Source organism: Oryza sativa, chromosome 7 (genome assembly GCF_034140825.1).
Source record: "Oryza sativa Japonica Group chromosome 7, ASM3414082v1".
Lineage (NCBI taxonomy): Eukaryota > Viridiplantae > Streptophyta > Magnoliopsida > Poales > Poaceae > Oryza > Oryza sativa.
This window is the reverse complement of record NC_089041.1, coordinates 7,389,053-7,439,609: the sequence shown is the minus strand read 5'-3', so window position 1 is coordinate 7,439,609 and position 50,557 is coordinate 7,389,053. Positions and strand designations below refer to the sequence as shown.

The 50,557-nt window shown below is 41.8% G+C and overlaps 6 protein-coding genes and 2 long non-coding RNA genes across 12 annotated transcripts; 3 read left to right on the top strand and 5 right to left on the bottom strand.

The window, feature by feature from the left end:
* Window positions 1-1,694: 1,694 nt before the first annotated feature.
* Window positions 1,695-3,889, bottom strand: LOC136357304 (uncharacterized). Its single transcript, XR_010742527.1, has 3 exons — window positions 3,486-3,889; window positions 3,196-3,302; window positions 1,695-2,532 (listed from the first exon to the last, which is right to left on the bottom strand). It is a non-coding gene; the product is annotated as an uncharacterized lncRNA (long non-coding RNA).
* Window positions 3,890-8,438: 4,549 nt separating this feature from the next.
* Window positions 8,439-12,197, bottom strand: LOC4342780 (cytochrome b5 domain-containing protein RLF). The gene is made up of 6 exons (XM_015792281.3): window positions 12,097-12,197; window positions 11,798-12,003; window positions 10,528-10,882; window positions 9,282-9,416; window positions 9,089-9,139; window positions 8,439-8,805 (listed from the first exon to the last, which is right to left on the bottom strand). The coding sequence occupies exons 2-6, from the start codon at window positions 11,834-11,836 to the stop codon at window positions 8,729-8,731; spliced, it is 657 nt and encodes a 218-aa protein (XP_015647767.1). The 5' UTR covers window positions 11,837-12,003; window positions 12,097-12,197; the 3' UTR covers window positions 8,439-8,728.
* Window positions 12,198-17,589: 5,392 nt separating this feature from the next.
* LOC136357149 (uncharacterized) lies at window positions 17,590-22,843 on the top strand. Of its 2 annotated transcripts, none has more exons than XM_066312040.1 (4): window positions 17,590-17,778; window positions 18,169-18,278; window positions 18,654-18,700; window positions 22,444-22,669. In XM_066312040.1, exons 1-4 carry the CDS (start codon window positions 17,692-17,694, stop codon window positions 22,587-22,589), a joined length of 390 nt encoding a protein of 129 aa, XP_066168137.1. In that variant the 5' UTR covers window positions 17,590-17,691; the 3' UTR covers window positions 22,590-22,669. The 2 variants fall into 2 exon arrangements, 1 of the variants encoding a protein (XP_066168137.1); XR_010742280.1 differs by having other exon boundaries at window positions 17,612-17,956; window positions 22,444-22,843.
* Window positions 22,844-29,915: 7,072 nt separating this feature from the next.
* On the top strand, window positions 29,916-30,547 carry LOC136357261 (uncharacterized). Its single transcript, XR_010742468.1, has 2 exons — window positions 29,916-30,057; window positions 30,139-30,547. It is a non-coding gene; the product is annotated as an uncharacterized lncRNA (long non-coding RNA).
* A 149-nt stretch (window positions 30,548-30,696) lies between these two features.
* LOC4342779 (uncharacterized) lies at window positions 30,697-35,809 on the top strand. 2 transcript variants are annotated; one of them, XM_015791320.3, is made up of 11 exons: window positions 30,697-31,210; window positions 31,666-31,800; window positions 31,885-32,021; window positions 33,176-33,451; window positions 33,529-33,659; window positions 34,385-34,499; window positions 34,568-34,657; window positions 34,724-34,795; window positions 35,089-35,166; window positions 35,316-35,392; window positions 35,511-35,809. In XM_015791320.3, the coding sequence occupies exons 1-10, from the start codon at window positions 30,829-30,831 to the stop codon at window positions 35,343-35,345; spliced, it is 1,446 nt and encodes a 481-aa protein (XP_015646806.1). In that variant the 5' UTR covers window positions 30,697-30,828; the 3' UTR covers window positions 35,346-35,392; window positions 35,511-35,809. The 2 variants fall into 2 exon arrangements, with proteins under 2 accessions (XP_015646806.1, XP_015646805.1); XM_015791319.3 differs by having other exon boundaries at window positions 35,506-35,809.
* A 508-nt stretch (window positions 35,810-36,317) lies between these two features.
* Window positions 36,318-41,184, bottom strand: LOC4342778 (uncharacterized). Of its 2 annotated transcripts, none has more exons than XM_015791317.3 (3): window positions 39,088-41,184; window positions 37,398-38,281; window positions 36,318-37,323 (listed from the first exon to the last, which is right to left on the bottom strand). In XM_015791317.3, the coding sequence occupies exons 2-3, from the start codon at window positions 38,240-38,242 to the stop codon at window positions 36,681-36,683; spliced, it is 1,488 nt and encodes a 495-aa protein (XP_015646803.1). In that variant the 5' UTR covers window positions 38,243-38,281; window positions 39,088-41,184; the 3' UTR covers window positions 36,318-36,680. The 2 variants fall into 2 exon arrangements, with proteins under 2 accessions (XP_015646803.1, XP_015646804.1); XM_015791318.3 differs by lacking the exon at window positions 39,088-41,184 and adding an exon at window positions 38,387-38,480.
* Window positions 41,185-45,267: 4,083 nt separating this feature from the next.
* On the bottom strand, window positions 45,268-46,460 carry LOC4342776 (cyclin-P4-1-like). Its single transcript, XM_015789794.3, has one exon. The coding sequence runs from the start codon at window positions 46,350-46,352 to the stop codon at window positions 45,606-45,608; it is 747 nt and encodes a 248-aa protein (XP_015645280.1). The 5' UTR covers window positions 46,353-46,460; the 3' UTR covers window positions 45,268-45,605.
* Window positions 46,461-46,965: 505 nt separating this feature from the next.
* LOC4342775 (amino acid transporter ANT1) lies at window positions 46,966-49,800 on the bottom strand. Of its 2 annotated transcripts, none has more exons than XM_066312505.1 (3): window positions 49,278-49,800; window positions 47,923-48,567; window positions 46,966-47,653 (listed from the first exon to the last, which is right to left on the bottom strand). In XM_066312505.1, the coding sequence occupies exons 1-3, from the start codon at window positions 49,560-49,562 to the stop codon at window positions 47,261-47,263; spliced, it is 1,323 nt and encodes a 440-aa protein (XP_066168602.1). In that variant the 5' UTR covers window positions 49,563-49,800; the 3' UTR covers window positions 46,966-47,260. The 2 variants fall into 2 exon arrangements, with proteins under 2 accessions (XP_066168602.1, XP_015644801.1); XM_015789315.3 differs by having other exon boundaries at window positions 49,326-49,800.
* Window positions 49,801-50,557: the final 757 nt, after the last annotated feature.

Sequence of the window (50,557 nt, the reverse complement as noted above, 5' to 3'; positions counted from 1 at the left end):
GATCTTAAAGTAATGCAGTGCTTCATCCTTTGTTTTCAATAAGTACACATAGCAAAATCTAGTGCAATCATCTATCAGTGTCATGAAATATTTCTTTCCCCCTTTAGTCAACACGTCGTTCATTTCGCACAGATCGGAATGAACAAGTTTTAGTGGTGCCAAATTCCTCGCCTCAGATGCCTTGTGAGGCTTGCGAGGTTGTTTCGATTGAACACAAGTATGGCACTTAGAGCCTTTGACTAAAGTGAATTTTGGAATTAAACTCATATTGGCTAAGCGTGTCATACAACCAAAATTCACATGACAAAGTCACAAATGCCACACATTGGACTCATCATCATCATCGCTTACATGGTTCACAACTTTATTAAACATATCATCCAAGGAAAAGCGAAACAAACCTCCGCTGTCATAACCTTTTCCAATAAACGTTCCATATTTAGATACGACACATTTATTGGATTCAAACACAAGTCTAAAACCATCTCTACATAGTAGAGAGCCGCTAACTAGATTCTTCTTTATTGAAGGGACATGTTGCACGTTCTTCAGCTGCACGATCTTTCTCGAAGTAAACTTCAGATCGACCGTACCAACACCATGAACAGCCGCAAGTGATCCGTTTCCCTTCAACTAGGAGGAACCTCTCCCGACTTGATAAGAAGAAAACAGGGAAATGTCCGCACACACATGAATATTAGCACCAGTATCAACCCACCAATCAGGTGAGTGACAGACAGAGAGAACTGTTGCTAAAAATTTATCATACCACAATGTTCCTCCGCCCTCACTAATAACCATGTTTGCAGACTTCTTGTCCTTGCGCTCAGGACAATCCTTGGCCCAATGCCCAGGCTTGCCACACACAAAGCAATCTCCTTTTGCCTTTCCTTTGCCTTTCTTCTTAAAATTGGTTGTAGCCTTGGATTTGATGTCAGGTTTGACTTTCTTGTTGTTGTTGTGGGATGCGTGAGTGTTCTTCTTCTGCACCAAATTAGCGCTAGAACCTCCCTCGATCTTTTTGCCCTGGTTGTCCTTTGCCCTCACCTTCTCCTCAATACCCAAAGAGCCAATGAGATCAGTAACACTGAACTTTTGCCTCTTGTGTTTTAGAGAAGTAGCAAAGTCCGACCAAGAAGGTGGCAATTTGGCAATAATGCCTCCAGCCACAAACTTGTCCGGCAACTCGCAGTTGTTGTTCTCAAGTTCCTTTACCAGCATCTGAATCTCATAAGCCTGTTCCACTACAGAACGGTAATCGACCATCTTGTAGTCATAGAACTGCTCCATGACATACAGCTCGCTGCCGGCGTCGGAAACCCCGAACTTGACCTCAAGAGCATCCCACATGTCCTTCCCTAAAGGTATGTGCATATACACATCCACAATATTATCGGCGAGCACACTGATCAATGCTCCACGGAACAAGCAATCCGTAGCCTCGAACTTAGCCTCCTCCTCAGGAGAGAGAGGCGGTTCACTCGGTTTGCCCCATGAGACAAAGAAACAATGCATCACCGTCAACCACAAAAGTGCACGCGCTTTCCATCTTTTATAATTTGAACCATCGAAAGCACGTGGTTTTAGTGATGCAGCAAAGCCAACTACCAAAAAAGACCCATCAAGTTTTTGGATTGTTGGAAATTTGGTCATAATTCGGCATATTTTAATCCAAAATATTAAGACAATAAACATGACATTTGCAATATTAGTAGATCTAGTGACAGTGCTAAATGTATACAACTTGAGTATGCTTAATATGAAATAAGCATCAACATTTACATAGTAACGCAATGCTACCATTGCGAAGAGTATTAACAAAGAAACTTCTAATAGAATCGGGAGAATGAAAGTATACCCCGAGAACGTCCCATCGCTGGATTTGAGGCAGTATTGCCTCCGTTGATGTCGTTCATCTTATTGTCTCCAATCTCCGTTGACATCTTGGTGAAGGCGCCGATGCAGCAGCAGTAGCCGCGAAGAACAAGAGCAGTCGCGCTTGAAGCGCTACCAAAAAACTTGATCGCCCGCCTACCCGTGCAAGTTCTCAAGCGGACGGAGTTCCGGAGGCACCTGCTCGTCCCGTACACCTGTGCGCGCAGGTGAACAGAACCGGGGAAGGATTCTGCAGCTCAGGAACAGAGGAGGAGGAACTCGAAGTGCAATAGTCGTGAAGAACTTCGTCCGTCCTTCTGGTTGCTGCGGAGTATATATATGCAGGCGCGAGAGTAACGTTCGGAGTCATCAACTGCGGTGTTTAATTTCGTAACCGACGCGCTCGTTAATACGGAATCAATTCACGGCGTTTAATTCCATAACCGACGGAATCAATTCACGACGTTTAATTCCGTAACTGACGGAATCATTGATACGAAATCAATTCTCCGTGTTTATTACCGTCCGTTACAAAACGAGAGAGCGCAGCAGCAGCTGCTGTCTGCCTCGCCTCGCCTCGCCCCGCCTGGTTGTCCGCGCACCATCTCAACCGGTCAACAGAGACTCTCCACTAGCTCCGTATTTAAGTTGAGACCTCTGCACTCAGATTTGCAAGGTGGTGTTATTACCCATAGCACTTAATGTGGGCCAATGGAATTTATTAGGATTTAATTGGGTATAGCACATTAATCTAACAACCAATTTATATGATTTTCTTTTTGAAGTTTATTTGAAATTTTCATCTCTGTTCGAACCCGGAAAGTCCTAGCTACCATTGGAATGCATAAAGTTATAAGACTTCATTAGGAACCAAATTAATTTATACTGTAAAACTTGTATGTGGAAGTTTACGAGAAATTTTCACCTCTCGGTGAAGGCCGAAAGCTGTATATAAGATCACAAACATGAAATCCACTATTGTCTATCTCAACATTGCTGAAAGGATAAGTGTCCATTTTAAATGGATAAAAAGGTTTGATACAAAATACTCCATCGGTTTCAAAATATAATATAATTATTTATGCATACTTTAAAAAATGTACATGTACTTCTAATATTATTATACCTCTGTAAAGTTTTAGCCTAAATTGGGTAAATTATATTTTAACCGTAACAATATAATTTTCTTTTCATACGTGTGATGAGTTTGAAGATGAGATTTTACATGCACATGTAATATTAACTATTAAATGCATATATATACAACTTTACTAGCAATCAACGATCAGGAATTAGGAATGGATTAAAGTCCTTCCTAACCTGCTAGGGAGATGTATCACCACTACTAGAAAAAGCATTTTCGCGCCGACGTTGGGTACGTATTTATTTTTCGCAGGCGGATATAACCTTCGGGCCCAAATGATCGCCTACAAAAATGTAAACCGGGTTAAATCTCGCTGTCCGCCTGCAAAAATACTCTTTATTTTTGAAGGCAAACCTCTTATGTGGTCCACCTACAAAAATGAGTGTGGAATATAAATAGACAAGGCTGGAGAAGATTTTTTTTCTAAGTCCTCAGCATTCTCTCCCTCACTTCTCCTCTCCCTCACCTCTCTCTCCCTCAGATCCCTCACAGCGACAGGCGGCGGGGGAACCAGCGACTGGCGACGAGCAGGGGCAGCGGGATCCACACGCGACGGAGAGGCGCGGGGTCGGCGGCGGCACCAGCGAGACGCAGGTCGGGGCAGCAAACGGCGACGGCGACGGTGATACTCGGGGCCGCTTGGCTCCCTCCCAGATCCGGCCGAGGGGAGAGGGGGGAGGACCTGTGGCGGCAGCGGTGGTTCGCCTCCCTCCCAGATCCAGCTAGAGGGAGTCTGGGGGAGGGCGGCAGCGGTTCCCCTCCCTCCCAGATCCGCCCCCACCCCGGCGGGGGCAGCGGCGCCCCTGCAGTAGATCGGCCCTTCCTCTCCCTCTCCCTAACCCTAGATCGGCCGGAGGTGGGTAGGGGCACGGGTGGGGGTGGCGGCAATCTTTTTTTTGTTTGTCGAGACGATTTTCGCAGGCGGTTCGTTACCAGTCACCGTGTCGGTTTGCAAGTGTCCAAATCTGTTGCTCTTCTTCCGCTATTGCTACGACCCAGATTGCAGAGAATTACATTGTTATCGGTATGAATTATAACTTTATCTTGCGAATTGACCAGAAACAACTGGTATTTGCTGTTGTATATATGATCTATTTAACTGTGCTATTTGACCAAATTCACTTTAAGAAAAATTTGACGATAAATAGAAGGATCTGACCACCGAGTATATTGATTAGAAAGATATTGTACTTTTAATTTAGTATTTTGTTAACTTAGTTCAAATATTTGAAATTTATAAGCACTATGTCCATATATTATAAGCATTTGTACAATGTTACATGTCCCATCAATCACCTCGCAATCAAATTTCTTTGTATTTATGAATTATGGGAATATTTCAGCTTGATATTTATTTTAACCTATGTCCATGATAAAAAAAATAACATCAACATATGATTAAAATTTTGATATTTATAATATATACTAGAAAAATATTGATGCGTTGCAATATAGGAAACTCTAAATCTACAACATAAACATATCATATTGAATCTTGGAAAACGATGTCTTATACTAATTGTCTTGTTTAAAAAATGAACAACACTAGATGGTGCAATGTTTTATTAATATAGTAGAGAAAAAAAGTAGTATAAGACTAGAGCCCTGAGAGAGGTTATAATCACAAAGAAAACTAAAAGAAGAAGACAGAAGTTCCAAAAAAAAAAGAGAAGAAGACAGGAAAAAAAAAAAACTCAGCTAGCTTAACCATGCGCTGACAACGCTACGCAAGAAACCTAGCATCAAGCTGACTGCCGCTATGTAAGACCCGGTCACCACTAGCCTACAACATAGCCACTCCACTGAATACCGACAAAGTCAAAACACTAAAATGGTGCATGGGCTCCCAATTAACATCCCAAAATTGGATTGCATAGGGAGAACATGAGAGAGAAGAAAGATCCGCTCGTCCCTCATACAGACCCATCACCAACATGAAGACATGAGCAATTGCAATCGCCTAAACAACATCAACCTTGCTAGGCAGTTGATCACCAAACATCTTGGGTTGAGGAGGAAGAGAGCCGCAGAGAATAAGATCCACTCTTCCCGCACACATACCCACCCCATCATGACAAACAAAGAGCGCCAGAGCAGTCCAGGACCAACAGTTCAAAGCGGAAAGGCAAAGGGGATCTCCAAAGACGATGCCTCCAAGGAGATGTAACAACCCGTCAACCAGAACCGTGTAGCCCAGCTCATCTAAAGAGCGGGCTCACTTACATATACCACCCACTTACACTTTCGTCTTCGCTTCATGTAAAACGGTTAACCCGAAAGTGCTATGGTTGGAGGAACAAGCCCTTATATATTGGTTTCACCCTTGCTAAACTAGCAACGCTGTACTAAACATGCGCACATAGCTTTTATGGACCACACAAGTCACATCCTAATTGACACAGGGTGTCATAGGAGGTTGAGACGCTAGAGTACCACCGCTGCTCAAGGACTCTTGGATAAGATTTTAACATAGAGAAATCCATTGGTGAAGGAAGGAGGGGCACCTCTAAAAGAATCTAGACCCCATGTGATGTTTTGGTGGTTAATGACAATATAATCATGAAAACTAATCTCAGTTGTTAAGTATTAAAAAAAGATTAGGGCTCCGGCGATGGAAGTGTGGACGTTTTGCCTATACCCAAAAAAGACAGTCAAGATAAGATCAACGAGATCATACTACTGCAACTGAAACATCGGTAATGTATTTGAGGAGTTGGGACAAATGTAGTAGAATTAAGTTAAAGACTGCTATAAAGAGGGGTTGAAAACTAGTAGCTTGAAGTTTTTGGGAAATGCTAGAGTTTAAGGTGTGGTGCATACTAAGTTGTGGCCTCTCAAATCAAGTGGGTAAAAACCTCAGACAATTGTCAGTGTGCAGGTCTTCCTACAACCCTGAACATGTACAAGTTTAATAGTCCAAGTTGTGTCGAACAATCCGAGATAGTACTTGTTCAAGTCGCTAGAGTAACTTGACCGGACAATCCGGTGCAGTGTCGGATTTTCTGGCTAGTTCGTTGTCCAACTGTGGTCATATGTTGGTCGGACAGTGTAAATGAACTAGCCAGATTATCCGATAGATAATCAAGCTGATCTAGCAATTGTTTGACATTCTGACACATTGTCGAACAATTTGGACACATGTTTGTCCGGCTACTACCAGATATTGATTTTGAACGTGGCGTGTTTCTGGATTGCCCGACAGTTTATAGCCCAACGGCTATATGCCTTGTTACTATTGGAAAGTATAAAGGGCCGTCTAGTACCAGATTGTCCGATCCTATGTAACTTCAGCTGGTTTTTGCCAATGGTAGCAAACAGCTAATGAGCTCGATTAAGGCTATAAATACCTCTTGCCTTAGACTACCTAGTGCCTTTTGGAACTCTATTGAGCTAAGCAACCTAAGGGAGAGTCCAAGAGCGCCATTCAGCTATCTGTGATAATTTTCTTTACTCGTTTAGGCCTTGTTCTTAAGGGCTTCAAGTGAAGACTTCTTCCTGTTACTCTTGGCATCTTAGCGTGCCTAGCCAGTGATGTCTCAAGATGATTGTGGGAGACTCGGCGTGATGGTGAAGGTTTCGGGGTTCACCTTCAGGAGTGGAGAAGAACCACAATGATGAGAGCGCCCATGGACTTCATGGCCTTGGGAGGGAGCTATACTCTTGTGTAGATTTCCAATGACGATTAGTAGAGATTGTTGAATATCTGATACCTCGGTTAAAACATGCCAAGTCTTTTGTTTGAACTTTCTTCTCTTTATGTTGAGTTTCTTGTTCCTTTCAATATTTATTTTGCTCTAGAACTGTTAGGAGTTCTAGCTTTAATTTTAAACAATGGGCCACAGTAGTCTTAAACCTAGGCATATTGGTTAGTTTTTATCTTCTGAAATTTAAGTTTAAATTCAGCCAAGTCTCCTAGGAATCCTATTCAACCCCCTCCCCTCTAAGATGCCTTCGATCCTACAACCACGACAACACCCCGAGGGGATTCGTGTTGCCTGCAGCGTCACAATTATTGTGTCCTGACTACCATCAGACAAGACTTTCGCCTGGCACCAACCTTCCCTCAACCTTGATGTTGCAGCTCCATCGCCTTCAAAACACCAGCAACATACTGCTAGCACGCAGCCATCCCCACGCCTCTTGCCGCCTTCCCACAAGGGCTCTACCTCCAGTCCGTTAGTCATCCTCATCGGATGGATAGCCTTCTCTCGGACCACGTCATGTCCGATCGCCGGTTAGTCCCCACCCATAGCGAGGGCACCAACGTTGTCTCACCACTGCACCTGCGTTGCTGTAGGCCACCACACTGTGCCCACCATTATCGTTGAGAGCCACCTCAACTAGTCTCCCTTGGTGGAGAGGCCCCAGATCTTGTCGGGAGGATGTCAGATCTGGCCAAGGGGGCGCCAGATCCTATAGCTCCCACCGTTGTCTTGTTATTTGCAGCTCCGTTGCCACCTCCTGTTACCTCACCGCTACCTTCTGCTGCTATCCTCCTACAACTTCATTATGACAAGGGAAGGGGTAGAATTTAAAGGTTGATAGTGACGAGCAGCAAAAGTGGTGGTTTTGGGAAGGCGGGGTCGGTTGATAAAGGCACCAACATCGAGGAACGACGGATACATGGGAGGTGTAGTCGTGAAGCATAGAGGCTAAGACCGACACGACTGGGGTGTGGTTGAGAGGCACATGAAGATAGAGAGCACTTGATTCTTTAGAGTTTTAGAGTTCCAAAATACTGAGGAAGCAGAGGAGGATGCTAATATTGGTTGGATGGCTGAGATTTAAATATAACAGATGGAGGGGAGATTCTATGAAGATTGTGTTGCTCAAGAGCACCGAGATAGACTGCAGTGTGTATCCTTACGGTACTATAGGCGTCACTTTTTGTCTTTTACTCGTGATATACTCAATATAAGCCAATGTGTTATTTTAGAACTATATCGAAGATCAAAATCATAGTTTTTATTCCATTTTTCTGTTCTTGCGGCCTACTCATATATTTCGTTAATCAAGTTAATTTCAGCAGTTATTTCAATTCCTTGCCGTGTTAGGATTCCTAATAGGTAGCTTCCAGCCAAGTTCTGAATTTCGCTGAATATTTTGGGATCGATCGCATCAGATCAGGTCGATCCTAACAGCGGTCCCTAGACCGGCGACGACGGCAACAGCGTGCTTTCCGGCCGGTGGAGAGGTCGCATCTCCGTGCGGAATCTGGATGGCGTCGTTAGGAATATCGCCTGGCGGATGGACGACGATGGTGCGCTTGGGTTTCTCGGATCTGGTCATACACTCATATGGGATAAATATATGAAGCACATATATCAATATATGCATGAGCCCAAAACGTCTTGTAATGTGAAAGAAACAGAGCACTATGTGTTGGCTGCAAAGAGCCAAAACAGCACCACAGTATCCCTTCATCTAAAACACATGTATCTTCTTGACATTACATTCATATGGATGGAAATGTTCTTTGTTTTCTTCAGCAATCAATGGTGAAGGAATTTGTACATAACAATGGTGATCAAGTTTCTAACTTTTCTTTTTTTTCTAAAATGTTAAGCAGCATCTATATCTCCTTAGCAATGAAGCAAAACACTTGTTTACATTCCTTAAACTGTCTCCATGTGATGGATACGCATCAGGGACTAGTGTCGCGGACAAGAAAGAGGAAGTGGAGTTCTGGCCTCAGGCTCAATGGCGCATCTACTCATTGGGATCGAGGAATCCAACAAGGCACTTCTCCAGGAGGAATTCAAAATTTACCCATGCATGATATTTGTCTATAGGGGAGTGAAGGAACCATATCAAGAATTATATATTCATGGACAAAACCTCCCTGCAGATATGACAGCTAGCTAGCCTCAAGGTGCACATAAGTTCAACGGTCACAATAAGCACAGAACAGTCGACCTAATATAATGAACAAAGCATGCATGAGTATAGTTAGCATGCAAACATGCATGTCAAAGCATATTTTGATTCTAACTAAAACTCAGTTGAAATTCTACGACAGGCAGCAGGCAACTTTAAAAGTATGTTTGAACAATAATAATAGAAGGATACTGAACAGAGCGGTCGAGTCTTTTCCAGCAGCCTTCATAAGCATATCAACTCCTGCAAATGCCCATAAAAGTACTTGTTACACATAAAATAGAAGCATATAGCACTCTGAAGTCTGCAGAAATTGTGAAGGTGAACAGCAGCTACGAAAAGAACTGAAACAAGTATTCCACATCAGGTTAAAACTTATGGTTACCTCCCGGATGAAATTTCATGTACGGAGCAATGTTGTACACACGACCTTTCAAAACAGTCCAAATACTATCTCCTGTTTTATGCTGTTTAACTTCTTCTAGAGAAATCAACCTTCGGTTTAACTGCCCCTTGAGCCCTATAAAAATGCCACACCAAATGAAAGGAAATCGGTATTATTTCACCAGCAAACATCAATTCATTACAAGTAACACACAGTTAAAAAAGGAGTAAAATAAAAATATTAACAACAGTGGACGCATATGCTTCAGTCAAGCATAAACAGGTTCATGAATTACAGCTGATAGACAGGCGCAAGACACACCAACATATTTTCCCCCTTTGCAGTTATATTCAAAAAAGGTGGATAGCTCACGGGCGATGCTCCAGTCACAAATAATAAAATTGCATTTACATTTTCAGATTTCAACATCTGTAGATAATCATTTATGCTTTAAATTAGGAAAACATCAGTCTACACCATTGGTACTTGGCACTGCTTTTTGCATTCTTTGTTCAATGCCGCTGGAATCACAAACTTCTTCAGATTTTGCCACTGTTCACGCGCTCTTCCCCTAAATGCTGAAATTGTGCATCCCCCACCTGTATTTCCTTTTCTCACCTTTGCATACCAAATCTAAAATGCAATCCAGTGACTAATGACTAAAGGATCTCACAAGCAGGAATCCTGTATCTTAAATAATGTACGAATCCTAATGGTATAGAAAAAAAATCACTATGGATTATCTGAGGATGAAATACATAATATTTTTGTTCATACCACAATTAATTAATTAAATGACATTTTGTCTTATGAATAGCTAGAAGTTCAAACCAATTCTTAGGTCCATGAGGTATTAGCTAGAAACAAATTACCCAAAAAATATACCCCCCCCCCCTCTTCTTTTCTGACCTCATCAGTTTTGATAATGCCACATGAAAAACGAAAGCTGATATAGTAGAAAATGTAGTTCAGGACCTTTTGAAGACATTTAACATGGTGCATACTAGTCTGCAAACTCATTCATTTGACCTCACCTATCCAACAATGAAACCAAAAATTGTGTGTACTCTTAAGCTTGTGTTTTTCCTATGGTAACTATGACCATATTAAGATATCCTGAGTTGTCATGATTATAGTGCCTCAGACAGTAACAATACATTAACTAAGAAAGTTTTCAAATGTACACTAGCCATCCAGTAATAATCATACATACAGAGATGAAGAAACAGTAGCAGCTACAATTTACCTGCAAGATCAGGATGTGTACGGGTCAGCTTAAGCCAATCCATTTGGCTATAGCCCTTCTCGAAAGGAACTTTTGCACGCGCTGCAGGTTTCTTTGAAGATTTTGGTTGAGATGATAAATTTGACTGTGTATTCTCTCTGCTAAGAACTGACTCTTTTCCATTAGAGTCTTCGAGTGATACACGATTGATGCTACTAGATATAGAATTAGATGTTTGATCTTTAATTGAATTGTTTGCCTGCATGTTGCCTTCGATCTTCTTAGTCTTTAAGTTATCTGCACCAGCATCACCAGGTGTACTTGCCACAGGGATAGCTTTAGGGAACTCCAGACCACCATCTCCCTCAAAATCGATCTAGAAAACAAAATTGAATATAGAATTTGTTACATCTACACAACAAAAACATAAGTAGAATAACATCAGCAAGTTACCATATCAAGTCACTGAAGATTTGTTTCAATTGTTTGTAAAAGAATATGGTCATTATATAATCAACATAGGAAGTTTAAATTTAGACCATTTGGACAGTAAGTATCCATGAAAATTTAATAAATCCGGTAGATTCAAGATGGCAAACAATCTAGATATATGTCCCTTGTACTCATGATTCCAGATTTAAAATGTAAGTACCATGAAGAAAAGCAGATAAAATGGGAGTAGCAAATAATTCATGAAAATGGAGCTATATACACAAGTGGGTACCCTGTGCTTACCTAGTTAGCTTAAGCTCACTACATCAGCATAGCTTTTTTTTTATGAAATAGGAAATTCTAAAGCTCATGTATATCAACAACAAAAGGTGGATTTCTTGGTACAGCAGCAACAAGGACAAACTATATGAGATTTCTATACAGCGGAGATGAATCTTTCTTTCCTCTTCCATTCAGTCTCCCTGATTTCTTATGTTACATCTTACCCTTTTTCCTTTTCCTCATATCTATTTTTTTCACTTGTTTGTACCATCCCATGTTAGTCAGATACTACCTATTTGTTTATATTAGCGCCAAAAATGAAGATAATGTTAGTGGAATATATCCCTAACATATTGCTTCTTCCAAGAATTTGTGGTGGTAGAACTTTGTACAAGAAAATATCTCCAGAACCAAGATTGCGCTTAAAAGCAGGTGATTAAATCAGTCAAAGAAGATCGGCAGATTTATTACACAATTGAAAGTAATACATAAGTCAAAAAAAAATATGACTGATTGATTGTAGAAATAACAAGTAGCTGAACATAGAAGCAATAGGGAGGCAAGTTATAAATAAAACCTTGCAAAAGGTGAAGTCAGACGACTCTTCATCCGCCATCGCGAATCCGCCCAAAGCTGTAAAGAGCAACACTAGCTCTAGCTCTGAAACTATGCAGGAATCAAATAGCCCAAGTACCAGCAGCAGGGGCGGATCGGGGAACAAACAAACTGTTACTTGTATTAAGGTTAAGGCTCTGAAATTAAAAAGAAGAGCCTCTTCCAGATCTAGAAGAGAAGCTAGGGTTAACGAAGAACGCAAGAAATATCAAGTGTCCCGATGGGAGAGAGATGAATCAGAAAGAGGATGTGGATGCTCACGAGGATCCCCTCCCCTGCTCTGCTCGCCAGATGGAGATCGCCGCCCCTCCCTCCCTTGTTCTGTTCAGCCGCGACTCGGCGGCGCTAGGAGCGGAGGAGACGAATTTCTTTCTTTACGCCGCTAAGGAAGGGACATATTCTACTCGAGAATAATGGGACTAAGCCGTGTCACATCGGGACACGAATTATAAATATTAAACGTATACTATTAATAAAATATATAATCTTGGACTAATTCGCGAAATGAATCTATTGAGCCTAATTAATCCATGATTAGCCTTTGTGATGCTACAGTAAACGTTTTCTAATTATAGATTAATTAGGCTTAAAAAATTTGTCTCGCAAATTAGCTTTCATTATGTAATTAGTTTTGTAAGTAGTCTATAATTAATACTCTAAATTAGTGTCTATATACAGAGACTAAAATTAAGTCCCTGATCCAAACACCACCTTTACTATTTGTCACACTTACTATTAATAATTAAGAATTTATCACTAAAGTGACAAAAAAAGTTAATACAAGTACTCTCACCTTTATCTCAATATTTTTACTACTTTAAATCTAGCTATTTCTTTATAATCTTTATAATGACTAATGACTAGTTGCCCACGTATAAAAAATTAACAAACTTGGTTAGCGATCATGTCAACAATAAACCCTTAAGGCTGTGTTCTTTCCTTCAAGTTCCCAACCCCTCCCCTCGTTTTCCGCACTCACGCTTTTCAAACTGTTAAATTGTGCGTTTTTTGCAAAAAAAAAAGTTTATATACAAAAGTTGTTTAAAAAATCAAATTAATCTATTTTTGAAAAAATATAGCTAATACTTAATTAATCATACAATTATGTGTGCTCCGTTTTGCGTGCTACACAGCCTAACTATCACTCCACGCACCGCCACCACCACCTAGGGATGAAACTGGTTCGGATAGATTCCGTCCGTCCGGACCAATTTTCAGATTCAGAAAAATTCGGTCGGAACTATCCGGAATTTCTCGGATTTGGAAACGAATTCGGGTTTTTTCTCGGATACAAAAACGAACAGTAAGGGTGGTATCCGACGGAATCGTAAATCGGTCGGAAACTATCTGGAATTTTTCATCGGATATCCGGAGATATTTTTCAGCAAAAAAAAACAAAAAAAATCCCGAAACCCTAGCTAGATCCGCGCTGCTGCGCCCGCCCGCCGCCGGCCGTCGCGGGGCCGAGCGCCGAACACCTCCTAGGGCAGCGGATCCGGCCCCTCCCGAGGGCGATGCCGCCGGATCCGCCGCCCTCGCCGCCTGCCGCTGCCGCCCATCCGAAGCCGTCGCCGCCCACCGAAGCCGTCGCTGCAGCCGCTTCCTAGGTCGCGGCAGTCAAGCCCGCTGCCGCCGCCCGCCGCCGCCGCCGCCGCCTGCTATAGGATCGAGATGTCGACTAGAGGGGGGTGAATAGACGATTTAAAACTAAATGACACCTAATCAAAACTAACCTAAGTTGCTAGGCTTGGTGAGGGTCAACTCTAACTAAGCAACTAAGTTATGTTTTGCAAACCTAGGGTGATAGTGGCTCAATTATATCTCTAGGAAAGTAAATCAAACTCCTATGTCAATGTTTAGCAATCCTAGGGTGATATGATCTCAAGTTTGTCTCTAGAAATGTAAATTGCACAAATGTAAATGTGACAATCAAATGAGACAGGGAGACAAGAGATTTTTCACCAAGGTTCGGAAACTCGCCGGTTTCCTACTCCCCATTGAGGCGAGCCCAACTCCACCGCTCAACCACGAAGCCACCGCACACCCCCTTCGTCAAGGGGTGGACAAGGCGGGAGCTGGCCCACGGAGAGGACTACCCAAGCCTCGATCACTAGGGTAGTTCTTCCTTCACTCCGAAGGTGGTGAACTCCAAACCACTTACAAACCAGCACCGGGCCTTCTCCACAAACTTCTCGGAGAGGTCACCGGGCAACTTCTCCACAAACCGTCTAGGAGGCGGCAACCTCCAAGAGTAACAAGCAATAACCCGGCGTGGAGATGATCAAGTGCCACACTAGCTCTACAATGGAAGCAAATGCACTTGACTCTTGGCTAATCAACCCTCTAACACACTAGATGGATGAACACAAAGCTCAAGTGAGTGTGAGTGAGGTGCAAAGGGTGTATGCAATTGAATTAGATGCCAAGAGGGTCCCCTTGCTGCTGGTGGGGGAGTATTTATACTCCCACCCAGCAAAACTAGCCTTTGGGGGCGAAATCCCCCAACTTTGTGCTCTGCCGGTCTGACCGGAGATATGTGGCCGGTCAGACCGTGCTACTCTGCAACGGCTAGAAAACTAGCCATTGAAGTGCTGTCAGAGGGCCCCATCGGCCTGGATTAGCAAAATTAACAAAATTAGCACAATTAGCGGTTAGTCCACAATTAGCGCTTGTCATTAATTACCAAAATTAACACCGGGGGCCTAGATGCTTCACCCGCCACGCGGTGCACCGCCCTTGGCCGGCCACCACTCGCCCCGCCCTGCGCCCTGTGGATGAGAGGAAGTGAGAGAGAGAGAGAGAGTAGAAAGTGTGTGAGAGAGAAGAGAGGAAGAGTCAAAGAGAAGATAAGGTTGAGGTGAAAAAAATGGTGGATTTTTTTCAGTGTAAAAATCGATTTTTTTTTTTAACATGTGGCTCTTTAAAATGAATTTAAAGGCACAAAATCAACCCATATGAAAAAAGTTGTCAAATACAAATTTGTATAACTTATTGAGATCTATCATTTTTATTTTGGTCATTTCTCCATCCGAGTTTGATTAAACTATATAAAATTTGAATTTAAAATATAAGAAATTCAAATAATTTTTCGGGTAGTAAATGATTTCAAATGAAAAAAATTGTCAATAACAAAGTTGTATAACGCATCAACATCTACAACTTTTATTTTGGTCATTTTTCTATATGACTTTGTTTGAACCGTTTGAATTTGAATTTCAAAATATAACAACTTCAAACAATATTTTAAAATATTAATGATTTCAACTGAAAAAGTTATCAACAACAAAGTTTTATAACTCATCAAGATCTATAACTTTTATTTTGGTTGTTTCTTCATCCGACAAAGTGATAGTAACATTGTTCATAAAATTTACATCTATCTTATATAAAATTTACATCTATCTTATTTGGTTCTATAAACTATAAGAGAGAAGTAAACTTTGTGAACAATGTTACTATCACTTTATCGGATGAAGAAATGACCAAAATAAAAGTTGTATGTCTTGATGAGCTCTACAACTTTTATGTTCATGACTTTTTCAGCTGAAATTAATTATAGCTTCAAAATATTATTTGAAGTTTAGAAATTCAAATTTTTAATTGATAAAACAAAGTCACAAGAGAAAAATGGCCAAAATAATAGAAGATAAGAACACAATAACATGATAGAGCATGATTTTAGAAACATTTAGGGAAAAGAATCATCCAATTTGGAGTTCATATGAGTGAGATAAATTAGTTTCAAAATTTCAAAATTTATTTTTGCATATGGATTCTTAAGTCACCCGTATGGAATCAATTTTTCCATGCGGGTCCTTAACTGGTCCACATAGAAACAAATGAAAAAATTCAATTCTAAAAAATAACCACTCAAATTTTTAAAAACTTTCTTAACTGGTCCACATACAAACAAATGAAAAAATTCAATTCTGAAAAATAACCACTCAAATTTTTAAAAACTTTCAATTGAAATGTTCAACCCAAAATTTAAAATATTCAACCAATTTTTAAAAATTTCAATGTGCCTACGAAAATTTGAGTGATACACATTAATTTATTTGTTTTATGATAACATAAATTTGTATGGAAAGTAAACATAACATTTTCTATCTCCCCCTTGCCCTTATAAATAGAGATAAAATTTGAAAATACTGATGTTTTGTGTTTGAAAACTAATGGCTATATCTCTTCCTCGTTTTAAGAAGCTTATTTTGAGGGGTCTTGATATTTTGATAATTATTCATTACCGTATTCGTTTCGATTCATATTCGCTCCGTGTCTGTATTCGATAATATTCGATTCCATTTTCGTATCCGGGTTTCCGATTCCGATTTCAATTCTGAGAAAAAAATATGAAAACGAATATGTTAGAGCTAGTTTTCGACCGTACTCGATCCGTTTTCATCCCTACCACCACCTCCACCGCTCTTTCTCCATGAGCCACCATCGTTCCTCCTCTCCACCTTTGCATGCGCAATCGCACCCTCTAGTTATCCTCCATGAGCCATCCTTTTTTTTTTGTCCTCCTCTCTCGTCATGCACACTATCGTTATGGTCGCATTTGAGGCCGGTGGTGTCGGTCTATGACTATCAGGTATTAGTTCTTTTATATCTGTCACTGGTTGAATGTGTAAATGGTTGGATCTGTCACCGTTGAATGTATAAAATGCAGTTTTGTATAGCTTGGATCCAGCATCATATTGCTCCAAGTGAAGCAAATCTTTACAAGCCAAATTTGCATAGTCCTTGTGCTAGTGAAATCGGCAAGCTGACAGTAGCCCCATCCAAACAAAAGCCACATGATTGATGTTGTTTTCCTCAATGAAGTTCTTTGCTTTGTCAAGCAGTCCAGATCGTCTATAGAGACAAAAAAAATGGAAACTTTTTTAGAGATAATATTATTTTAATAAAAAATTGCAAAAATAGAAGTTGATTGGCTAAAACCATTCCATAGGTACCTGTCGAACTCCTGTTGAACTGCGGTTGTTCGACAAGGTTGTTAGTCCACTTAAAAAAAATAAAAAGTACATGGAAGAGAGGTGGACTATTGAAATGGGGATGTTCGATAGGTCCTGCATGCTACAGTGGCGCATAGTAGCGCAAAGTGATTTTTCTATTTTATGTTTTTATCCCTTGTCAAATTATAGTTGTTCAATATGTACCCTTGTCGAACATTGGTTGTTCGATAGGGTGTTATACTTGCAATTTTAGTCTGACAACCTCTATTTTTGTGATTCCCTATTAAAAAAGTATTATTTCTAAAAAGACAACTGCAGTGCTCAATATTACATATTTCTCTTGCATCTGCTTACAGTAAAGTTGTTCTTCACTCACCAATCCAACATGGCTACAGGCAGATATAACACTGATCGATAGGATATTAGAGTTACATCAAGTGGAGTTGCAGGATCACTTTTCAACATTTTTTATATGATTTTGTTGTTGCTTCGTGGGAATGTATTTTATTTTTTCATTTTCCAATTTGATAGAGGTGTGTTGATTTTGTTCTACCTATTTATTAATGGTGTCCATGAGTGGGTAAGTTTGTGATTCTTTTGTGTGTGTGTGTGTGTGTGTTGAGTAATCCTGTATCTATATACCTATACAAATCATCCCCACTACTGAATTCTCTGCTTTCTGGTGCCTCCACGTCATCATTCTTTTCCTAACCGTTGGATCTAATCTCGCTTCTCCAGCCCCACCGCATTGCTCCCCCGCGCGAGCGCTCCCGCATCAACGACTTCTCTCTCGCGCGAATGGCCCCACCGCATCGCTCCGACTCCTCTCCTCTCCCGCATCTCCCCTCTCGCGCCGCCGGGCAAGGGAATCGCCGCCACTCCCCACCTCCCACCCCCCATGCAGCACCCTTTCTTCCCCCCACCACTCCGCTTCCTCTACATTGGTTCGGCCCCGCCGCTCAGGAAACTACCGGCGCCCACCAATGTATGGCGCAGCTTCCTATCCCGTTGCTTCCCGGTCTACTCGCCTCCTCATTCGATAGTTGATAACGTTTGCCATTAAAATGGATTGCTTCATATCCTCTCCTACATATGTGATTACATCTTCCATGGGCATATACCTGCATCATCATCACTCTTCCGTTTCATTGGCGACCTGGCAGGTGCCATTTTTATTCCTCTCACCCTCATTTCCTCGCATACCGTTTCTTATTTGTGTATCTACTTTACGCTCCTTCGTTTTATCAGAATTTTCTCTTGCTGTTTCTGTTGTTTGTTTGGTTCGGAATGTAATGTGCCCGTGGAAATTTACTTGACATTTTATTTGTTGGTTTCTGTGTGTAAATTATGATTATGATGCCCAAATTTACTGCAGGTGGAAGAAGTATCACGCGGAAAGGCATATATATTGTCCCGTTCTGGATCAATCGATCAAGCAATTCAGTACTTTAGGGTTCCATCTCCTTTTGCGGAGCAAACAATCTGGTAATTCAGTACTTTGTGTTCCATCGATATATGAATGTATGAAATTGCAATTTGTCAAGCTGACCATCATTATTTTATTATATATTCAGATATATAGAGATTTTGTAAAAACTACCTTATCCATCTTTGATGGTTAACTTTTTTTTTGGGGGATCGAATCCGTTTTTCATTACCCCAATCTACTATATATGTGCACTGTTGTTTATTCAGCTAGAACTTGAATCGTTTCAGTCCAGCACCAGACCATTGGATGGAAGACATGATTCAAATTCAGTCCCTTCAGACTAAGGCCTTCGTCTTGCATGAGCTAACTGATATAAAAACTTGGTTTCATCTTATAAATAGAGTCAATATATGTTTTCTTAATGTTTACAGCAAATCGAAGGGAACATCACTAGCTGGTATCATCAAGCTCGCTCACGGTATGGATTGACACACCTTCAAGTAATTATCAGTTCTTTTTTTTTTGAAACCTAATTATCAGTTCACTTGCCTATGCACTTCCTATACCAGATTAGCAAGAAGCACTTTTCTTTAATCTCTAACAAACAAACCATACAATTTTTTTTTCTTTCCTACAGGCTATATTGTATATACTCTCTGAACAACATAAATGTCATTTGAACTTATATGGCAGACATATTATATTCCAATCAAACTGTAGAATTACTGTAGAATTCCTTTGGTAGATTGGCTTTATTTTAATATATTCCCTTCGATCATACTATTTGTTTTCACATAGTATCCCGCAGCAACGCGCGGGGTATCATCTAGTATATATTTGGAGGGGACCCTAAGTTTGAGAAACATAGTACAATTGCAAGCGCTCACAACACGCACGCACTCAACTCTTTCAGCACATCCGAAAGACCGAGTCAGCATAGTTTGAGACTAACGAAGTCACCATGGTGCCTCGCTACCGACGGGTTTGTCGCCTACCATTGAAAGAATGATTAAACGTAAATGTGCACGCCCATATCAAGTCTAGAACTTGAACCCGGGTGGGTTAGTTCCACCACTAGGAACATTACTAGTTGAGCTACGCTCACTTTATATAATAACTGATATATTAATACAATACTCAAAAACATGTGTTGTCGGATAGTGCTGATAGGTTTTCGCCCCGGAGGCAGAAACTGCATTATATATTCACTGATTCACTGAGTGTGGGCACAGCTTCGCTCTCTATAAACAAAGTTGTTTTCCGACTGAAAGGGTCAATTAGGCCTAGAGAGGGGGGTGAATAGGCTAATTTAAAACATAAGTAAATGCGGAAGCAGGAATTTTTGGAACTTCCGAAAAATCTCAGAGCAGTCGAAAACAAAGGTAAATTCTAGATCTAGATGCCTACCACATGATAATCAAAATACAAACAACAACTAGACCTATAGCGACACAAACAAGCAAAGCTAGAGGAGATGGAGGAAGAAATATCACCGGAGATGTAGCACACGAAGTTGTTCCCGGAGTTCAAATCCTTGAGGGGATTCTACTCTCCGTTGAGGAGCTCACAAAGAGCAGGGTCTTTGCTAACCCTTTCCTCAAAAGGTTGCACAAAGCACTCCTCCTTCCATTAAGGGTATCTCTTTCCTTGCGGAGGCGAGATCCGGCCTTCACAAACTTCTCCCGGCCAACCACAAGTAGATCGGTGGCTCAGGAGCGACACCTAGCCAGAACTCCTCTAGGAGTCCTCAACCTCCAAGAGTAAAAGATGATGCAAAGAACTCCCGGAGATGATGCAAGTGCTTACAAATCTTCACGAAGACCACAAGAAGCACCCACACAAACTCGAATCCACACTCTCTCACACACACCAAATTGGAATCAAACCCGAGTGGAGAGGGGAAACAAGAAAGCAAGGCTTAAATGACTAGAGAGAGAAGCAAGCCAAGGACACAAGAATATCCAATGTCACCAACAACCCACTCAAAAGGAGAGAGGGGGTATTTATAGCTACTGCTCCAGATCTGCCCGTTGGAGCACAATAATTGCGATTTTCGGAACTTCCGAAAATCATTATCGGAACTTCCAAAAATTTCCAGAACAGAAAATCACAAAGTCAATGCCAATTTTTGGAACTTCTGAAAAATATTTTTGGATATATCCGAAAATATCTAGAACCAAAAATGCCTTCTGGAGATTTTTGGAACTTCCGAAAAACACTATCGGAAACATCCGAAATTTTCCAGAAGCATATTTGACTCGCAGACATTTTCGGAAATTCCAAAAAACAGTTTCGGACATTTCCGAAAAAATACTGAGCCGTTTTTGCCTTCACAGTCATTTTCAAAACTTTCGAAAATCTTTTTCGAAAACTTCCAAAAATTTCCAGAAGCGAAAAATTGGTTCTGTGTATTTTCGGAACTTCCGAAAATTTCCAGAACACACAAGCAAGGAGAAATGCTTCCAAAAAATTGATTTTGAGCACACACATCACTCCTTATATGTCAATGCATCACCCCCCTTAATAGTACGGCTTTTCTAAGATGCAAAGAAAGTAAAATACACAATATACCATTTGCTCATTGCCGTAACTCATCATGACGTCGCTTTCAATGGGGTATGCATCACTCTGCAACTCATTGAGGACATAACAACCTTCACACTTGCTTAAATAAAATGTTAGTCCTCTCCAATCGCATTGTAATCAATCATTAAAATCATTAGGGGCCTAGATGCACTTTCACCGACAAGGACACAAATAGCCCCTTTTTTGTATTTCAGAATGTTGGTCTCCATAGTATGCTATGCTTACCGTTCATGTGACTCCAACATTTGCAGCTGGGGGAACACCATTTTGATATTTTTCTAGTTAATAATGGTTATTTGTACATTAGATGGGGAAACAAGCGAATTTTTTATTTAAATACCAAATTAGTTTTGTCTTGTTCTGAACTCATGATCCATTCTGTTAACTTGGAAGTTGGAAGTGATATACTATTGTTGTCATCCACTAACATAGTTTTGTAAGCAATTATTACCTGGTTTTGTTAGTTTATCAGCAATTAGTTTTGTAAGCAAAATAATAAATTAGTTTTGTTAGCCATAAGTTAAATAACTGCAACATGAGGACCTAAGCATCTAAAATATGCTGGTTTTGTTTGTAAACTGAGAAATTATTTCTGTCAGCCATTAGTTAAATAACTGCAGTATGAGGACCTGAGCATCTAATATATGTTAGTTTTGTTTGCAAAGTAAGATATTAGTTTTGTCAGCCATTAATTAGTTAGATGATTACAGCATGAGGGTCTAATCATCTAAAATATGTTAGTTTTGTTTGCAAAGTAAGATATTAGTTTTGTCAGCCATTAGTTAGATGACTGCAGCATGAGGGCAATCATCTAAAATATGTTAGTTTTGTTTGCAGAGTGTAGTTTTGTTAGCCATTAGTTAGAAAACGACAACATGAGGACTTGCATTGACCATGTAAGTTTTGTCAGCATGTATATATGAGTTTTTAATTGCAAATATCGCCATGTAGTTTCATCAACTATTAACATTGTTAGCATGAGAAATTAAGCAGCACGTCATCCATGGACTTTTACGGCATTTCTTACTTGACAAGGTGATATTTCAGCAATAAAATTACAACGAGTTCTTTTTGTGATATATGTTCAAATAGTTGTTGAACTTTTAGGATGTGTAAAGCCAAGTTAAAGTATTCAACATAGAACTTTTTTTACTTGAATTAAGTTTCAAAGTGATTTCTTGCTTTTCATAACAGTGATTGAGTACATCAATTTCCCGATAAATAGTTATCTAACTTTGTTCAAGTGTGTGTTCAGATATGGTTTCTCACCTGGGATAAAATAGTGAATGAGTACATGCATGAACTCCCCACACTCTAAAATGACTGATATAGGAAAACAAAAAGGCACACATTGAAGCACATGTACTAACTTTGATAATTATTAAATCTTTCTAAAATCATTTTGTTCTGGGGAAGGTGTTAAGCAGTACAGTACGGTTTTTTTGTCCCTATTTTTTCTTGCATACTGGCATTCTGCAATGCACATTCACTGATCCTATCAATGCAAAATGCTTTGCTATTATAAATCATGGTCTCTAACTGATTCACACGTGACATGTTGGTATCTTCTAAACATGGCTTCGGTGAGCTAGCTTTAACATGTCATGGAGCTTAATTAATTGACTTCTTGTTCAGCAGAACCATGGAGAGGGACGATCAAGAGGTTCAAGAATGCAAGGGGTGAACATGCCAATGGATGTGACAATGGGAGAGGGAGTTTTGTTTCTGTTTCTGAAGGTCATTCTCTATTTTCAGTAGCTTGTTTATTTATAAGCTACTGAGAGTGCCTGTAGAGTTTAACCATTTTATCTGGAACAAAGATGATATGCTTATTCTACATTCAACTTCTATTATCTTTGTGTCTCTGTTTCTTAGTTATGTTAGTTAGTGTTATCGCTGCAGTAAGCAGTTTTAGCTATAGAAACAGTAGGAAATTTTACCAAGTACGTAGAGGTTTGTTTTGGCTTTCAACTTTTCGTGCACCTAATGTGAATGTGAAATGTGGATGTGAGAGAAGCATTGTTCGGGATATTTTTTTCTCATCTACTTTTGCATCTACAATACAAATATGCAGAACCCCATGTTCCACTACTATTTTGCATCTACATTGCAAATGTGTTTGCTAATCACCTTCTAAAACAATACAATATTAAAGATTATACATTAATTAATAAACACCATATCCATTAAAATAATAATACCCAATTAAATACAGCCTAAGAAACATATTAGTTGTCAGAAATATTCACCTGTCTTGCTTGCTAACTCTCCCACCTATCCTCTCTCTTTATTCCCTCTTCCCACGCTACTTACTAACGCCATTCCCTTGACTGTCACTTTCGCCACAGACAATAATCACATATAAAAGCGCTTCCTAACGTCAAGTTAATCAATCATCAGATGACCTCCAATAATGTCATGCCCCTTTCTCACGTTCGGATGATTTTTATGCCATTTTTAAAATCATTGTCTCAAAAAATAATATATTTAATTAAAACCAATGCGCATACCCGTCAAGTTCGACTTCAACACGTACAATAAACAACTCAACCACATACTCGTAGCAATTGCTCATCCACCTCAAATCGAAGAAGGCACTCGTGAAATAATAAAAACCACTAAGTACCAGCAAATTATTAGGATGTGTGGTCGTGTTGATAACTGAATTGTATAAAAAGAGAGAATAAAAAAAACTAACATTTGACTTTAAGGATGTTTCCAACATTTCCCAAAATTTATTTTCCTTATTTAATAAGAAACTATTATACTGATAGATGTAATGTTCATAAGCAGACTTCTAATTTAAAAAATGCCTTCCCAAAAAAACTTTGTACAGTAAGTTGCAATTAGAACCATAAAATCACGGCATCCTATAACAGAATTTCCTAAATGCAAAACAAAAATACAACTAATCATGCAATAGATAAGGAATTAAAATTTTCTATATTTTAGGACGGATTTAGAACTGCACAAATTAGTTTATACTCTGACCAATATGGCCATCAATGCACCCACCGGTCCTCTGCATCGAAATCACGCAGCAGATGTTATTTTTCTAAAAAAATATTCGATTCCTTATCCTTATCCGTTACCTTCTCCTTCTCCATATCCACATAAATCTTACTCCCTCCGTCCCAAAAAGAACGAATTCTTCGGTTTTCGTATCCAACGTTTGACCGTCCGTTTTATATGAAATTTTTTTATGATTAGTATTTTTATTATTGTTAGATGATAAAACATGAATAATACTTTATGCATGACTTATCTTTTTAATTTTTTTCATAAATTTTTCAAATAAGACGAACGGTTAAACGTTAGACACGGAAACACAGGAATTGAGTTTTTTTTGGACGGAGGGAGTATATGCTCCTCTCATCTCTTCCACCAACAGCAACGCCCGCAACCTCACCTCTTCCCATTCATCTCCACCGCATCCGAAATCTCTTCTCCGAAAAGTCTCTTTCGCCAGCCATCGCACTCCAAAAAAAAAAATAGTGAGTTCTTCCTCCAACCCCTACCTCCAACGCTACTTCAGCTACCGCGGCAAGCCATCCTTCTCATCTGCTTAAAATCACAACACCCGTAACACCATCACCAAAATCAACACTGAACACTGATTAATCGCTTCTTTAAGCATCTCTCCAATCCCTCCCTTCGCTTTCCCACTCACAGATCTACCCTTGCCAAACCAAGCCCATAAATCATTACTCCATCTCACAGCCTCTTATCTTAACGCTAATATAATTTGTTGTTCTTCTTTTTACCCTTTTCTATTATTACCTTTCAACTTACAGATAAGTGACAAATCATATTTTTTATGTCGCAGGATGTAAAAATTCGTCTATTGCAAGATCTTGGAGTTATTGCACGCAAGTCATCTTTTACTAGGTAATCTAACCATAGATCCATGTTTTTACATGCAATCTAATATCATTATCTCCTGCGCAAATACAACGACAACTGTTACCCACAATGATAAAAAAATGCAAAAAAAATGCAGTTATACATAGCACAGCTAAACATTACACGGATATCTTATTAACTTAGATATTAAAAAATGAAACCAAAATAAAAAAAACTACCCTTACTTTAAAAATAAAAGCACTTTTTATGTCGTTTATATCGAAGGATAAATTAACTGAGCACTTTTCTTAACTCATATTCCAACTGTTATTTATTTTCGCCCCCGACCTCTTTAAATCTATCTCTACATTGTTTTACCTATAACAACAATGGCATAACATGGTAAACACAGATTCGCACAAAATCCATCCTAAACATACATGGAAATTCATTTGGGCCATCATTTATCTATGTTTACTATGGTTACTTTTTAATAATACAAACATATATCCATTAATTAGTTTATTAGCCACTTTTATGATTATTTACAGTACATAGTTATGTTCACTCTACATTGACCACTCTTGGTTTTTGCTAAATTTCCTAGTTTTATTCGAATTATATGTATCTCTAACACATTTGACGTGTCATTTTTATCATGACATAATCCTTCCACAGCATCTCAAACACTATACATTCAACGTAGAGTGAACATAACTATGTACTGTAAATAATCATAAAAGTGGCTAATAAACTAATTAATGGATATATGTTTGTATCGATCATCTCACGCAACATTTCTTACTTATTTAACTATATTGTGATTTTTCATTTTCGTATCTCACTATATACATCCCTCCTAAGTTGCATCCAATATTTTCAATTCAGCACTCAACTTACAACATTGTATTTAATACAATACTAAGTATTTCAGCTTATTTTATCGACTACTTTTGCCAACTAAACCAACATCCAATTCTTTAAAATAAAAGATAAACACTTCATAATTAAACTGAAAAGTATCATCCAAGCACGCCATGAATTCTTTCTTATTACTCTCTATATATTACACACCTCACTAAAACCATACAATTTGAAGTTACAATCATGCATTCACCAACATTCTCCATGGTCAAAATTAAGACAGCAAGTCAAGACTATCTGGTGAGCTTAACAAGAAATATTTTATGTCTTGTACAGTATGCTGACTTTACAAGTGCTAATACAAATTTTCAATTATACAGCCTATCCCAGTTGCAGTTACAAAAGCATCTAGGCTTAAGCATGGACGAACTCTCAAGTTAATGACTGCACATGGCTTGAAGATCCGCGTCAAAGTAGCAGAAGCACGTGACAAGCTGTACATGACAATAGGATGGAAGGAATTCATACAAGAAGCTGGCTTAAAGATGGGAGAATCTAAATCTGTTGTTTTCAGGACCTTATCAAAATCAAGACTCAATGTGATCATATTTAACAAAGAAGGATATAGTAGATGTCCAATTCCAGATAAAGCGGCCAAGGCACTTATCAATAACCAATCATCTTCTGCACCAAGCTTTTCAACCAAATCAACTGCGCCTCGTCATCCATCTTTTACCAACGTTGAAGGTATTAACTTCACTTTTACTCACTGTATTTTCAGCTTTATCTAACTTTCTTACTATGATTTGCCTTTCAGGTAGAGTCCACAAAACTAAATCACACAAAAACGAACACATCCAACTCAGGTTCAAGCACCATACTGGATCAACTTCTACAGGTCCAAATACTTTACTTATTACTTTCAATGAAATTCTTTCAATGAAATTCATCAATTTTTTTTTCTTCTATAGTGAGAAAAATGCTTATCCACTTTTTTTCCCGCAGCCAACACAAAACGCATTGTCAAAGATATGTGCTGCTATAACAAACGGATGAAGCTATCAAGTGAAGTAAAGAACTACGTTAGAGATATTGCACAATTCCTAGACTACTCAAGCAAATTCTACATTGTTACTATGAAAAACATTCATGAAGTAAGACAGGGTGGTAAGATCTTTCACTTGCAATCAATCTACTCTCTTGAAAAATAAATATGTGACATGCAATTTTTATGACAGTACTTCACAAAATAATTTCCAAAGAAATATATTCAGCCACTAGCACAGCGCAAGACAACACAAATTCAAGTACAAATTACAAGAAACACATCAACCACCATGCTTCTTCAAAAGTCAACAGATGGATGCTACAACCTAAAGGCAGGATATGGTCAGATTTCGCACAAAATAATTTTCAAAGAAATATATTCAGCCACTAGCACAGCGTAAGACAACACAAATTCAAGTACAAATTACAAGAAACACATCAACCACCATGCTTCTTCAAAAGTCAACAGATGGACACTAAAACCTAAAGGCAGGATATGGTCAGATTTTGCAGCAGCCAACAAGATACAAGTGGGAAGAATCTGCATTTTTCACTTCCACAAGATGAATCAGTTGCAGGCAACAGTACATCTCCTGTGAATGCAATGTTCATGCCCTGCACCAGCAACATACTTCTACTGTTATGAAGCGCATAAACATCCATCTTTCTACCATCATGAGACCTACTCTAAGACTAGCACCGCTATGCTGATTACTTAGAACCTTTATATCCTTGTTATGCACAGTTTGTTTCACTGTAAATATTGCGCTCAAGGTTTCATCTCTACCTACTACTGTAATGCAATGCTTAGGAAAAAACCTTTCCTAATGCTATATTATGTTTCTAATCCTTACACCGATGAACTGTCATCACCCTCCATATAAACTACTCTGTTATATTATGTTTCTAATCCTTTTGTTTGTTACCTTCGTCAACTTTCACTATGCTATTCTATTATATTAAGTCGTGCATAAGGTTACCCTTACACCGGTCATTTTCACTACCCTTACACCGATGAACAGTTCATCACCCTCCATATAAACTACTCTGTTATATTATGTTTCTAATCCTTTTATTACCTTCGTCAACTTTCCTAATGCTATTCTATGTCACTTTTTTTTCATAATATTTACTGCACTGATTGAACCAGTAATGCCATAGGATTGCAATTCTATACTCAGCAACCAAGCTCTCTCCAAGCGGCGCGCCAGGGCATGCCTAGATATCTAGTGAAAGATAATGCACCAGCTAATACTCTGATACAACCTTATACATAGAGATATCAATGTAAGTAAATATATATAATGCAAACTAAATATATTTAAATAAGGTGATACATATGTATAAGGGGCAAATATAATATGTAAAACATGACTAAGCTAAGCAAAACATGTTAAAACTATTATATCAGATAAGATCGGCTGAAACTCCAATTCTACCCTTATTGGCAATCAAGAAACATGCTAGAGCTCATGGTTCTAAGCATGACTTAATAGGTCAAACTCAATTGATGCATCATAAATTATGAAGAGAAACATGGTATCTAAACAATCAAGCTTTGACCGATTTTCAGGGTAGTAGATACCTTAGTCGACAAAACAATTTAGCCGATATCGACGACAAAACCATAGAAAAGTTCCAGCCAATACAAGTAAATCGAAATATCAACTTATATTAACTACGATATCTGATAATCAGTGATTATATTAAGAACATTAACATATCTAAAATGACATAATAACCTCGATAATGCAAACCATTGTGACAAGTGTTACCTCCCATCGGGAGATTGAAACCGATGTCCTAATTCGAAGTAAGAACTCGTCAAAAGTAGAAAAGTAAAAAAGGGTGGCGATGCGCTGAGAGTGTATTGAACGATCGTTTTTGTTCTACATGATTCTAGGAATATATTTATACCCGTAGTACAAACTTGTCCATACTAGACACGACTGAAACTTTCCTAAGTTATAAAACATATGAACAAGTCCTCGTGGTGGACTCTTGCCAAAAACATCTGAAGACATAAATATTTCTAATTAATAGATACAATTGCCTGTAATGGACTTTAACTACGTATGAAAAAAGCGTTGAAATCATGATTCGAGACCAACTATATCCGATTCAAACTCAACCGATACAACCTGCTAGCCGATGCACACTTTGTTTCTGGAAAGATTACATCCGCTCCAAATCTGCCTCGGTGTTATCTTTAACTTTGAGCATATCTTACCAAATTTTGTTATTAACACAACCTCAAATAATTAATTTTCCCCGTTGCAACCCACGAGCACTTTGCTAGTGGTTTTAAAAGAAACAAAATTAAAAATAAACCAAAAAAAGAAAGAAAAACCACTTATAACTGCAAAATGGGCCGCGCTACGATGAGGAGCCCATTGGGTTTTATGTAAAAGCGAATTGCAGAAGAGCTAGGGTTTTACGTAGGAAAAAGTATACTTGGACTCCCTCAACTATGGTCTGAGTATGATTCATGACCTTCAACCACAAAACCGGATATATTGACTCATCCAACTATCAAAACTCATGCAAACTATATCCCTGGGTGGTTTTAGAAGCGGTTTTGGCTGATGTGGTGCCCACGTGGCGGTGTTGACCCGGTCTTCGTCCCGCGTGTTGTCGACGTGTCGCTTATGTGGCATTAGAGTAAAAAAAATTGTGGGACCGACATATCATTCACACAAAAAGAAAATAGTGGGACCCACGGATATGTGGGCCCCACATGTCATCCTCACCTCTCCCCCCTCTCGCTCTCATCTTTTCCACTCCTCTCACCTTCCAACACTAGAGGCGGGGCGGCAGCGATGTCGACGGCGCACGGGGGAGGATCTCACCGGCCGTCCACGCGCGGGGAGGAGCCAGCCGGCCGTCCCACGAGCTCGCCGGCCATCCGTGCGCAAGGGGAGGAGCTCGCGGGCGTCCGCGTGCGGGGGAGGAGCTCGTCGACCGTCCGCCTGCCGTCCGCGCGCTGGGGAGGAGCTCGCCGGCGTTCACGCGCGGGTGTGGACTCGCCTGCCGTCCGCGCGCCGGGGGAGAAGATCGCCGGCGTCCGCGCGCGGGGGTGGAACTCGCCGGCCGTCCGCGCGCCTGGGGAGGAGCTCGCCGATGGTGGCGGTGGGGACGAGGTGGTGGGGAGCAGCGACGGTCGGAAGCGGTGGCGGTGGCGGTGGGGAGCGGTGGAGGCGGTCGGGAGTGGCAGCGGCCGTGGCGGTGGGGAGCAGCGCGGCGCCGTTGAGACAGCTTGCTGCCTCATGTCCCGGGAGCTGGAGCTCCTGCTGTTTTTGCTGGCCCTACGGGTGAGCGGTGACTCGGTGAGGTCGTCGCAGGTTCGGCGACGGCAGCGGCGTGGCCCGGGCTGCAGGTGGGGTTCTACCATGCCAAGTGCCCTGTCGCGGAGGACGTCGTGCTGGGCGAGATGAGGAGGATCCCACGCTCGCGCCGTCTCTGCACCGGATGCATTACCACGACTGCTTCGTCCAGGTAATTAACAATTTTAATTGCCCAGGCTCAAGCTACTTCCTGCTCGTCCATGGCGATCGATCATCTGAGTGTTGATTGCAGGGGTGTGACGTATCGATCATGCTGAGGTCGAGGAGCGGGAAGGGGGAGAGGGACGCGACGCCCAACCGGAGCATGCGAGGCTACGACGCCATCAATCGGATCAAGGCGAGGCTGGAGAGCATCTGCCCGCTCACCGCCGCCGTCCCGACCGCCGCCACCGCTCCCCACTGCCGTCCCAGTCGCTGCTCCGACCAAGAGAAAGGCCGAGGGGAGAGAGATAAGGGAGAGAGAGGGGGAGGAAGAAGGGAAGGAGTCCCACAATACTCTTCTTTTTTTTTTTTTGTGTGTGTGAATGGCATATGGGTCCCACATATATTTTTAATTCTAATGCCACATAAGCGCCACGTAGAATAGAGACTTGATCAACACCGCCGTGTGAATACCACGTCAGCTAAAACCACCTCCAAAATCTTGTTTGCACCGGTTTTAATAGTTGGAGGAGCCGATATACCCGGTTTTATGGTTGGAGGTTATAAATCGAGGGATAGTTGAGGGAGTCAAAGTATACATTTTCCTTCTATATAAAGCGAATTGTTGGGCCTCCGTCTCTTCTCCCTCGTCCTCCGTCCCCTGCTCGTCCTCTTCGGCAAGCCGACAAATCTGCCGCCGGCGCCGCCGCATCCTCCTTCAGGCCCTCTCCCGCGCGCCAAGTTGGCAAGGCCGGTCGTGGTGCTGCCCCCCGCTGATCGAATGTCTTCTCCAAGTCGAAGAAGCTCTGTGCCCCTCCCTCTTCCAGACCCCAGCAGCAGCAGATCAGAAACGAGTGCCGTGAGGAGCGAAGGAGATGCCGCTGAGGAGAAATCTGAAGAACAGAGACCGGGAAGAAGAAGAAGAAAGAGGAAGCAGCGAGGACCGACACGCCCGACTATCGCGCTTCTTACGGAAGAAGCGAAGCAGAGGCTGCTGAGGGCAGAGGGGCAGACTTCGCCCGGAACAACTGTCTCACCTTTTGCTCCTGCACCCCGTCGTCCTCAATACCCGCCATTCCCAGAGGATGGCAATGTTGAGGATGTGCGCAAGTGGAACGACGAGTGCCACGAGGTCAGTAAGATCATCAAGAAAATTGAGAAAGGTTTGTTAGTTTGCTTCTGAATTTTCTTTTTCCAGTTTCGCTATTTATTTATCAATCGTCTAAGATTTTGCAAATCCCCAATTTGGGTTCGGGATTTAGGGTTTGGTAGGATCGAGCACATGTCTATATTCATATGTCACTTGATCCAACTTTGTTACTCCAATTTATGAGTATTAGCTGAATACCCGCGTGTTGCAACAGAAATTTAAAAATAAAATCTTATAATGCACATTTTAGAGGGGCTTTTAACTATTTGCCACTCTTACGGATGTTGCTTAACGATTTGCCACTAGGCCCACATGTCATAGACACATGAGGGCCCACATGTCATAGACACATGAGGGCCCACATGTCATTGACAAGATGTGGCAAATCGTTAATTGCCATGTCACAAGAGTGGCAAATAGTTAAATTTCCCCATTTTAGAAGCCCTAAATAAATTTGTTTTCTTTCAGAACGTGATAAAGATATCCCTATCAAGACTGAGCCCAAGGACCCATACACCACCGAGGCCATACAGAGCTCAAGAGACAAGGTGGTGGTTTTGCAGGCGGCACGCGCCATTGTCAGCATTTCGCACATCATGGATGGTATGATTTAGTGACAAAATAATAGCAAGATTCATCCAATCTATTCCTCTTTAGATGATTACAGCATCATACCTATGTTTGCAGATGGGCAGAGGCGACCACAATGTACTGGCATTATTATTAAACAATGGTCTGATGACACTGGGCATCATCATGCTACCATAGTGACCTATTCTAGGATCGTATGCGAAGCGGGTAGAAAACGTGATCCCTTACCCAAGGTACAAAACTTTCCTTTCACTATAGTGCTTGCAGGCTCTATGTAGCTTTTCATTCTGTTCTTCTTATGATGAGTAGCCCCTCCACATGTATGGGGTAGCTTGGTTTAGCTACCTAGAGCATGCTGCATTTTAGGCGAAAAATTTTCCTTGAATGGTGCATATTCATTGTGCAAGTGTGTGTTTCAATGATGGCTTAACATCCAATTATATTAATGTTTCACTATTGTTTTTAGTAGCCCTAGATGTTTCTTTTTACCTTCATGTTTTAGTAGTATTTCGGTACACTTGCCCTACCTGTTCATTTCTGAATTTTTCTTCCTAGCCCCATTGTTTTGCTTATGGCTATGCTTAGGCCCTCTTTGTTTAGGCTTAGGCTTATTGGCTTAGACTTTTAAGTCAGCTTATTGGCTTATATGATTTATAAGCTAGTGAATTTAATGTCCTAAGTTTAGTGGTGGAGTCATACGGATATCTCATATAAGCCAAAAAAGCTTCTCCAACCTAGCTTTTGGCTTAATAGTGGCTTATGGCTTCAAAAAAGCCAAACGAAAAAGCTGCTTGTTTGTTTAGGCTTAGACTTTTTGGCTTATAAGTTGGCTTATAAGCCTAAACAAAGAGGGCCTTATTTGTACGGCTTATTAGCAACCCAAAAATAATTTGTAGGTAATTTTTTTACATACATGTCGTTAGCGATTTGAAAGTATATGTTGTAAAATAAACTATGATGAAAAAACTTTAAAATCATCTCCAAAATTAAGTTCTAAAAATTCAAAATTTGGATTAAAAGCATGAGCATAAATGAAACGATAGGGCCATATCCTCACAGAGGTTGTGCTGTCCTTTTGATTCTGCCTGCAACTGCTTGCAGATTCTCTTTTTCCTTTTACATTAAGCGAATATTTGTACCTCAGTTTTCATCCTATAGTGCTCTTAAACTTGTTCCATGGCCTTGTTGTGATATTTCAACAGTATCAGGTCTTGTTGCCTTTGCCACATTACAACATCATCAGCTCAGCTTGACCATAGCTAGGGTTTGTCCATTCTGGAGTCCTTGTTTTTGTGGTGCTTTTATGACCAACTGTTATTTAATCTTGAACGTTGCATGCGGCTTTGCTATTTAACTATATCTGATCAACATCCATCTTAATTTTCAGCTATCTGTTTGCTTACCGAACAAGAAGACTGTCTTGGATGCGGAGCTTATCTACTTCAATGATCATTATGACATTGCCCTATTACATATCAATCTAGAAGTTACCATGGAGCTCCCATCTTTTGGACGTGGCCCAGAGTATGGTCAAGAAGTTTTTGTGTTGGCTAGGGATGGAGAGGCATCCTTGAGGGCTAGGCGAGGAGATATCCAATGGTTAGAAGAATCAGATATTTTAGGGCGTGACCACTACATGTTTCTGAGCTGTGACATCCCTGAGGTAATAATTTTCTTTCTTTGTATTTTATTATTATTGCTTAATTGCTTATTTAATTCTGTAGTATTTCTTTGATGCAGGGTGGGAATGAAGGAATGGTGATTGACAATGATGGTGTAGTTAGAGGGATGGCAATCTATTGTAGCCCCTATCCTGCTGTTACTTCAATTTCTACTATTGTAAAATGCATTGACATGTTTATGCAGTTCAAGTAAGTTGGCTTTTTCAGTCATCCAATCTATGATCCTCACATTAGAACTTAATTGATCTCTATCTACTGAAATAAATGGAATTATGCTTAGTGAATCCCAGAATTGAATGTGTGTACTGGCTGGTGGCATTGCTGCCATCGCTTGCATGCTAGTGTGGATAAGTTTCAGTATTAGATGTATAAACCTGGTATGAAATGCTAACTATGCATTGGCATGTTTATGCAGTTCAAGTTGGCTTTTTTCAGTCATCCAATCTATGATCCTCACATTAGAACTTAATTGATCTCTATATACTGAAATAAATGGTGTTATGCTTACTGAATCTCAGAATTGAATGTGTGTACTGGCTGGTGGCTTTGCTGCCATCCCTTGCATGCTAGTGTGGATAAGTTTCAGTATTAGATGTATAAACCTGGTATGAAATGCTAACTTCTGGTAAACGTCGAGTTCAGTGTAAGATTAAGTACTTAAGATTTAAGTTCTCTTGGGGCTGATGTTTCTTGTAATCAAATCTAACATGTGGAACGATTATGTACTAGAACTAAATCGTATTCTTACGCCATCTCTTGGAATGCTGCTAGAATTTTAGGATAACCTAATGTATCTAGTCAATGTGCCATTTAGGATAATAAAATGGTATTATAAGGGTGGTTCTACCATTGTCCTGGCATGAAAATGTTTGCAGTTCAATTTTTTTTACTATCAACTTGTCAACTTTTCTCAGTCAGGTTGCTCGCCCCCTTTTTGGTATTGGTGTCAGAACAATAGCGCTGTTGGATGTGCAGCTTCAGGAGGATATCAGTGACTTTGGCATCAAGGGTGGTTTCCTTGTAGATAGGGTAATTAAGGCTGTTCAGTATCTGTATGCATTGTGGATGCTATTGTAATTTTTTTTTTTTGTCTTTAGGTGTATAATCCTGTCGCCGAGGATCTTGGGATAAAGCGTGGTAATGTAATTACTTCTATAAATGGGAAGGGTGCTCTAACGTTACCTGAGGTGAAGAGAAACATCAGTCAATCTTGATGCAAATGCCGTCGCTAAATGTTAAAAATTTATGTGCAGCTGGAAGATTATCTTCTATTACTTGGCTGGGGTTATTTGGAGGACAAACTAAATTGCATTAAAGATATCAAGGTATGCTCAGGAGGTGGATTAGTGTATAGTACAACCCTTTTGGGATTCATTACTGTATTATGGATTAGAGGTATTGTGGATTAGAGTATTGTGGATGGATTAGAGGTATTGTGGATTAGAGTATTGTGGATTAGAGTATAGGACAATCCCAAAATGTCGTGTGGATTAGAGTATAGGACAACGCTTTTGGGATTCATTACTGTCTTTAAACACTAAAATACTTATAAGTCAAAGTTTGGTATTAGTAATTGAAAATAAGGACAAAAATACTAACGCTTATTCTTTTTTATCAGCTTAGAGTTTGTGATCTCAAGAGTGGTGTGGAAATAGATGTCACACTGCCTGTTAGATTCTATGATAAATCTGAGAGGGTAAGTCCTTAACCTAATGCTGTGGTTTTGAGAATACTATATTTCACTTCCACAAAAAGGAACATTTTTAGGTTTTGAGAATACTATATTTCACTTCCACAAAAAGGGACATTTTTTCTAAAATAGTATTCTTTTTTCTGGCACACAAGAAATTACGTTTCCGTCATGATGAAGACTGATAGGATAGGATGGGCTCAGATGACACCTCGTAGTGCCATGGCTTCTGGTAACTTTTTCTCCCACTCTTATTTCCAGGTTTTTCTCCCCTTAATAGTTTAATTGCAATAGTTATTCATATTGCATCGATCAATAATGATTTTTCTCATCATTTAATTGCAGAGCAGTCTGGATGTTTTGCTTGTGTTCTGTCATGCTGCTGATACTAGTTGCAAGGTGGGGAGATTGTTGTAGATTTGTCCTTTGGTCTATCCATCAAGCGATATAATTTGGTTACACAGTAGCTTTAATGTAAAATGGGGTTCTGAATTCTTTTTTTTTTCTAAATATTTTTAGCAGACCAGTATTTTTATCCTTGGTTCCTGAGTGCGAATGACGGCAGAGTTAGTCGTTTATTTTCTCGTTTAATTTTACCACAAGTGCAGCTCACCCTTCAAATAATTCATTTGATCCGAATTTAATTCTATCCCGAATATCACACCACTTAAATTTTACACCAATTCCAATTCCATCCATTTTATTTTTCTCCATCTTTTTCTTTATCTCCTTGTATAATTTTTCCCTCTCGCATTCTTATTTCTTTCTTTTTCCATCTTTTCTATCATTCTTCCATCCTTTCCCTCTGTTTCCGCTCTCTCCCCTCCTTGCCAGGTCGAGCCGTGCTTGTGCCAATCCCGCGCTGAGTTTGTGCTAGCCCGCGCACGCCACACGCTCGCACGAGACGGCCGACGGATGAATGCTGTCACAATATCTCCTTGGTCCTTCCACAAGACTCAACATCGGAGACAAAAGGATCGCATATTCAACCTCTTCCAATGCTTGCAGTCATACATTTTCAAATTTGACCTTGAACATTTAGGCCTGTATAGCACAATTTGTTATCTGCAAGGTTTTATAACATTGGAATATCATGTAAATGTCTGGTTCATACCTCAAGAGCTCCCAATATACAGCTCCAAACTCTGGTTCAAAAGTTACAGAAGCTTTCCAAGGGAAAGAGTTAAACTTCAAACTAGAGATTTTCAAATGGCATGACAAATACTTACACGTCAGGAACTTTTGAATTCTAAAACTCTGAAATCTTCATAACAGGTAAAACAACTCCTGGTTTTCGACCCAAAAAAAAAAAGAACGAAAAAAAAAAATAGGTACTACAACTACAAGTGACCAATCTTCAGTCTCTCCATATGTTTGCGCCTGCACAAGGGTTACGGGTAATGCCCAACATAATTTTGAATTCCATAACAGAAGCAGACATTCTCAGAGTCTTGATTAAGTAATCATTAAAAAAAATTAAAACAATTTTCAAATATGAAACCAGATGATGACAAATTGGTCTACTCTCTGATGGTGAGACGCAGTAGCTCTCTGAACTCGACCCTCCTGGTCTCAACATGCAGCGTCCTCTTCTTGTTTGGCCAGTACGTCACCCATATCCTCCCCTTCATCTCCCACTCCACCGTCTTGCCCGCCGCCGCGGCGGGCATCCTCCAGCAAACGCTCTCGCCGTACTCATCGCCGGCGAAGATCACGCCGCCGCCCCTGGTGAACGGCCTGCCCGGGTTGGTGTACCGGTTCCTGAACCATGACCGCGGCTGGAGCAGCTCCCGCTTGTGCGGCTCGCTGGAGAACACCTCCCTGCCCTCCGCGCCGCCGTGCAGGAACCAGTTCAGCGCCGCCGTGTTGCCGTGCACCGAGTGCTCGAACTTCCATGGCCGGAGTGTCCTCGTCACCGTCTCGTGCGCCGACATGGTGATGCCGATGGTCGCCGGTGCTGCGCTGAGCGTCGCGTCGAGGCCCATCTCTGTGTCGACCTCCTGGGCGGGGTTGTCCGTCGACCGGCTCACTGTCAGGGAGAGGATGTCCGTCTGCACCAGCGGCGTCAGCTGCAGTGATATCCGCGACGGGAAGTGCTTCTCGTCGGAGCCGTAGCCCTGCTTCGCCATCAGCGTCTCCGACACCAGCTGGATCAGGTCGCACCTGCAAAACCACCAGTTCTTGGGTGAACACTGTTGGTGTCCAAGAATCAATGGCGAAATGGATTAGAGATGAACCTTATGTTGTCGACGTTGACGGTGACGTCGATCCAGTTCTCCCTGAAGGTGACTCTGTAGATGAACTGGATCACGGCCTCCAGATGCTGGTAGTTCAGCGAGAACTGCAGCTTCTCATCTTTCGTCTGATGAGCCGGGTGCTCCATGATCATGGCGACCACTGGGCAGTACAGCTCCACCTTCCACAGCCTGATCGCCGAGACAGCGTAGGAGAAGACCGTGAAAGGCGACACCGGCGTGCCACCTGACCGGCGAGTCTCTATGATCCAGTTGGTGACGGCGAGGTTCAGTGACCGCATCCACTGCTCCTCCATGTCTGACCCCATGGCAAGCATCAGCTTCTTCGCAGCACCCCACATGTCGCCGCGTATCAGCTGCGCACTGACCGTGCCGATGAGGTCTCGTCGGAGGGTGGACGGAGCTTCGTAGATGCAGACCATGAGTGCAAGAGTGAGTGCTGCCAGGTTGAAGATTTTGCCTGTATCTTCAGATACCTGAACATTTGGCAGCCTGAAGGGTGACATCTTGTTGGAGTAAGGGCCATACCTGAGGACCCCGCAGATGATATCGTGGAAGAAATGGATGGCAAAATCTGAGCCATTAACAGATTTCAATCTGGAATAATGGGAGCTCCAGAGTGAGACTGGATCATGGTGTTCAGCACAGATGGAGTAAGACAGATTGAAGGATTGGGTTTCAGAGTGCCAGCTGATGATGAGGTTCAGAGACTGGTTTGTTGATGGAGAGTTGCAGATTTGAAGATAGTAGGATTTTCCCCTCCAGTGCTTGGGGTTGGGGAGGCTTCTGGTCCAGTGCCAGATGTCAGGAGCAACGGCAGAAGCCATGGATGAAGAAGAGCTCCAGCTCTATGAACTCCATCATTGCTGTCCAAGAAATTAAATACAGATACAAAAAGTGAATTAGAACACAAAAGATGGCAAAAGTCAACTTTTTTACCAATAAGAAAGCAAGTTGAGAACAACTATAACTCTAGTTTGCCAAGATTGCAAAGTATTTTTCAGATAATGTGTAGATTCAGTGCTCTCAAAACCAGTACATCTTTCAGTAGAGGGAAGCTTGCTTGCTAATGGTACACACCCTATATATACTGTGAGCTCTTGTCCCACGGTTTGGAAAAGTAGCTCTTTTAGGAAAGGTATGCATTGGAGGAATATTTTGGACTGTAGATAGGACAGGATAAGTTAGCTTGATGCTTATTAAAAGGGTGGCAATATTTCATCTTACCTTTTTACAATAGCCAACTTGCAAGAAAACAAACATGATTATGACAAGTATTTTTCTGCTTATTACAGGCAGTATTTCCAACTCCAAAGTGAAACTTCTCTCTATGACAGTATAACCAGGGTTTAATCTTTTGGTTTGAACGTTTCTATCGGAGGGTGCTGATATATCGAAATTTCTGAAATTTCGGTCCGAAATTTTGAACAATTTTTCGTCAAATTTGAACAAAATATTGCCAAATTCATAAAAAATGAAAAAAAAAATCAGCCGAAATAATATCATATCGGGGGGAGGGGGTCCGATATGAAATTTCGGTCCGGAATTTTGACCACTGATGCAGCAAATAATGTTTGTGGAATTGTGCCCAACAAAATAATGCTCTAGCTCCTACTCGGAAGTCTGAAAAAGGATGACTTTGGAGCATCTAAAAATAGGAATTAATTCTTACCTTTACCATGTGAGAATAGAACCAGATCCTTCAATACATGCTTATCCATTTCCATCAGTTATCCCTCCATTTAAGCTTTTTGCTGAGCTGATGATTTTGCTGAGTTCGTCAGGATAAAACGATATCCCTACAACTCAAAATTGTTGGGTAGCTCGCCATACATAGAACTCTCACAAGTAGATTGAGATGGCAATATGTCAATTCAGTGGATACTACTTCATCTGTTTCATATTAAAAGATTTTCTAGCATTGCCCACATTCATATATATGTTAATGAATCTAGACATATATATGTGTTTAGATTCATTAACATCTATATGAATATGGACAATGCTAGGAAGTCTTATAATATGAAATGGAGGGAGTAGTAAATTGCATTCAGTAAGTGCAGCTAACAAAAGTTATTTGCTACTTGCTAGATAGTATTATAAAGCATGTAAATGTAAACATCATTGACCTCACTAGTTGCCATTTCAGAAGAAAACTATTCTAATTCAATGAACAATTTTAAGTTGTTCTAGCTTGTTCCAGTAATCAAAAGAAGCACTCTCACACAACACAGGACCAATATGTAGCTATTGGCATATTGACCTAACTAAATTCCAATTCGTAGAGTCGCTTCATGGCAAACTGCAATGCTTATCTGCCTATGACAAAAGGCATAATATCCACACTTTTCTTTTCGTTTTAGTATAAGGGCAATCCTACTCCATTGTAAGAATACATTTGAAGGAACACATGCTTAAATTATCAGTCAGAAACTCGGAGCATTCAACTCAACTTTTTTTTTTAGCCGGGACAGCCAAAGGAGGTCGCCCAAATTGTATTAAGAAGAAAGAGAGCGAAACAAGAGTTTACAAAGATTGACTTTAGACAGTCGAGCGAGGTGCTAGCCGCAGCTAACCCCTCAAAGGAGAAAGAAAAAGAAACAGAAAGGAGGCGGTCACTATCAAGTGACGCCTCTAAGAACTCACAAGGAACTCTCATAGAAGGTTTCATAACTCACACGCCTCTAAGGAGCATTCAACTCAACTGAAATTCAGCTATGGTTTCATAAAGTTCAGTAATTTATTGGTTACTGAAATTTGGGAACTAGTGATTACATGAAAGCATGAAAGTTCACACTAAAACCTCAATAGTTCAACAGAAATTTTTTTTTTTTGTAAACGGTCACTCCTACTTTGATGGTGAAGATGTGAATCCTACCTTTACAGTTCACACTTGGACAGTTCAACACACTCATCTATTACAAAAAAGATGAATGTGCACTGTGCTGGTATATCAACTGAGTTAACATACAAATATAAGCATAAACCAAACCACATAGCTCAGCTATGCAATAAGTAATCATAACTCGACAGAAAGATTAATAGAACAAAATTGCTTCATACTCCAGAAAACAAACTGAACACGCGCAGTTCTGGAGATAACTATATTTGTTGGCTACCTTTACAGAGGAGCATATCAACAGCAATGAGACAAACTTACATCAGACATCCTAAGTAAATGTAACCGCATTTAATTTGTATCAGATAGCACATTCATCGCCTCCAAAACTTGATAATAAAAATGTGTATCAGAAAGCACATTCATCGCCTCCAAAACTTGATAATTAAGGTTGTTTACTGGACCAGATTCAGATTTCAGCCTTCTAAGATCAAGTCACTTCTTGGCGACCTGTAAGATCTATCTGCATATGACAAACTGCATGAGATACACCATGTTCTTTTCATTTTTAGAATAAGGGAAGTCCCTTTCCATTGTAAGATCTACATTTTTAGTATAGGGGCAGTCGTTTTCCATTGTAAGATCTACATTTTTAGTACAAGGGCAATCATATGCCCAAAATATCAGTCAGAAACTCAGAGCATTCAACTCAAGTATTTTAACTACAGTTTCATCAAGTTCAGTAATAATTTATTGGTTGACGGAATCAGGGAAATGGGTACTAGTGATTGCATCAAAATTCACAATAAGACAACAATAGTCCAACAGATAAATTTATGAAAACTGTCAAGACTACTTCGATGGTGAACATGCGAATCCAAGCATCACAGTTCACAATTTGATGGTCAGGCCAGGCACACCAACCTGTCTATTATGATAAGAAAACAGATGCACTATGTCTGTACCAGTATATCAACTGGATTAACCTATAGTTACAAGTTTACAACCACAAAGCACATAGATATGCAATAAGTAATAATAATAACTCGACAAAAACAATGACAGAACAATAATGCTTCATACTCCATCAACTAACCACAATCATACAGTTGTCATAGGTTGATAATCCTAATATATAGAGCATATAAACAGCAAGTTGGCATACTTACTTCAGTGAGTAAATGTAAGACACAGTTAATTTGTATAAGAAAGCACAATCACGTTTCAAGAACTTGATGGTAAAAGTTGTTCACTGAAGCAGATTCAGATTCTAGCCTTCTAGATCAAATCACTTCTGGGTAAATTGTAAGGATTATCAACCTATGCCCCCCAAATCTTAATGAAATTGGTCAGTGGTTGCCCGGCAAAAAAAGATTATCAACCTATGACAACTGTATGATTGTCATATCTACATTTGAAGAACACGTTCCCAAGTTACGAGCCAGACTCAGAGCATTCAACTAAACAGAATTTCAGCTCTTGCTTCACAATTTCAGTAATTTATTGGTCTACCAAATTTGGGTACTAGTGCTACATGAAAGTTAACAGCAAGTCCCCAATTGTCCAACATACCAATTTATGAAAACTGTCACTCCAACATAGCTGGTGAACTCTGAACATGTGAATCTCAGTTTCAGAGTTCACAGTTCAACACACGTCTACCTCTATATCCAGTATATATATATATTTCTTTTTCTGAATGAACCAGCACAAGAATGTGCTTATTTCATTGATAGAGAAGAATTTGATTGCAACCCCTATGGGAGCAAGAATAGCTGTACACAGTAACATTATATCAGCTGAGTATTAATATATAATTACAACCATAAACTGCATATCTCAGCTCAGCAATAAGTAACTCGATAAGAAAGAAAGAAAAAGAGTAAATGGAACAGGCTTGATTCATATATAGTTGACATCCCACAAAACAAACTAATTAACCACAAAGCATTTCTGAATCTGATTATGCTTGCCGACTAGTACCTTACATATAGAGTAGGTCAACAGCGACGGCACATACTTACATCAGACATCCCAGATAAACGTAAACCGCGATTAAATTTGCACAATTAGAGCACTCAATCCCTCATCACCTCGATAACCTAATTCTAAAAAAAGCTGTTCACCCAACTAGGATCTCCACTACGATTACGATTTGCGGCCAATGAACTCATCACTTCATCCTGAACCTGGCAACTCCCATGGGGACAGACCACCCGTACATCTGGACATAGTTGCGAACGACTTCCGCGGTTGCACAGCACATGACGAGCAGAGGCAAGACGTACCTAGGGACGACCGTCGGGTCGTCGCGGCAGAGGATGGTGTGGACCAGCGCGCCGAGGCACAGGGCCACCGCGACGGCGGCCGCCACGAAGTTGTTCCTGAACAGCCTGTACCTGGCGGCGGCGTAGGCGTCGGCGCCGGGGGCTCGCTTCGGCTCCGCCGCCGCCGCCACCCGACGCGCCGGCAACTGTGCATCCACATCCGCACCCGCATCCTCCGCCCTCGTCGTCTTCTTCTTCTCCATCGGGAATCGGCCCAGGCGGCCTACCTAGCTAGGGCTAGGGTTTATCGGTCTCGCCGATGGCGGGTTGAGTAGGGATCACTTCCTTGGCGCAACGCTGCGGGGATGTGGCGGCGCCGCCGCCGACGACGACGAGGAGATTCGGGGAAGGGCGCCGCCGCCGCGGCGAAACCAAAGCGTGTGCCTCGTGAACTCGGGATTGGGGTCGAAGGGTTTTAGAAAGCGGAACGGATGACAGGTGGGACCCACTAGTTTTGGGCGGTGAGTCGTTCACGAATCGAATCACGAGCATTCGCCTGTCGCGAACGTCTCCGATCCGACCGATGTTGTATTGCGGTGGCAAACCGCCAAAAATTGGAAGAGGCTCATCTGACGTAAAGTCAGATGGACATCCTTACTATCGTGTGGGCATATGAAGATGGGTATCACCCGTCAGCGACCCAGGTCAGGTCCCTCTGACGGTACGTTAGAGGAGCTCCGTCCACGGAATTAGCATACCGTCACCTAATCCATTTTAGAAAAATCAAACTCGATATTTTTTTAACTAATCTATAACTAATATAAATATTCGTATTTTTCGGGTCATCACATCTAATTTTCGTCCGTACACAATCCGATTTGGTTAGCAATAGGGATAGAAAAAATTGCAAAAAAAAAAATATCGACGGCCGCTGACATCACCACCGCCGACCACCGCTGCCGGAGGGAGAAGAGAGGCGGCGGCTCCCAGCGGTGGCGGCGATCGCGGGCGGATCCGGCAGCGGCGGCTCTACCCGCGGACGCCACAGACGCCGTTGTCGCCGTCGACGCTGCCGTAGGGACGGCCGTCGCCGAGGGAGCGCGGACCCCGACGATGTCGCCGCCGCTCCCCGCCGTCACTCGCACCGTGCTGATGAGACAGGAGGGAGAGGGGAGAGGGAGCTGTCCGCCGTCGCCGCTGCACCCCGCCGTCGCCCACGCCGTGCCGGTGAGACGGGAGGGAGAGGGGAAGAGGGAGCGGCGCCACCGGAGGGGAGGGGAGGGGAAGCGGCATCGGTGGGGAGAGGCGGAGGGGGAGAGGCGGCGTTGGGGGCGGGGGAGGCGGCCGGTTCGGCTGGGGGGAGGGGACCATCGGAGGGGAGCGGGAAAGGCGGCGTCGGGGGCGGGGGAGGCGGCCGGCTCGGCTGTGGGGGAGGGGGCGCAGGAGGGGAGGGGAGGGGAGGGGAAGCGGCGCCGGAGGGAGACGGGGAGGAGGAGAGGCAGCGTTGGGGGTGGCTCGGCTGGGTGGAGGGGGAGGGTTAGGGTTTTTAACGATTTGGAATTGATCTGAGCCGTTCATCAAAACGAACGGCTCATATCGATCGAGCGTTGGGCCGCACGCGGGCCGGCAGATCAGCAAGCGAGATAAAGAGTATAGGGATAAAAATTAGACTTTTGTCGCTTGCGGGCTGAAGAAGAAAGTGGGCTGAAAAAGGCCCATAGAGATAAAAGAATTTTTATTTAGATTTTTATTTAAATAAATGCTAAAATGATGTTTGTATTATCAAAATTAGCAATTAAGCTACGAAAATTTCAATGAGTGTAATTAATAATATAGAAAATTGAATAAACATTAAATCCAACCATAACATTTTATTTCTCACACTTACTTTAATTAGAAATTAATTTAATTATATAACTAACTACTTAAAAAATATCCAAATATTTCCAACCAGAACATTTTATTTCTCGCACTTACTTTACGTATAAATTAATTTAGTTATATACCTACCTACTTAAAAAATACCCAAATATTTCAGAAAAATACCCAAATACAGCATACAGTAGGTTACATATACTTGCATCTGCTTATGTTAATTCAATCTATCATTTGCAGCCAAATGTTTCCTCGGCTATGTGACCTGCAAATTAAACTCAACTCATCTTTCTCACCAGGTAAGATTGCCTACACATTACGTACCAACAAAGCTTTTATATATAACATGCTTTACAAAACGTGAACTCTTTCAGTAGAGAATTATGTGTGCCCTTCTTACGTACGTACGATGCTATTTTGCTGAAAATCTGCCCAATGTTGGCTGAACACTTCATGAGCTAGAACCATGATGATGCCAATGCAGTCATTGTCCCTGAGTCCCTCATCCTGAAAAGGTCGCACTCCTCAAACAAATATTGCTAGATAGGAGTAGGCTCCTTGGATGTGTGACAACCCCTATCCTGAGCCATTGATTTAACATATGAACTTAGGGGTAAGATTAATCAAACAACTGTCGCTTTTTAAAGATGTTTGCAAACAACATATGTGCATATTTATAATCAAACCATCACATATATATCTGCATGCCTTACATGGTTCAGCACTCTTTGCTGAAGACAACTTCTCTCAGGACACGGAACGGGCAAGTTCACAGATCAATCAAACAATCACAATTCACAAAAGCCACAGCAACAGAGGCTTCCATTACAGAATCCACAATCCAGATGGATACGAACTCCATACACCAGAATAGCAGAAAGTTACTTTTTTTATTATTTATATTTATATAGTTGGTTATAGGATTACATTGGAAATCTATTACTGATTGATCGATATAATCTGACAGTTAAACTCTGACAAAGCTAACAGTTGCTCAATATATATAATTATAAACATCCTATGGCTAAAACTCTGTAAAACTACTCCGGCCAACGGCGGCGAGCTCTAGCCGATCCAACTCCAACTCCGGCCGGCCGTCCGTCGTCTTCTCCACCCCGATGACCTGCAAACAACTCTAAACACAAGAAGCAGCAAAAGAAAATACAATCTGTAGTAAAATATTTGAAGCTGAATTCAGAAATGGTGAACCTAATTGGCGGCGACGGCTGGGAGCGGCGGCAGGAAAGCCCCGACGATGCTGTGGCGGCGGCGGCGGCGGCGCTCGTCCTCCCCTTCTTCTCCCCCCACTGCTTCCGCCGCCGTCCTCTTCCTGCTGCGGCTCACGCTCCGATGCAGCGCCTGCTCCATGGCGCCGCAGAACCACCCGAACCTGTCGCTGCGGACGAACAGGCGGTAGTCCACGGCGCGCAGGAAGCGCCGCTCGAGCCCGGCCATCTCCCCCGCGTGGATCGCCGCGTCGGAGCTCGTCTCGAACACGGAGGTCCACCTCGTCGGGAGCATGTCGCTGGTGTTCCCGAACTTGGCGCCCACGAAGACCGCTGCGGCGACGAGGCGGTGCGCCGTGGACGGGTCGACGCGGATCCCGGCCTCCACCGCGGCGGCGCTCCCCAAGAACCGGGTGAGGTAGATCCCGGCGAGGACGTAGCACGTGGCCTGGAGCCGGATGTCGTGGCGGACGCTCTCCAGCCGGACGAAGGCGTGGATCCGCTCCAGGAACTCCCCGATCGCGACGGTGGGCGTCGCGCCGCCGCGGAAGGCGCGGACGAGGTCGGACTCGGCGGGCCGTGTGGCGGCGGCGGCGTGGCGGGCGGCGTCGGCCTCCACGATCGCGGCGAGGAGGGAGAGGGATCGAGGGATCCCCCGCTCGTCGTCGCGGAGGACGGGGTGGTCGCCGTCGTCCGAGACCTCCACGGTGGTGGTGGCGGCGGCGGCCATGGCGGAGGGAGAGGGAATCGCGAATCGCGAGAGGGGGATTAGGGTTTCGCGAAAATCGCAAGAGGGGGATTAGGGTTTCGAGGGAGAGAGGGGGATTAGGAGAGGCGTACGTATACGGGTATCTTGATACGTATTATACACAGCGGATGGGGCACCCCGCGTGTAGCGTACGCCGTACGCGTACCTTTTTTTTTTCTTTTTTGCCCTTCCTTTCTTTTTTTTTTTCGGAAGCTTTGGGCCTAGCTAGCGATTTGGGCTTGCCTGTAAAAAATCAGGCCTTTCTTCTTTTTTTTTTCTGGATAATACAGAAGTCCCTCTTAAAAGACAGGATTCCACAATATAAGAACTTAACGAGTCTTAATAAATATAAGTACCAAAATATATACTAGTTTCGTGAATTTTAATATTTTTCAACTTCAGGGATATCTCTTTTCATGAAAAATTCCAAAACATGCATTCTTAATTTTTCAAAACTTGTTCGGGTCACGATTTCTTTTGTTCTCATCTCTCTCATCCCATCACACAGATGTTATTTCTTAGCAACCAAGCAGTTCTGAGAAACACAAAGTGTTGTCACGGCATATTAGCCTGATGATAATAGAGACCAAAAATGTGCACTCTGCATGCTGCTTATTTTTCTTCCAAACATAAAAAGTTAAGAACATATGAAAATTGATTGGATAGCATGATCCATTGCGTCACTGCGTGACACTGGTAATATACATATAACTTACACCAACAAAAGATCATTATCACATAATCCTAGATCTTGGCATCACATATATTACACCCTGAACAACAAAGGCAGTAAATACATCTCATCTCAATGCCTTCGTTCCCACTTCCCAGATTGGACATATTCTGCAGTTGAATCCTGCATTGTGGTTCTTTGCCATTTGGATCATCAGTCAATGTGAGAAGAGAGCCCTAATGAGCCCGTAGCCCGCAAAACCAAGGCCGAAGAGAAGGAAACCGTAGTCCCCCCAGCGTCGCCACGGACTCATCGAGGAACCCACAATGCTCAGATGGAAGATCGTAGGCAGCACGAAGGAGAGCAGCGCGCAAACCGTGCTCCCGACAAAGGAGATGAAGGACCCGAACGCAGGTATGAAGGATGCCACCACAGACAGGATAGTTACCATGACGATGCGGCTTGAGTGCAGGCCCACCCATTCAGCCCCGCGAACCTTGTGCGAGAGCTTCGGGAAACATCCACTTGATTGGAATCTTTCCTCGACAATCTCGTGGATTGGGTGCATCATGACTGGAAATGTGAATACCAGTGCTATGCAAAGACCAACCTGTCAGCAGATTTTCAAACTGTCAGGATCCATTACATACCTAAATCAGTGCTAATTGCTATTTTTTAAGTCCAATTTGATGAAAGTGACCCAAATATTTTAATTTCCAAACAGCAGATCTCAGGCAAAATCTGTCAGGTAGTTCATGATCTTATATTCATATCTCCAAATATAAAATAATGAAGTCTCAAGTTGCAACCGCACAAAGTACATGCTGACATTTACTTCAAAAGAAACAACATCAAATAAATTATGACTAGTGCACTAACCTTAACGGCAGCAGAAGACCAACTATTGGGAAGATTAAGTGTTATGATGTCTTTAGTGGCCTCCCCATAGGCTAAGTAACCACAAACTCCAAAACATGCATAGACAATTATGATACCGACAACTGCTTGAGAAAGTACCCAGCGGAATTTTCTCCGTTCTGCCATTGATGATTCTAGTGCCAAAGTCATACTGAATCCTTCGAAGCAGAAGACCGCAACTCCAAAAGTGAATGGTATCGCCCAAAGTCCATTGAAAGCACTTCTATTCGCAAATGGGTGATCAAAAAGCTGAAGATCCTCTTTGATAACAATTGCCATAGCAAGAACATTGCAGACGTCTGCAAATATGCTGAATGGGGAGAGAGAAGATAGTGAACGGATGAATGATAGAGCGATTTGCATAGGCAGGAGAATGGCAAAGATGAAGGCAGCTGGTGACATCAACTGGCTGAAGACAGAATGAAGATTTTGGCCAATGAATATTAGATAAGCTACAGATCCACCTGCTTGGGAAACAAGGATGAGGATTTCTGTCAAGCATCGACCTATAGTGCCAAAACACTTTTCACCCAAATCACCATATGTATAGTGACCATGGTAGGTTTCTTCAGATTCTTTCTCTTCCAATTTATCTCTGCAGTCAACCTTCATGTTGAAAAAGAAAAGCAAGTAATTTTCGTAAGAAGATGAAGCAGGTAATAAAGTTATGAAACTAGCGTTTACAATTACAGATCCTGTTTAATTCACTTATGTTAAACCAAATTCAACACAAGGTAGAAAGAACATTGTAGACTTACGCATCCTGTTTATAATTTATTGATGTTACAATCAAAATTCTACCAGGCAATGTTAAGCAAGACTGAAAGGAACATTATAGACACTTTGATTTCACATTAAAAAACCCAGTTGAACTAGATCAACATGCTAAACGAAAATCAAATAATACATAAGTATAATAGAATATGGAGAGAGAAGAATCATGATGATAAGACATACATATACTGGCGCCCCTTACTTTGGTTTTGAGGTCCTCCAATTTCTACTGAATCACTATGAATAGGAGATACTTCTGTGTTTATTGGAACCAAATTTGCGATGTCAAATGAAACAAAAATTGGGCATAGTAACCTCATCTAAAAATGCATGCTAATCCAAAACCAGAGTACGCGCTGATTGACTGCGACAGCTAGCACTATAATTGCAACAACCAACAATTATTATACTTTCAGTTCCAGAGTTTTTGATTGATTACAGCACAACACCATTTCCCTCCCCCACCCAAAAAAAAACAGAGAGAGAGATTCGATTAACAAACAGAGACAAACAGAATCAAGCAAAAAGGGGAAGAAGTCTACTGAAGTAGTAGTAGTGGTGGTGGTGGTGGTGGTGGTGAGGCAACTCACGAGGAGGAGCATGCAGTAGAGCGTGGCGCATCCGGCGGCGGCGACGCCGAGCGAGCCGGCGACCCAGCCGGCGGTGCGGAACGCGTAGGGGAGGCCGAGCACCCCGGTCCCCACGATGGACACCACCACGTTCCCCAGCGTCTGCGCCGACGTCGCCCCGCCCCCTCCCCCGCGCCGCCTCCCCTCCACCACCTCCTCCTCCCCACGCGCCGCCAGAAGCGGCGCCGCCCCCTCCATCCCTCTCGCCGCGCTTGGCTTCCGGAGTCACTCCACTCCCTCGCTCGCAGTTGGCGCACGACGAGGTGGAGCTAGCCGGGGTTGGTGGCTGAAATGGAGGGGAGAGGAGGCGGCGGCGGCGGCGGTGTGTGGATTGGTGCGAGGGAATCGGCGGCGACGACGACGACGAGAGGATTCCAGGGAGGGAGTTAGCCCGGCCCACGTGGGGATTTTTGCCGGTTTGGGATAGCTGTCAGTCAGTCCAGCCGCTAAGCTGTAAAGTGCCTTATCGTTTCAGCTATGCTCGTGCTTATAACATTCTGTAAATTTTAAATTTTAAAACTCAAAATTTAAAGTTTATTTTATAGTATTTTTTCATATTTTATTTTACAATATGTATTTTAAATAGCTAACGACGTTTATATAAAGTTTTATGGGAGTAGCATATTCATGACGTCATATTTTTTTTTAAAAAATAGTCAGCATATATTTACATTGTAAGTACCTAAATTACATATGTAAATTTAGTGTATTTATAATGTAAGATTCAAAATTATGTATGTAAGTCTCAAAATTACATAGTAATTACATGTGTAAGTAGTGTGTATGTAAGTCTCAAAATTACATGTGTAAGTGGTGTGTAAGTGGGATAGAAGTAGGGTGTAACTACAGCGTAAATTTGTATAAAGAATAGAATGCATGCGTGTAAAACCATCATAAGTTTGAAACAATGAAGATGCTAAGTTTTAATTAAGGGGCTGTCTAGAGATCATTTGACAGAAAACCCCCATAGAAATCTTGTAAATTTTAGACCATCTGATTGCTTTAAGATTCGTGCAACCAACCAATCCCTAAAGCACCGCCTCCTCTCCCGTTTCCTCCTCACGCGGTCACGCCGCCGCTCTCCCTAGCGCGAGCGCGCGCCGCCTCCGCCGCCGCCCCAGCGTACCGCCGCCCGGCCTCGCCGGCTGGCCGGCCTCCTCCCCCTCCCCCCTCGCCTCGTCATCTTCCTCGTC

Coding starts and splice junctions, on each gene's coding strand:
- LOC4342780 (XM_015792281.3), bottom strand. CDS start 11,836: ATGGCGGATGAAGAGTCGTCTGACTTCACCTTTTGCAAG. Junction 10,883..11,797: donor CTGACTTCACCTTTTGCAAG/GTTTTATTTATA, acceptor TTTGTTTTCTAG/ATCGATTTTGAGGGAGATGG. Junction 9,417..10,527: donor TACACATCCTGATCTTGCAG/GTAAATTGTAGC, acceptor GCATTTTTATAG/GGCTCAAGGGGCAGTTAAAC.
- LOC136357149 (XM_066312040.1), top strand. CDS start 17,692: ATGCAGCACCCTTTCTTCCCCCCACCACTCCGCTTCCTCTACATTGGT. Junction 17,779..18,168: donor AACTACCGGCGCCCACCAAT/GTATGGCGCAGC, acceptor AATTTACTGCAG/GTGGAAGAAGTATCACGCGG. Junction 18,701..22,443: donor TATCATCAAGCTCGCTCACG/GTATGGATTGAC, acceptor CTTCTTGTTCAG/CAGAACCATGGAGAGGGACG.
- LOC4342779 (XM_015791320.3), top strand. CDS start 30,829: ATGTCTTCTCCAAGTCGAAGAAGCTCTGTGCCCCTCCCTCTTCCAGAC. Junction 33,660..34,384: donor GACATGTTTATGCAGTTCAA/GTAAGTTGGCTT, acceptor AACTTTTCTCAG/TCAGGTTGCTCGCCCCCTTT. Junction 35,167..35,315: donor TCTATGATAAATCTGAGAGG/GTAAGTCCTTAA, acceptor CTGGCACACAAG/AAATTACGTTTCCGTCATGA.
- LOC4342778 (XM_015791317.3), bottom strand. CDS start 38,242: ATGGCTTCTGCCGTTGCTCCTGACATCTGGCACTGGACCAGAAGCCTC. Junction 37,324..37,397: donor GTCAACGTCGACAACATAAG/GTTCATCTCTAA, acceptor GTGGTTTTGCAG/GTGCGACCTGATCCAGCTGG.
- LOC4342776 (XM_015789794.3), bottom strand. CDS start 46,352: ATGGCCGCCGCCGCCACCACCACCGTGGAGGTCTCGGACGACGGCGAC.
- LOC4342775 (XM_066312505.1), bottom strand. CDS start 49,562: ATGGAGGGGGCGGCGCCGCTTCTGGCGGCGCGTGGGGAGGAGGAGGTG. Junction 48,568..49,277: donor CCACCACTACTACTACTTCA/GTAGACTTCTTC, acceptor TTCAACATGAAG/GTTGACTGCAGAGATAAATT. Junction 47,654..47,922: donor GGTCTTCTGCTGCCGTTAAG/GTTAGTGCACTA, acceptor ATCTGCTGACAG/GTTGGTCTTTGCATAGCACT.